Source organism: Bubalus bubalis, chromosome 6 (assembly GCF_019923935.1).
Source record: "Bubalus bubalis isolate 160015118507 breed Murrah chromosome 6, NDDB_SH_1, whole genome shotgun sequence".
NCBI classification, from domain to species: Eukaryota; Metazoa; Chordata; class Mammalia; order Artiodactyla; family Bovidae; genus Bubalus; species Bubalus bubalis.
In genome coordinates, this window is record NC_059162.1 from 33,117,966 (window position 1) to 33,188,868 (window position 70,903).

Genomic DNA, 70,903 nt, shown 5'->3' on the forward strand with positions numbered 1-70,903 from the left:
AGGCCCAGCACCTCTGATGGAGCTTTATTGTCACCCAGAGGAGGTAGCAAAGCCCTGAGCAGTCTCAGAAAAGGAGATGCAATTCCACCAGCCAGGATAGGGAGCTGACCTTGGTCTGCGTCTTACCAGCACCAGCCCAACTCCAGAAAGCATCTCCTGAAGCAGGTCCTGGCTGCTCAGCAGGCTCCCTGGAGCTCTAACTCCTTGTGGGGATTGGGGAAGAGCTGTTCTGCCAGCTAAGAAGGGCTGACTCAGCTCTCAAGCCCCCGGGGCACACACAGTAGCACATCTTTGCCTGGCCGGCTCTAGCTCAACATGTAATTCTGATATAACAGATGATCCAGAGAGGTCAAAGATGGAGGGGCCCAGAAAACAGAGACTGGAAAGGGAAAAGCTAACCAGCGAGAAGTCCAGAGAGTGAGGGGTTTGAGGGCAGAGACCACATCTCCTATGTGTCCGAGTCTCCTGCTGAAGCTGGCACTGTGTCCTGTACACAGCAAGCACTGAGTGAATTCTATTATTTGGCTGGCCTGGGGTGTGAGTGTGCTAAGTCGCTTTAGTCATGTCTGACTCTGTGACCCTATGGACAGTAACCGGCCAAACTCCTCTGTCCATGGGAAAGAGGAAATGAGGTAAGCAAAGCTGGCATTTGATATTAGGTCACTAGAGGGCACTCCAGGACAAGAGCTGAGCACCCCTCGCATTATTTTAAAAATTTAGAGACAATGGTTGAGTATGTTTATTCGTTCAACATCTTCAGAACAACTATTCTAAATGCTATGAAGTGTGTTTATTCATTCAACGTACATCTTCAGAACATAACACTAAGTGCTATGAAGGATGCAAAAGGATTGAGATACGATTCTTGTTCTCAAAGTGAAGTGAGGTGTTAGTCGTTTAGTCGTGTCCGACTCTTTGTGACCCCATGGACTGTGGCCTTCAAGGCTCCTCTGTCCATGGGATTCTCCAGGCAAGAATACTGGAGTGGGCTGCCATTTCCTTCTCCAGGGGATCTTCCCAACCCAGGGACTGAACCCGGGTCTCCCACACTGCAGGCAGATTCTTTACTGTCTGATCCATCAGAGAAACCTATGTATCCATATTTATCTACCAGTAACTTCTAGTTTTTAAGAGATGATTAACCTTCAAACGGGCTTCCCGGTGACTCAGTGGTCAAGAATTTGCCTGCCAATGCAGGAGATGTGGGTTCGATTCCTAGGTTGAGAAGATCCCCTGAAGTAGGAAATGGCAACCCACTCCGATATTATTGCCTGGAGAATTCCATGGACAGAAGAGCCTGGCAGCCTACAGTCCAGAGGAGTTGCAAACAATCAGACATGGCTGAGCACGCACGCAAACAATCTTCACACACTGTTCCTTCTACCTATAAAGCCTGTCCCTCTGTTAGGTAGGTAGAATAGGGAAAAGGAGTCCAAAATGGTGGTGGCTAAAAGACAAGGAAGGTCAAAGGGAGGTCCTTGGACCAGAGTGAAGACTTCGGGCAGAACAAACGGCACTCCTGGCTAAGCCCAATTTGCATAGGGCAGGCCCAGGTGGAGGAAAAAAAACATATAAAAGGAGGAGCCTAAGCGCTCTCTCATGGACTCTCTCTCCCGCGTGCGTGCGCTCTTTTCTTTTTCTCTCTCTCTCTCTCACTTTCCTGCTATCTTCTAAATAAAATAGAGCTGTAACACTGATTTGCCTAAGAGCTGTAGCACGGTTTGTCCAAGACCCAAGAGCTGTGACGCGCCGAGGGCTTTAATGTCCGTCGCTCCAAATCTTTGTTGTGACGAGACAAAGAACTGAGGAACATACACTCACGTGACACCTCCCTCATATCTGTATGCCTTCTAGCCTCCTGCATGTCACCTTTTCAGGGAGCCTACCCTTCCCACTTTGCTTTATAACATAACCTGTTCATTACCACAGCGCTCAGTCATCTCACCCCACTCCACTTTCTCCAGTGGAGCTTAAATCATCCAACACGCTGCCCAGTTTACACACTTCTTGTCTCCACAGTCCATATTCCCTACAGGGATCCTTGGGGGTGGAGGCTTTGTGTGCTGTGTTCACAAAAGGACATCGTGCATAGAACAGAGCTTCACACCCAGTAGGTACTCAAAATATATATTTTTTTAATAAACAAGACTGGTGACAATTCTAATTAGCCTCAAGTAAACTGAGTGGCCAGGGTACTCCTACTGTTTGAGGGGTAAGGTGGACATTGTGTGCATTAAGGGGGCTTCTCAGATAGGGGACCTTTAAGTTGATCCTGAGGGATGAAGAGCAGCTCACGGGTCAGAGAAAGGAGAAGGGGACAAGGCGCAGAGCGAATGGCAGAAGCAAAGGCCCAGAGGCCAGCCCTGCAGGGGGGTGGGGGTGGTCGCGGCTGAAGCACCTGCCGCTGTTTCTTCTGGCCTCAGCAGGGAGCCACTGCCTTCTCTGGTCGTTCAGGGCCCCTCCTCCAGCTAGGCCTCTGGGCGGTATCCTGGCTGTGTTCCTCTGCCTGCCCGAGGTCTCCCCCTGCCGCTACCTGCTCTTGGTGTGTATTTCACTTGCAGTTCCTGCTATCTAGGGCTTCCTCATGTGGGCAACCTCCAGCACTCCCGGTGAAGAGATATTCTCCCCTTCTGCGGCTGCAAGGGAGAAACAAACTGCACAGCTCAGAAAACAATCCATCATTTTGTCATAACATTTCCATTTCAAAGACTTCCTTTCCAAGCTACTCCCTGGCCAGAGCTTCCTCTCATTAGCATGAAAAGAACCGGCAGGGAAATGAGTGACAAGGAAGGAAGAGGAGCTGGAAATAGGGCTCGAGGCCTGAGGCCTCGGCCTGTGTGTACTCAGGGGCCAGGGTGGGGCAGGGACTGGTCGGAGGCCTGGAGGCTGTGTGTGTGTGTGTGTGTGTGTCTGTGTGTGTCTGTGTGCCTCTGTGTGTGTGAGCTCGCTTGTCTCAGCACTTATGAATCATGCCTCCAGGTCAGATACTTGCCCGCTCATATCACAAGGCAGAGGTCTCCACATTGTGCCAGGAAGTTCCCTGGGCACTGAGGAGCTGAGGACTCAGAGAGGAAAGCTGTTGTGCTGTCAGGGACTTGAGCAGAGACCAACGTGTCATAAATAACTAAGTGGCAAGATAAATGCTGTTGTAAAGATCCCTGCGGAGCAATTAGGAAGCTGGGAGGTTGCGGTCCGGTGGAGTTGGAGGGGGGTCATCTCAGGACACTTAAAGCTGATCTTGAAGGGTGGGGAGCAGTTCACAGGCCAGAGAGAGTGGACAAAGGGAATGGCAGGAGCCAAGGCCCAGAGGCCAGCCCTGCAGGGCACTGGGTGTGGCCACACAGCAGGGAGAGGGCAGCAACTGCGCCAGAGGGTGGCACCCCTCCTGGCCTGGCTCTTGTCAGCAGACGGTGCTAGTGAGAGACACGAGAGTGAGCCACCCGACCCCGGAGGGGCTCTTCCAGCATCACAGCTCCTCACTGGCCTCCGGGTTGGATTCTTCACAAACAAATGACAGATGTGCTCCTGGCAAGACCCCTTCATCACCTTGCAGACCCCCCCAGCAAGGAGGGCCTGCTGAAGAGCCTGGCATGGGCCCCTTGGCAGAAACTGAAAACCCCGCACACAGCTCGGCTTCTTCACTTCCCTTCAGCATCTTCCCTGCAGGTGCTAAGCCATTCCCCAGGCTCACAGCGGGAGGGAGAAGGTGCCTGAGTGTGCAAGTGGATACAGTTATAAAGATGGCAAGGAATCAAGAGACAAACAGTGAGTAGTATGACTGATGAAAATGAGTGAACCACTCATTCAACAATACCTGATGGGGGCATTCCACGAGTTAGGCCTCTCAAGATATCAAAGAGAGGAATGTCTGCCCCTAGGGAGCCCACAGTCCTTGAGGGAAACAGAGAAGAAAATAAAAATGCCAAGTGGACCCTAGGTAAAGGGCTAGGCCCAGCAGGCGCCACAGGAGGGCGCCAAACCCTTGTCATGAATCCTAAAGAGGTCTGGACCGAGGGGAGATCTGAAGGACAATTAAAAGTTGGAGAAAGGAATAGAGTGTGGAGAACATTCCAAGCAGAGATTTCTCTGCAGCAGGGAGAAACTCCAGGAGCAGACCGTGAGGTTGCCATCTCCCATGAGCCCCAGAGGGGTGCTGCCGGCTCAGGACAAGGGTCACCACCCAGGCCAGGTGGGCAGAGGTTGCAATGGGGGCCACTTGGCCCAAGCTTCCCATTTGTGAAAGTCATCATATTTAGGACTTTCTACATTATCTCCAGTTGAGGTCTGGATATTTAAAATACAATTTGTTAAGTGCAATCCATTGAAATATACCTCCATTTTTATGAGCCTGTTCAGTTTTGTTTTGTTTTTTTTTTTAATCTAAAAGAAGCCTAACAATACTGAAAATGGCCCAGTTCTGTCTCATTCTTGGCAAACAGGCAGCACTAATTATAGATAAGAGAAGTGAGGCTTAGACTAGCCACCTAATGCATGCTAGAACTTACTCAGCACCGCACTTGCCTTTCTGATCCTGTAAGGCTCGAGCACCAAGGACGTCCTCTGCCCTTGGGGTCCCAGGATATTCTCTTGTCTCCTCTGGCCCAACCCATCCCAGGCCCCTCAGTTCCCTGGGGACTGCAACCTAAGCCCTTCCTCCACATCACTCTCCACAGTGCAGCTTGGCTCCTTCCCTCCCAGAGGCCCCCAGTTCCCTCTGCGGCTCAGCCTCAGACCCCGAAAACCACTGCCACAGCACCTCCACAGCCCTGGGCCCCCCATTTTGTTTGTCCTCGGGTATGGCTGCCCCAGTGGCTCAGAGGTAAAGAATCTGCCTGCAATGCAGGAGACGTGGGCTTGATCCTTGGGTCAGGAAGATCCCCTGGAGAAGGGTATAGCAACCCACTCCAGTATTCTTGCCTGGAAAATCCCATGGACAGAGGAGCCTGGGGGGCTAGTCTATAGGATCGCAGAGTCAGAAGAGCCTGGGGGGCTAGTCTATAGGATCGCAGAGTCAGATACAACTGCAGTAACTTAGCATAGCACAGCACACCACATCTGGGAAAGACCCCAGGAGACACCCCCAGAGGGTCCCGCCAACAGGACACCATCCGCAGCTCCTGCTGGGGGCTCCCCGCCGCTTCCTAAAGGACAGTCTCCTTTGTGAAGTGTCACAGCCAAACCTGTAACTTCAGGCTCTCGGAGATGTGCTACGTGACACCGGCTCCTCAGGTCTTTGCAGGGCACGTGTGGTCAGCATACGCTGCGGGAAGGGACTAGGTAGTAACGAGGCCCCAGTCCCCCTTCTGAGAGTTCCGCTATTACAAAGGTGTGACTTAAAGCACAATAGCTATACTGGGGACAAGACTGGCTGAGATTTAGAAAAATAAAGCCTGATCAATTGCACTGTCCCCTTTGGAGAAAAGACTAGAAGGGGTGCAGAGAGAAGGGAGGGAAGGTGGAGGGAATAAACATGTGCAGGTTTGACCAAGGGGCCCAGCCCTGGGACTTCCCCAGGAGGTTGGTTGGCTTGCCCATCACAGCATCTCAAAGTAGCATGACGGAGAAAAACCTCTGACAAATGCCTAGATGCCCTTGTTCTGAGCCCCTGATATTTGTATTTCTTCAGTGGCCTCTCCCCTGCTCAGGAGGAGCTGCAGGGACCTGTGAGCCTGGGTGGTCTATTCACTGACATCTGCGGTCCTTGCTGAGCTTAGACACATCCACCTCTGTGAGCTGGTGGACATGGGTCTGCCCCTGCAATGTAGCCACATTTCAGGCACTGGCGAGCCAGGTTTGAAGCCTCTAAGACAGAGGATGGGACTCTGGGCTGCAGTTCTTCCCCATGGCAACCCCAGGACCCTCAGACCTTCCCAGATACCCTCTGCCTGTCCCATTAACTGTCTTCTCCAAATGGCGGTCAAGCTCTTCTCTTAATAGTCCATAGACCTAGAGCTATTCTCTCCCTGGGTGAACATTCTCTACTCAATTCCACCTCAAGTCCTTGTTGCCCAGGTACAATCTCAGCCTAGAAAGGTCTTCCTTACTGCACTCACTCTTTCCCTAAAAATATGTAGAATGAGGAAACAGGAAGACAAGATGGATCTTGTTTTTAAAATCCTGACCTGATTTTGAAATGGCCAATTTCCTTGTGAAGGTCTCCACCTATCAACTCCCCAACCCTCTACGCATGTGGCCCCGGCTCTGCTGGACACACCACGTGACTGTCACATCCCACCCCCAGAGCGGTGCAGGGGTTCAGCCCCAAAGGAAGCCAGACTTTGCAGAAAGACAACGTTTATTGAGAATCATCTGTCTGAAAACCTCATCTGTGTGTGTGCACGTGTGTTCATGTACGTGTGTGCGTGTGTGTGTGCAGGTGTGTGGGGACAGTGAGGTTCTTGGTCAGCGATGTGGTCAGATGGCTTTGGCCAGCCCCACAAGGTTGTTGGCCCTGTCAAAGACGCTGTAATACTCTCGGATGAAAACATCCCCCAGGATCCATTGCTGGGAACGATTTTCACTCTGGAAGCCACTGGTACAGAAGCCCTGGTCCTGGGAAAGGGAAGGGGGACATGAAGTTGGTTTCAACCCCAGTTGCTGTCTTTCCCTACCCCACCCCCTCAATCACCCTCTCATCTATTATCTCCTTTCACCCTTGAAATCACCTTTGGAGGTAAGCAAACAAGTATCAGATTTGTCTGCTCAACAAATGAAGAAATTGATATTCAGAAATAAAGTGACTGAATCCAAGATCATCTAGTGGGTCTGCTCCCCCCTCACTTGTCCTCCCCAACCCCCCACCCTCCTGCTTTCAGCACCTATGGCCCTGATGACCGCCCCCGCCCAGAGCAGGTCTGGGGACCCCAGGCCTTGACGGTTTGGGGTGCTGAGGATTAGATTAAAGCTGAAGCCAGCAGGGCAGTAGGGACAAAGTTTGGGTGCCCACAAAGCCCAGGCTACTAAGAAAAATCCTAATCAAAGCCCAAGGCCCCAGGGCTTAGAAGCCAGCACAGTGGATGGAGATTCCTACAAGTGGCCCCCACCCTCCCTTGGGCCCTGGAGTCTGTCCTTCTGGTTTGCCCTACTTCTCCCAGGATGAGGTTGCCCCCAGGACAGCCTCCTCCTATTCCGAAGGGCCGGGTGGTCTAAATGTACAACCTGTTCTGTCCATCTAGACCTTGCCACTTATCACCAACCTGCCGAGTTGCCAAGAGGGAGGAGGAGAGCTGGGTGAAGCCAGGCTCCTCTCTGGAGATGCATACCTGGCTGGTATAGGCGGAGGGGGTCAGTGGGTACATTTTGCCATTGATCTCAAAGACCACAGTGGGAATGTAGCTCAGGTTGTCGCAGTCGATGTCAAACTAAAGAACAGAGGGAGGGAAGTCCTCTTAGAAGGGCCATGGGTGCGATCTGACTGCCAGAGGAAGTCAGAGGAAGTGTGATCTGACTGCCAGAGGAAGTTCCAGGCAGGACCCCTTGCTCTGCACTGGAGCTGAACAGAGAGGAGGATCTGCTATTCAGAGGATCCCAGGGAAGTTCTTGGATCTCAAGGGAGTCGCACTGATGGGGACCACCTGTCATCCAGCCCAGGGACAGACACCAGCTGGAGACAAGGATGGAGACAAGGGGGGGTTGGGCTTGACATTTCCCTCCAAGCCCAGCCAGAGCTCCCAAGGACACTGGGAGCACTTAGCTGACAGGGAGAAAGTGGGGAGACTCATCGGTGGAGTGCATAGCAAAGCTCAGAGAGTCAGGGATGTGTGACCCTCTCTGGGGACAGAAGGTCAGACTGCTGTCACTGTGTGAGACATAGAAGCCCCAATGCCAAGTAGCCAAAGCTAGAAGAGCCAGGTCATCGTGAAGCCCACCCCCCCACCCGCTGCAGGAGAACAGACCCCTCACCATTTCCCTTTGTCATTGCTTCCATGTGCAAAGGGGGTTCCCTCTCTGGAGGTTCTGGGGAAGTGGGGATAAGGGTCTGGCCTCACCTCGCCATACTGGTTCTGTGTGGCTCCAATGGCCTGCTGGATGTTGAGGATGTCGCTGCTGGGCCCGACCAGCTTGGAGGTGCCCGTGTCCAGGATGGCCTGACAGCCACCCTCACAGGCCACAACCACACCGCTGATGGTGATGCTGCAGAGGGGAGAAAGGGTGGCCTTGCAGCGGTCCAGCATCCAGCCCTCCCTCCTTGGACCCCTTCTAGCCTCCTCTGCCAGGAACCTTGGCAGAAAGGAAGCCTAGCCATCCCAGGTCCTTTTCTTTGGGTCCCTTCCTGGAGCCCCCATAACTTCCTGAACTCAGAGAAAAAAAATCCAAATCATTTTCTCCCAACCAGCAGTGGCTAAATGGAGGCCGCCTGACCTTCTCTGGGACAGAAGGGTCAATGAAACAACAAAGTTACATGCACTAAGGGAGAGGGTAGGAGGAGCACCACACGCTTTGCCCAAAGATCTGGTTTCCAGTTTTCTCCTGCCACGTCCTTGCTGCAGGTTCCCCAACCTTCCTGCACTCAGGCTTCTCATCTGCAAAATGGGTCCATTAGCACCCCTTGACTTCCTTGACTTCCCCAGGGGATGGTCATGAGGTTCAAACTTGATGTTAGTAAATTGCAAAATGAAGATAATCATGGCACCGCTCTACAGGATCTCAGTGAGGAGCAAATGAAGCAGTCACATTCTCGCCCAGCACAATGCCTGGCAGATAGTAGTGCTGGATAAGCACAGTGCCCATGTTAAGCTGCTTCAGTTGTGTCTGACTCTTTACAACCCTGTGGACCGCAGCCCACCATGCTCCTCTGGCTATGGGATTCTCAGGCAAGAGTACTGGAGTGAGTTGTCATTTCCTCTCCAGGGGATCTTTCTGACCCAGAGATAGAACCCACATCTCATGTCTCCTGCAGAGGCAGGTGGATTGTTTATCACTAGCACCACCTGGGAAGCCCCAGATAAGGCTTCCCTGGTAGCTCTGCTGGTAAAGAATCCACCTGCAATGCAGGAGACTCCAGTTTGATTCCTCAGTCTGGAAGATCCTCTGGAGAAGGGATAGACTACACACTCCAGTATTCTTGGGCTTCCCTGGTGGCTCAGATGGTAAAGAATCCACCTGCAATGCGGGAAACCTGGGTTCGATCCCTGGGTTGGGAAGATCCCCTGGAGCAGGGCATGCAACCCACTCCAGTATTCTTGCCTGGAGAATTCCATGGACAGAGGAGCCTGACAGGCTCCAGTCCATGGGGTCGCAAAGAGTTGGGACATGACTGAGCAACTAAGCACAGCACAGCACAATCTTATTAATAAAGTGTAAGTGAATGGTCAGCAATCTCACTATCAAGGACCCTTGGCCTTGGAGCTTCTGATTGAGACTTGGATGGGACGAGCTACTGGGCTGCGCCCTGGATCCCTGCGGCCCCACCCAGGACCGGCCTCCCGCAGGGCAGCGGCTGCCCCTCGCCCACCTGTCCACGGTGAACTGCCAGTACTGCTGCACCGTCACGGGCACCCAGTGCAGGGAGCCTGTGTAGTAGGACGGGTCGATGGCCCCCAGCGTGAGCATGCTCTCCTGGCCATTCCTGAAACCGGGGAGAGGCACGTTAGCGGGCCCTGACACCGTGGCTCTGAGAAGAGGTATCCCAGCCCCACACAGGGCAGAGGCGATTCAGACCCCTCCCTGCTCTTCTCCCACCCCCAACTCCCACCTCCACCCCAGAGGCTTCAGATGAGCTCTCCCAGCTCTTCTCCCAGCTGCTCCAGGCTCTTCTCTAATATCTCCTGCATACTGAAAGGAGAACCCTGAACTCCCTCAGAGCCTGCTATAAGCGTCTGAGAATCTCAATGACATGAGTAAATGATTACTGAGGCCTATCACTTTGGAAGGAAAAAAGAGGTTAAAATCCCCTATGCAGAGATAGACTCAAGCTTCTTTTTTTAAAATGCCAGAAATGAAGGTCAAACTCTGGCCCAGTGGACTCCGGCTGCATCCACGACCACGTTGGGGCCTTTAGACAGAGGGTTAGGTGTGCCTGGAGAAAGGGGAGGTGCGCTTAGACGCCGGTGTCCTTGAATTGCAGTGTCCCCAAGAGGCAGCCCCTCCTCAGTCCACGGTCCCTGCCAGGCCACAGAAGGCCGGCCCAGGCCGGGTGCAGCTCCTACCTGTCCATGTAAACCGAGAACAGGTCTTGGGCCACCAGGTGCCTGTTCATCATGTTGTCAAACACGGGTATCGAGTACTCTGAGGCGAGCGAGGGGTAGGCCATCCCCAGGATCCCGTCGAACTCGGCATAGGTGAAGACATCCCCGGGCTCCTGGGTGCTCAGGCCTACTGTCTGCTGGATGTCCACAATGTTGGAGACCTGCAAGAGAGACAGAGTGACCTCCACCAGGGGGCCCTGCGGCCAGAGGGCCCAGAGAGGGCTCAGGTCAAGCCCGTCTTCGCCAGCCCGCCCTCCCCTCTATGGGCAGTATAGTTATGGGCGCTTAAGAGAAACGTTTCCCTTTTCAGCTCTGTGCTGTGGTTTTGAGGGAATGGGTCTGATGAGGCAGGGGGCTGATTGGCAGGGGAAGAGAGGGCACAGGCGGGGGTACAGAGAGCAGTGCTCATGGTGCAGAAATTGAGGGTGAGCTGAAAGAAGGGAGTGAAACAAGGGCTGCTCCAAGGGACCTCTGCCTGCCCGCAGCCCTTCCATTGGCTGCACCCCGGGCGCCTCCTGGGGAAGTGCTGTAGACGCAGCAGGATAGATAGAAAGAACATGCCTGCAGAGTGCATCTGAAAGACCTTGCTGCACATCCTTGCTTTGCCATGAGCTGTGTGACCTTGGACAAGTACTTCTCTGAGCCTTCAGGCTCACAGCAAAAAAGACTCCAACCAGACCCCAGGAAGAACTCAAGGAAGAGCAAGCTGATGAGCACCCAGGGATACTGCTTGATTTTAATTTTAGATGGTGGGTGAAGATGGAAGGAAAGATGCTAACGTGTATTGGGCACTTACTATGTGCCGGCCATTGAATCAAGTACTTTAGGAGGCAAAGAGGGCCGAGAGCAAAGGGAGCCCTTGTCCAGAGGGCACAGATGCTTTCTGACTTGAAAGGAGACGCTGCTCTATGACTTATAAAGTGAAGTCAAATCCAGAGAGGCAGAAACGTGGGTCTGACAGCGCCCACCATCACCTGCTGTGTGACTTCAAGCAAATTATCAGCTCATCTGATCCTTGGATCCCTCGTCTGAACAATGGGGGTGAGACTAGCTTCCTCAAAGGGTTGTTGAAAGAACTAAATTTAAGATGAGATCACAGTGACTATGCCAAAGTTAAATGAAAAAGGGGTTGGGAAGATGGAAACTGGACCCAGAGAAGCCTCTCGGGTGGGAGCTGACATGGGAAGGAAAAGGGGAAGGGAGGAAGGGGCACCCCGCAGCTGCTGCTGGCTAAAACCCCTCTCAGAATCCTCTCCTGGGGGGGCCACCCACAAGGGCAGGACACAAAAAGCTCCTTGGCACCAGCCATGGCACAGCCCAGAGCCAGGCTGTCTGGGTGGGGTGGTGGCTGGTGGGGAGGGAAAGGGGAGGACCGGCTGGCCCCAGGCTCCACTCACAGTGACGGTGTCGTAGCCCAGGATGCCCTGCATGCTGCCCGTCCCGTAGCGGATAGACAGGGGCTTGCCCAGGTTCTGGAAGGTGGACGACTTTCTCGGGTCGAAGCGCTGGTGGTTTTCTGGAACACAGGCTCAGGGTTAGTGGGACCCAGAGCATCTTCTCTCCACTTGACAGTGCTGCTGCTAAGTTGCTGCTAAGTCGCTTCAGTCGTGTCCGACTCTGTGCGACCCCATAGACGGCAGCCCACCAGGCTCCGCCATCCCTGGGATTCTCCAGGCAAGAGCACTGGAGTGGGTTGCCATTTCCTTCTCCAATGCATGAAAGTGAAAAGTGAAAGTGAAGTCGCTCAGTCGTGTCCGACTCTAGCGACCCCATGGACTGCAGCCTACCAAGCTCCTCTGTCCATGGGACTTTCCAGGCAAGAGTACTGGAGTGGGGTGCCTTTGCCTTCTCTGCTTGACAGTGCTAACAGGGGCTAAATCCTTACCAGCTCTCATAAGAATATGGTCTCAATACTAACCATTCTCTCTATTGAAAATAAGCAGCCAGTTCTGTCTGGATCCCACAAAGCTCAGTCAAGAAAATTATTCTTTGCTGCTCAATCCACCTCTCTGACCCCCAGTGCTACCTTCATAACGTCCAAACAAAAAGAAAAAAGGAAAGCCCTGTCCATGGTTTCCAGAGACTAGCTTATACCAGCTTTGTAATTTCCAAAAAGACTCTTTGCTTCTCTCAACCTTGGTTTCCTCACCTGGTGAATAAGGATAAAAACAGCACCGATCTCCCAAGATGGTTGGAGAAATAAGTTACTTATATATATTTAATGTTTTCTCAGTACCTCTCATTTTATTCTCTTAGAACCGACTGGCATGTCGTGGCCTGTTTTATAGAAAGAAAAACTGAACACCCAGGAGGGTAAGGTGTCTGCCTTGACTCCTAACAGCCAAAAATATAAAACAAAGTTCCCCCATTTCTAACTGGTGCTTTATACATCAGATCTGTGATTTGCACATCTACCCAGGCTGCGGCCAGTGGGAGGGTTGAGCAAGGAGGTAGGACACAACCCGGAGTCTGGAAATGTCCAAGCCAGCTCTCCCCACAACACACAGACACATCCCACCCCAAGCCTGGCCACCCTGACCACGATTGGCAGAGCGGAGGGCTGGGCGGGGCCGGGGGTGTCACTCACTGCAGGCATTGCTCTTGCAGTAGATAGAGGGTACCCAGAAGTCAGAGGAGCCGGTGTCAAACAGCACGGTGAACTCCTGGGGCGGGGTCCCGAGGTAGATCTTCCCAAAGTACTGACTCTGAGGACAGACAGCACCGAGTCAGGCTGGGAGCACCACGTGCAGGATTAGGGAGCGTTGATGCCCAGCCCGGCGCCTGTTCGGTTCTGTAGGCTCCGTGATTTCTGTCGCAAACACTGCAACCCCTGCTGGAATCACCCCCAGAGCAGACACTAGAGCAAAATGTAAGCCCTGCCTGGTAGGGAGCCTGGGCCACCTGCCAGGGACAGGGACGCAGAGGTGGGACACCAGCCAGGTACAGACCCCAGACCCAAGGTGCCTCAGTCACACCTCCTTCCGGCTCTCTCTGTGTGTCAAAACTGGGGCTCAGGTCGGGGTGGGGATGACCTAGATAAGGAAACGAGGGCACCTAAGAGAAAAAGGGTGGGTTGTTTACTGAGTGACAGATGAGAGAGACAGGCTCCAGAAAAGAAGAGGGCATAGGGGATGCTCATGTCACATCCCGGGCAGCTGACAGTGGGCACCAGCTGCACCCTCCCTGCCCCAGAAACCTAAGATGTGGGTTCCTTGGACCTGGAAAGTCAGGTGTGAGGCTGGATCTGGGCGCAGACCATGTGTCCCCAAGGGATGCTGTCTGCGGGCTGGTCATCTGGGCTCAGACCCTTGAAGGTGGGAGGACCGGTTTTGCAGGGCCTGCTGCTTCCTGAGAGCTACTGAGGGATGGGAGACGGCCTCACACACCCCCACAGGGCTCTCTGGTTCCTGAAAGAGGGAAAGGGGGGGCGGGGTGTCCATCACGCTGTGTGGGGATCATTACTGGAAGGCTGGCAGAACCACTCACATCCAGGTAGTTGGTCAGGGGCACGCTGGCCACCTCCCCGAAGCCGGAGTACTTGCTGCTGACGCCATACTGCTGTTTCTGCAGGAAGTCCTCCAGAAGCCCATGCTCCTTCAGCGCCTTCCTCAGAGACTTGCCTTTGTACAGAGGGATCCTGAGGAGAGGGGAAGAATTAGTGATGAGGTGGGCATCTCCCCAGGGCTGCGCAGCCTCAGAGGAGCCCAGAGGCTCTGGGCTCCATAAGTTACTTCTCCATTTTTGTATCATTACATAAAGTAAAAATTGTGTATTGCATTAGCCCATGCTGGCCGTTACCAGCTGCAATGCACTCTGATATTTCTAACTCCTTTCTCTTTTTTAATGCTGGTGGAGACTCAATCAATGTATTTTATAAGCCACTTATAGGCTTCCCTGGTGCCTGGGCTTCCATGGTGGCTCAGACAGTAAGGAATCTGCCTGCAATGTAGGAGACCCAGGTTTGATCCCTGGGTCAGGAAGATCCTCTGGAGAAAGAAATGGCAACTCACTTCAGTATTCTTGCCTGGAGAATTCTGTGGACAGAGGAGCCTTGACAGGCTACAGTCCATGGGGCTGCAAAGAGTCAGACACGACTGAGCAACTAACACACACAATGAGTTTGCAGCTCCGCGGTTTGAAAGACACTCAGCATATTCTCATTCAGTCTCCAATTCTTGCTGTGGACATACTATGTGCCAGGCACCATATGGGGTACCGGGGACACATGAAAAAGGTTGTCTCTACCCTCCAGGAGCATACTGTGTGGGGAAGAAAATGGTGTCCCCCACACTCTGGAAAAAGCTATGACTATGCTCCCACCCTTGGCCAACCCCTGTTCTGCGCTCTCTGGGCAGCCTAACACGGGTGGAATTTCTTCAGACTGTTTCAGCACAGAGCATGGTCCCCAGTGAACATGATTAGAGTTTAGATGATAGATGATGGAGGCAGATCAGCAGGAAGAGAATCAAGAAGGAAAACAGCAGAAGCTGGTTGGAGACTCAGTCTCCGGCAGCTGGTGGCTGGTTGAGGCCCTCTGAGCTTCAACTGTTGTGCAAAATGGATTATCTCTTCCTTTCCAGCTACTCTCGGGCACTGCTGTGGACGAACTGAGTGACTTAACCTCTCCAGCTCTTAGTTTCCTCTCCTGCAGAGTGGAAGACTAGAGCATGATCGTTCCCAATGTCACCCAGCTCTGAGTCACGTGGTCCTCCTTCTTGGGGCTGTTTTAAGGACAACTGGAGCCTACAGGTGTGAAAGAGCTTTGAGAGTAATAAAGGGGCAGCAGGTTTAAGACTCATAAAGAAAATGGGTTTTCTCACGTTTTTCACATCTCAAATGGATCCCATATGGAATGCCTCGTATATTAATGACAGTCTCTCCTCTGGTGCCTCCCGCCCCCGGCCCTCATGTGTGACTTTGGCTGGGACCTGATCTATTAATAGAAATGAAAGGTTCTCCAGACATTTCTCAGCCTTTGTCTCTGATGACAGAAAAGGACTTCAGCCTGAAAGGAAGGAGGTTGGGCTGAGCTCCTGGGAGCAAGCCCACAGCTGTCCTTTCCCTTGTCCCCATGTCTTTCTGCTTGTTCCAACTCTGGTTCCCAGTCGGCTCAGGATCCACAGGCTGAGTGCCTGGTGACTCTCACAGTAGTAGCTGCGACTCTGCTGATCTGTCCTGTCTTGGCACAGGACCCACAAAGCCACCCTCAAGGCAACGAGGCTCGAAGGCAGTCTACTGCCCCATGCTAAGAACCAGGAATGCAGCCCTAAATGTTTGCAGCTCCAGCCACCACAGAAACCTCCACCCCACTTCTGCCTCCAGATGCCATGCTGAGCCGGCCAGGTGCCTGGCACTTGAAAGAATTTCACTTTTAAGACCGCCACCTGCAGCCCCCACTGGTGAAAGGCACCGGACCCCTTTTTAGGGACCCTGCTTCCCAGGGATGGATTCAGATTTCCCTAGGCTCGGGCCTTGACAGAGTTCGAACCTGGAAACCAGAGGTAGGTGTGGTGTCATGGCAAGAGTGCCAGTCCAGGGGACTTCCCTGGTGGTGCAATGGTTAAGAACCCATGCTTCCGCTGAAGTGGGCACGGGTTCAATCCCTGGCTAGGGCACTAAAAGCTCAGATGCTGCACGGTGTAGCCAAAAAAAAAAAAGTGCCAGTCCACCTAGAATCAAGTCTGGCTCCTTCATATCTAACCACAAGGCCTTGGACAGCTCAAGGACCCTTCCTGAACAGCAGTTTCCTCACCTGCGAAATGCAAAAAATATTATCTACCTAATCCCTGAGGCTTAGTGAGAGTATAGGTAAAGCCCTAGTTAAGCGTCTGGCATCTAGTAGCAACCACTCAATAAATACCAGTTATAATTTGGGGAGGAGAACCTGGAAACTTCACCCACAAAGGATGTGGCACAACAGAGAACTCTAACAGATGCACACATAACTCTTAAAATGTGCCAGGCACTCTTCAGAGCCTTTTATAAATACTAACTCATATACCCCTTATGAGGGCTTCCCTGGCGCTATGGGTAAAGAATCTGCCTGCCAATGCAGGAGACTCGAGTTTGATTCCTGGGTAGAGAAGATCCCCTGGAGAACTGAATGGCAACCCACTCCAATTTTTGCCTGGAGAATCCCATAGACAGAGGAGCCTGGTGGGCTGCAGTCCATGGGATCGCAGAGTCAGACATGACTTAGCGACTAAACAGCAACAATTTACCCCTCAGGATAACCCTATGAGATGGATACTTCTGTCATCCTAAATTTACAAGTTTGCCTTACATTCATGATGAAGCTGAGGATCAGGCAGTTTGACTCCAGAAGCTGTGTGCTTAATTCCCACACAGCCCATCTGACCCCCTGTTCTTGTTCACCACACCCTGAAGAATAGGGGAACGCTTTAGAGGAAAAGGCCCCAACATAAAAGGCAAAACTGACTGATAACGATTATCCCAGGAACCTGCAGCATTTCCTCAAGGTCTCCCGAGGGGAGCCGATGGCTGGAAGACGAGGGAGACCCACCCAGAGCAGATGCATGCGATGCCCACCCCCTCCCCTGGGGCCTAACACTCACCTGGTGATCTCAGCGCCCTGGGAGAGAGCGAAGACAGCAAGTAGCACCACGAGACACCTCATCTTGGATCTGGGCCCAGCCGCTACTGTAGCCAGGGCCCACTCGCACAGCTTTTATAGAAGGTGCGGGGCTCCCTCTGGCTGGGAGCCCAAGCTGCAGAGATAGCCCCTAAATTCGGGCCACTCCACAAACACATTAAGATAGCACCCAGACTACACAACACCTACTCTGATAAGGGCCACGGGTTCCACCACCCCAGGGACTTCAAAGTTGAAGGGTACGCATGCCTGATCTTCAGACTAGGAAATGTCATGCAAGCCTCCCTGACCTGATTTCCCCTTTCAAACAGGACTTCTTGAGCTAACACAGGTGGGGCCACTGCCAAAGCCCTATCTCATGTCCCACCTTGTGGTCAGTAAAGAGGTCTGTTCTCAATGGGCCCCTTCCAGCCCTCGATGCCTCCCTTTCCTGGGCCTGACTTCACAGGAGTCCCAACCTTCCCTGTCCAGGGGTCTCCCAGCCAAGGTTTCCAGAAGCCACTCAGTCCACTGCCCAAGGGGCATCTGACGCCAAGGGTGCTTGTTCAGTCTGTCACCTCCATCTAAGAGAGATGCAGGGGCTTCCTTGGTGATCCAGTGGTTAAGTCTCCATGCTTCCAATGTGGGGCGAGGGGGGTAGGGGGCGCAGGTTCGATCCCTGGTCAGGGAACAAAAATCCTGCATCCTGCATGCTGTGTGACATGGTCAAAAAAATAAAAAAAAAAAAATTTTTAAAGCTCCAAAAAATAAGAGAGATGCAGGCCCAAGACCCCTGCTCCCTGCAAGGCTGTGGCCCTTGGTTCCATGTTAGAAGGATGTTGGGAGGGGAGGGGTAGATGCCAGATCCCATGAGCCACTGGGAGGCCTGGGGAAGGTGGGCGGAGAGGGCAGATGTGTGCCACACACAGAGGAAAAGGAGGAAGCTACGACATGATAGTCAGGTTTGGGGGATGGGTTAGGCGTCTGAGCCACACACAGAGGACCTGGAAGAGTCTCTCAGGGGCACACGTGCACGGGCTTGTGACAAGTAGAGGGTCCCAAGGTCCAGGCCAGACATGCTCTCAGGCCTGGAGCCTGGGAGAAAACCAGGGCTAAAGGGAAAATAAAGACACAACCACAAAAGTGGAGATCACATCCCAGGTATGAAGGGAGACTAGGAACTGGAAGATCAGGTTCAAGTCAGGTTAAGGCAGGGGCTTTAGGACCATGGATGTGAGGGAGACTGAGGTGCCAGCCACCCACACTCTGCAGGACAGAGGTCTACAAAGTGAGGTAGGCCTGATGAGGTGGAAGATGGGGGCATGGACCTGGAGCAGAGAGGACAGGCTGGGCAGTAGAGAGGTGGACCCTGGACACAGGGAGGTGAGGTGGTGGGGGACTCTGAGAGGGACAGATCCAGGAGTTTATGTATTTGACTTGCAAAGGCCTCAAGAGGCCAGTCGACAGGGGACCTGTGTATTTCATGACAGGCCTTAGGAAGACAAACAGGGAAAGGTTGAAAGCAGGAGGAGAAGGAGGCAGCAGAGGATGAGATGGTTGGATGGCATCATCAACTCAATGGACATGAGTTTGAGCAAACTCTGGGAGATGGTGAAGGACAGGGAAGCCTGGTGTGCTGCAGTCCATGGGGCCACAAAGAGTCAGACACGACTTAGCAACTGAACAACAAACAACAGGAGGGCAGGCATACCCCATCCTGGCCATGGCAGTGCTCCACCCCTCTGTCCTTTCCCAGCAGGCCAGGACGTTGCTGCTTCCCAGGCCCCAGGAAGCAGCCATGGGCACATTCAGTATTCCAAAAACACCCTACCAGCATCATCACGGCACCCTCCCTTTCCAAAAGCCAGGGAAGTAGAGAGAAAATAACACCACCAAATGGTACAGCGTGTTCCTTGTTTCCTTCCCTGAGGAGGCTGTCCTGTCAGACCAGGGCCAGCATGTCCTCTCTCAGCGGCCCTGCATCCAATCGATGCTTCCCCCCCACACATCAACACCCAGCATGACCCTTGATGGGCTTCCCTGATGGCTCAGGTGATAAAGAATCCGCCTGCAATGCAGGAGACCTGGGTTCGATCCCTGGGTTGGGAAGATCCCCTGGAGGGGTAATGGCAACTCACTCCGGTATTCTTGCCTGGAGAATCCCATGGACAGAGGAGTCTTTGGGGTCGCAAAGAGTCAGACATGACTGAGCAACTAAGCACAGCACAGCATTGACACATGGTGGATGCTCAATAAATGCTTGGTTGAGCATTTATTGGACAATTGATCTTGCCACCACTTAAGGAATAAATAGATGGTCGCATCTTTATCATGTCCTCAGATGAGGAGATGGAGGCTCGGAGAGGTTAGAGTTCTTGCTCATAAGGAAAAAGAGCTTGAACATAAAAAAAGTCCTGTCACAAGACTCCTGGTCTGATGTGCTATAGCTTACCACAGGGCCTGACAAGTTATGGGGGCAAGAGGGGGGTGGGTCATGAGTTTACAATGTCAAGTCTGGGGCAGCACTGCTTCAAGCTCACTGCTCGCAACCTCTGGACATCCCTTGGGATAGTCATACTTATGAGCAGCGGGCCCATCTGTAGCATCTGGGGCTGGGACTTGTGGGTGTCAGCACATGAGGCAGGAGTGCGGTACCCCACCCCCCCAACATCTCCCCCCCCACCAGCTCCACGTTGCCAGTGGCCCAGCATGACCCAGCAGCAAACACTCCTGGACAATAAGCCTTGAAACTCAGGCTCAGCCCCCTCTCCCCTGGAAGGTGACCCTCAAAGCCAAGAACCAAAGCACTGGTTTTTCCGTGTTTATTCACAAGATTGGGATCATTCTAACAGCATTCAAGTGCACGCTATCAGGAAGGCTGCCTCAGACTGCACAGGATGTTAGGACTGTTAGGACTGCTAATCCCTGGGAAGCAGGCCAAACACTTCAAAAAGCTTTTTGAAAAGCCACGATAAGATTTCATCAGTGGTTACCCAGAGCCAGGTGGGGACAACTCCCCTTGGTCTAGATTCCGTGTGTCGGGGAACTAACCCACAAAAGTGGCTCAAACGAAATCAGGGTCCAGGAACAGCCACTCCAGGGTACCCAACATTGTGACCTCCACTCAGACGTGAGCAGCAACAAGGTCAAACATGCACCCTTCCCTGAGCATCTCCTATGAGCTCACACTGTGTGGAGATGGGGAGCTTATTTCATCTCCACCTCCAGGGAGCCCACAGTCAAGTGGGGGAAAGATTGGTTCTGGTTGGTGACCCTGCTGTGATCCAAAGAACCAGGCACCTCTTCTACCAGCATCGGTTTGCAGGGGAGCATGGTTTCTGGAAAGTATGTGTGGGACAATCCTGGGCTTGAACCCTAGCCATGTGGTGGTGTGACCTTGAGTGAATCCCTTTACTTCTCAATGCCTCAGTTTCTTCTTCTGTAGCCTAGAGACAATGACACTGAGAGGGTCATGTGAGGGTCAAAGATAAGAGTCTAGTGCTGCTATTAGGTAGGCTTCCTACAAATGGGAGGCATAAACGACTGAGGTTGTGTGACCTTGAACATCTCAGTCATTCCCCAGTCTCAATTCTTCGTCTGTGAAATATGGGCTTCATAAGCTCACAGAGCCGGTCTCAATCTCTGCTGTGTCCAAAACAGCAGTTCTTTTTCCTGCTCTAGGAGTCAACTGAATTTCTGCACTGTGCCCCCAGCCCTCCAGACTAAGGGGCCAGTTAACCTCAGCCGTTTTTGCAGCGCCCCGCAGGTGTGCTTTGATGCACATGACTCTCCAGCTGGTCAAGTTTGCAAGGGGTAGGGGGTGCGTGGCGGTCTTCCTTTGTCTCTACCTGGGTTCCTGTTGCCTCCATATCTCACCTGAGCCAACCCAGTTTTCTAGAAGTCGCCACGGTCATATTCCCCCAGACAAATCACATGGACCCTCCACCCTGACCTTGCCTTCTCCCTGCACCACCACCAAGAAGCAGGATCTGGGTCCCCACCACTCAGAATCTGCCTGCGTCCCCTGCCTCTGCTTCTACATCCTCTGAGGGGCCTCAGGTCCTTCCAGGGCTTCAGGAGAAACGTCCTGCTCTGCCAGTCCCTTCTGCTTTCTGCCCTGCCCACATCTTCCCTAAGGCAAACAGAGGCAGAGCTGGCTTTTCCTTTCCTGAGGAAAAGAGAAAAGAGAAAATGGGAGGATTTTTTAAAAATAATAGATCAGTACCTCAAAATATTATTCAAAATATGATTCTTGGGGGTGCATCCTCTTAGTTTGACCACATGACCCTCCCAGCACCAAAACCCTATAGTTCAGCAAAGATGACCACATTACATCCACACTCAACAAGCCTCGGGCTGAAGAAGGTGAGAGGAGTCCAGGGGTCTTTAATGCAGGACAGAGGAACTGCAACAGCTCACCGGAGTGCGATCTCAGAAAGCCGGAAACCTGGAAAACATGTTGGAAAATACTGCTGGCACATGTGGAAGTCCCCACCCTTGTCCCCTCCTGACCACAAAGGGATCCCTGTGAGTGACATACTGGCCAGTCCTCCAGTCTTGGTCAGCAGAAATCTGGGAGAGACCAGCTCCCAGACTCCAAACCCATACCTCTGTTTGTTCTGCATCAAGTGACCTGAGCCCTAGGAATGTCTGCCCAACACATCACAGAATTGCTGGGTCCTCTCATGAGAACACTGGGGCTGGGGACCTGGCCCCCGCACACACAGGAGAGCACATTGTGAGTTATGGAAAAATGCAATGGGGAAGCCCATTCCAGCTTCCTGAATAGAATGGGAGAGAGGGAGGGGTAAAAGTGACCTCCCCCAACTCCAATGCAGGACTCAGGGTCCCCAGCAAACCAAGTCTCTGGATCACTGGGTCATGCATCTTAAGGTCATGTTTTGCTTTATAAACACAATTTTAAGGAATCACCAAATAGTTGAGAAAGAGGATTTGATCAACATTAAGTAATAGTTTTGTATTGATGTCAATTTCTGGCTTCAACACTTGTTTTTTTACATGTTGTTTAGTTGCAGGAATTCTTTGCATATTCTGGATGTTAACCCCTTATTAGGTATTTGGTTTGCAAATATTTTCTCCCATTCAGCGGATTGCAGTTTCACTCTGTTGATGTGTCCTTTGATATACAAATGTTTTTTGTTTGTTTTGCTGTAATCTAATTTGTTTCTTTGCTTGTACTTTTGGCATCAAATGCAAGAAATCATTGCCAAATCCAATGTCATGAAGCTTTTGAAGTTGAAGTTTTGGATTGAGTTCTCCTCCCCAACTATTTAGTGATTCTTTAAAACTCTATTTATAATGCAGACATTCATGATCTCAAGATGTATGACAGAGAGATTCTGTTTTGTTGTCCTGCAGTGGCTCATGTTCTCCACGGCCAACTTCTCTGCCCCCTTTTAGCCCTGGTTTGTCCCATCATGTTGTGCAGGCATCTTGTGAAAGTGGAGGAATCGTTGGGAGGGGCCTGACTTCTACCAGAGAATCTTCTCATCCCTTTCTTCTTGTCTTCCCCCTACTTTTCCTCCTCTTTTCAACTCCCTACTTGAAAAGCAACCCCACGTGGGATTTAGAAGCGACCTGCCAGCCCCTCTTCCCCAAACCCCAGCTCAATAGCTTCCCCAGAGTGGGGCTCTGGGTATTGAGTAGCATGCTCTATTGCTGTTTGGTTTCTAACTTCTTTCTTCTGAATGTGCTGAATGTCAATTTTATGACTGTGGAATTTATCTGAAGAGGTCTTTGGATTGTCTCAGTCTTTAAAATCTTTTTATTTAGAAAGAAAGTGAAGTCGTTCAGTCATGTCCGACTCTTTGCTACCCTATGGACTATAGCCCATCAGGCTCCTCTGTCCATGGGATTTTCCGGGCAAGAATACTGGAGTGGGTTGCCATTTCCTTCTCCAGGGGATCTTCCCAACCCAGGGATGGAATCCAGGTCTCCTGCATTGCAGGTGGAAGCTTTAACCTCTGAGCCACCAGGGAAGCTCAGAGGTTTTTTTTTTTAGAAATAATTTAGAAATAAATTGTACAGAAATAGTACAAAGAATTCCTGATACCCTCAACTCAGATATCGAAAATGTTGAAATCTGACCATACATGCTTTATTTTCTCTTACATGGTGTACTTAGAGAGGTCAGATTCATAAAGACAGAAAGCAGAATGGTGGTTGTCAGGGCCTGGGGGGAGGAAGGAAATGGGGCATAATTGTTTAATGGGTATAGATTTTTCAGTTTTGCAAGATGAAAATAGGTCTGGAGATGGAGGTAATGATGGCTGCACAGAATGCAAATGTACTTAATGCCACTGAACTGTACACTTAAAATGATTAGCATGCTAAATTTATGGTATGTGCTTCTTAGTATTTAATCACTAAGTCATGTTCGACTTTTTTGTGACCCCATGGACTATAGTCTGCCACGCACCTCTGTTCATGGGATTTCCCAGGAAGGAATACTGCAGTGGGTTGCCATTTCCTCCTCTAGGGGATCTTCCCCACCCAGGGATTGAACACGAGTCTCCTGCATTGGCAGGGGGATTCTTTACCACTGAGCCACCAGGGAAGCCCCTTAGTGGACAGTAGGCATTAAAAAAACATAAGCCCTTATTATTAATATTTTTCTCCTTTCTTCTAATCACCACCAAAAACATACAGAGTGGATATCTTTACCCATATTTTATAAATGAGAAAAATGAAGCTTAACAAAGTTGTCACTTACCCAGCTCCCAAATCAGAATAGGATACTGCCAGGATTTCAATCCAGGACCAGTTTGACTCCAAAACCCGTGATCTTTCCATTCCACCCTGCTTGGGTCTCATTTAATGGATGAGAAACCTGAGGATTGGTGACACTGAGCACTAGGAGAAAGCTCAGATGCCCACAGGGGCCAGGCAGGTAATGGAGAAATCATCTGCCAAAGATTCTACCAGAGAATCTTCGCTTTAACTAAATTATGGGTGAAGCAAGTCATATGATATGCGCCTATATGGTACTGGAGACTGTGTTTCTAATTCTAATTTTTAAAGTAAATATCAAAAAATAGAAATACACAGTTAATTTAATTGCCTTCCAAAAATTTTAAGCATAACGCAGCCAGCACTGTGTAGATCAAACAAATTATTTTCAGATGAGATGTAAACCCCAGTCACCCGGTGGCCACCCTAAGAAAGGTGTGGTGGAGACCTCGACACAGGTGTGGCGAGTTCAGATGTGTCTAAACAACCCTCTACAGCTGAATACCACACCCTCCAGTTAGTGCCACTGTGGGAACCGAATTCCAGGATGCCAGGATTCATCATTTTCTAAGAGGTATAAGAAATGTAGGGGCTTCCCACATTCTCAAATGGTAAAGAATCTGCCTGCAATGCAGGAGTTGCATCCATGGGTCTGAAAGACTCCCTGGAGAAGGAAATGGCAGCCCACTCCAGTATTCTTGCCTGAAAAATCTCATGGACAGAGGAGCCTGGCAGGTTTCAGCCCACGGGGTTGCAAAGAATCGGACATGACTGACGGACTAACACTTGCACTTTAACACTTTGATAGGAAATGTGGGTTTGGGGGAAATATACCAAATTTTAAATACAAGTCACTTTATTTACACTGTGCAGACAAAATAAGACAGGTCTGCAGGCAAGCCCACATCGTCGGCCTCCAGTGAGCCTCCTCACTTTCAGGCAGAGCCCAGACTCAAAAGAAATCCTAACTCCTAGGCTGTGATGGAACCAACCTGTGGTTTTCCCAGCCCAGAACTGGAGCGGGAGGCACAGAGGAGAAAGGATGGGCTGAGTGAAGGCAGTGCAGGATGCCCAAGCCTGACAGAACCCGCCTGAAGAGGCAGGTCTACAGACAACCTGACTTCATGGCTCATTTTTCCTTCCCTCAGTCAGGTCTTTGCCTGAAGCTACACCGGAAGACCTGTGGCAGCCGGTCGTCAAGGGGAGAACTGCATGACAGCCGGCCACGCTAATTAAAGGGGATTTTTTTCCTCCCAGATGAATGTGTGTTTAAAATATCAAATATTAATCACTGGCAACATTAATTTATAATAATGCTTGTCTCCCTTTCAGCTTCCAAACCGACATCTGGCGTGACTGCTTTGAAACTGACACCCGCTCCATCGCGGGAATTATAAATAGCCTGGGTTAAAATCTTCACCTTGAACCAAACAGGCTGACTCCACGCGGTGGTTTATGGAATGAAGGGGGCTGCCTTGGGCACTAAAGTCCTGGGTGGGTCTATTTGGGATGGTGTTTAAAACATTTAAAAAAAATTAAAAAGACACCAGAGGTGTACTGGGAGGGAGGGTTCTAGAGTGGCTCTGATGGCTGCCTCCCTGGAGGAGGTCAGCCTGCCTCCCACCTAGCCCATTTCATGCTAGGTGAGGTGGGACGGGGCACAGGCTGTTTCATCCTGCGCTAAGTTCAACATCCAGTTTCTGTACTTGCTCTTGGTGACTGATTAATGCAGACACCATCCTTTATTGAAGGGGCACAAAACCCACTTTCTATGGGCAGAACAAGTCCTCAATCAGCCTGCAGAGTGCTGTCCGTACACGAGCTCACTGGGCCTGGGGTTCGCACCACCTCATTCCAGCCTCATGACAACCCTGCAAGGGGAATCCCAGTGGGAACGCCGTTTCACTGAGGAGGAAGGTTAAAGAAGCTATTTCCCTGAGGTTCCCCAGGCAGCTAGTGGTGGGCAGAGCCAAGGTCATCCCAAGAAGAGGGGGTCCCTGGGGTCTCCTTGCTTAACAGCTTTCCAACATTTTTCCTGTGGCTAAAACCCCAGCCTCCCAAGGGTCCCCTTTCCAGGAATTGGGACCCAGCATCTCTGCGATGGAACACAGGACTCTGGGTACCTAATGAACAACCCCCACCGTGCTCCACCACCAGAGAAGGTTGGGGCCACATTGCTGTGGGGTCTACCTCACAACGAACTGGCGAGATGGCCAGAGTTGCTGTCCACATGTAGCAGAGGTGCAAACAGACTCTGAGAGCGGCCTCAGCCCTAACGGAGCTGAGCTGAGAATCTGAGCCTTTGGCCCCAGTGTCACCGGGAGGGGCAGGACCATCAGACGGAAGGGCAGAGGGAGGACAGAGCACGCCGTGGAGGGCAGAAGGCAGGTGGGGGCTGGGAGGGAAGGGGCAGCATCTGGGAGATGCTAGGGGCAGCACAGGACCCTATTTCTGATCATCCCAAGCTCCCCAGGGGCTCAGGGCATCTCTGGGGCAAACAGCGAAGCCCTTCCCGGCCCCCAGACTTTGCTATCCCCATGGGTCTCCCCTGGCCCAGGGCTCCTGGGACAGTGCAGGCTGTCCGGGGCCGTGGTGGCTGTAGGTAGCCTTGCCCACAGGCCCTCATGGAAGGAAGGAACAAACACCTGGAGAGCAGACCACTGACAGCACTCCTTAGTTACCTCACAGCTGCCCTTGCCAGTGAGGACCCTGGGGCCGGAGACTCTACAGGGAGCCCGGCTGGCGCTCAGCACCCCGCTGGGACCAAATCCTCCCAAGAGCGTAATTCTACCTGACCCCCAAAACAGTCGTCCCTTCGCCTCTCCCAGGGCCTCGTTGAGCCCCTTCTCAGTGTCCCTTCCTGGAAGCTAGTGAGGTCAGGTAGGCAGTTCCCACAGTGAGCTCTCAGAGGTGTGAGCTCTCACTCCCCACACCTGGGAGTGAGCTGTGGGCTGCCTCGGCCCAGGGGCTCCTTGCAAAGTTCTCCATCCCCAGCAGGCTCCTGGGGCAGGACAACCCCGAGCCATGGGGCCTGGGCCCCATTTTCTGCTGCCCCGTCTCCCAAACATCCCCTGCTGACACAGAGCATCCCGTTTGGCAGCTCAGGTCCAGGTTTCCACAGCTGGGCCCCAGATGGGGGCCTGGGAACATATGTAGGACACGTGTTTGCCTCTTGGCTGGGGTCTCGGGGCAGCCAGCGCTGCCTCCTCACCTGCAGGGCTTCCCAGCCTCCAGGTGGGGCCCCAGCTGTCCGCCCTCAAGTGAGCGGAAATTATAGCCCCATGGGGGGCCTCCCCTCTCTCCTCACAGTGGCCCCCTCCTTGTGTTCCTCTTCCCCCTTGGTTTCACTTCAGCGATTGAGGTTTCCCCAGGGACAGTTGCACAAACTTTGAAACCTAATTCTGGATGGACGCAGACCCCATCACATTCTCCCTGCCTTCCCTCCTGTCCTGCTCGTCCTTGTTTTAATATTAAGCCCATGCTCTAGCTTGACTGGAGCTTTTCCTAATGGAAACTAGTCTCTCGGTCCCTTGGGGGAAAAGTAGAACTTCATTGTATGTTTATTTCCTCTGGAGGTTGGGGAGACAGACAGGGTAGGGCAGCATTTTTTTGGAAAAGGAGGCACCGGGACCACCAGCATCAGTCACAGCTGGAGGGGGGCTTATTGTAGGCCCCACTGAATCTGAGTCTCTGGAGGTAACCCAGGAAACAGCATTTTAGCATCACCCTTTGGGCTTCTATGTACACTAAGGTTTAGAATCTGCAAGTCTACAAGGTAAACGACATTTCCTAGTCCTGGGGTCACCAGCCCTGAGCTGCTTATCTCAGGGGACACACACGCGTTGGCAGGTTTAATTTGAACACAATCTGAGAATAACCAGAATAAAATTCAGAGCCCACACTCCTTATGCTTTTCCTAGAAAAAAAAAATTGTATAACGCAGTATTAAGATCATAGCCCATATTGAGCAAACATTCCATTTCACTTGGAAACAGTGACTCATATGTTTAAGCAGGGTATTAAGAAGCTCTTAGATAAGATTTGTGTAGCTATGTTCCCAAACGGAGTGTTATTAAGCTTTTCCCACATAAACCTGTGCTTTTAAACTACATCATAATAATGGCACACAGGCCGAACAAACTGAGATTTCTTCCTTCTGCGTTCAAATTCTGGGAAAGTGAAACGCATCCAAGAGCCGGTGCTTGTTTCTCCTTGGCAGTTTTATGAGTCTCTCGCGGGGGAGATGCCTCAGGTAACTGGCTTAGTGAGCCAGGCAGACAGATCCCAGTGCTAACTGGGACGTCTTCATAAATAAACAAAAAATGTATAAAACATTCCCATGGAGCTTCCACTGGCCAAGGCTGCCCTAAGCTCTTCTTGTGCACTAACATCTAATCCTCACACCAACCCAAAGGGGCAGATACTATTGTTACTGAACCAAACTTGGGACCATTTGCCCAAGTGCAGTAGAGCCAAGACAGGTTGTGGTGAAGCAAAGTACAGTGTTTATTGCAGGGCACCAAACAAGAAGTCCTGGCAGCTGAGACTCAGAAGATCCGAACACCCCAGTGGCTTTCCAGGGGCAGGCTTTTAAAGACAAGGTAAGCAGGAGTTCCCTGATGGTCCAATGGTCCAACTCCCTGATGGTCCATGCTTCCACTGCAGGGGGCATGGGTTCAATTCCTGGGTGAGGAACTAAGATCCCGCACGCCACAAGGTACAGCCAGAAAAATAAAATAAAGACAGGGTGAGGGAGAGGGTTGCAGGGTGTGTAATCAGCTCATAGACATTCTTCTTTTGGTTAGTAGTGAGGTCATGGGGAGTCAACATCATCAACCTTCTGGTTCCAGCCTGTCTGGGGTCTCTGTGCTTCTGGGCAGCATACAGTCAGTTAACTTCTTCCACCTGGTGGGGGTTTCAGTATCTGCAAAACAACTCAAAGGATATGGCTCGAGATATTATGTAGAGCCCCTGAGGGGGAACTAAATGTCCTTGACTTTGTTTAATGGCTAAACTATTATTATTTGTCTCATTTGACTGTTTTCCTTTCTGCATTTTCTCACTTCTCAAATAAAATTTATTCTTTGGAACTCTAGCAAGGCCTAGGAGGTGAAAGTTTTTCTACAAATAAGAGGTAGTCAGAGGACATGGAGATGTCTGTCCAGGCAAAGCCCATAGGATCCTGCTCAGTTACACTATTATTATTATTCTTGCCCATTTTACAGATGGGGAAACTGAGGTAGAGAGGCTTAGTAACTTGTCCACAGTTCCTATCTAATAAATAGCCTGACCAGGGTCCAAACTCGCAGTCTGTGCTGTTACCGCTGTGCCACCCTGGTAGCAAGGTAACTTTGCTGCTAATTCTGTGAGAGTTGCCAAACGAGCCAAATGCAAAATGACAAGAAAATGTCAAGCTGCCATTTGACAGATTTGTTTACTTGGTCTTCGGGTCTTAGTTTCATGACGAAACCTCACAGGTTTCTCTATGCCTTGTCTCTGTCAGAGCTATGCCCACGGCTTCTTACTCATCAGCCTGTCTCTCTGCTTAGATCCAGTTAATCCTCCTCACTAATCTTCAGTCCCCAAATTAAGGCCCCTCTGTCCTCACTAGGCCAGGGGCTTTTCCTGCCCCTGACGACGTGAGCCCACTCTGGGGGCTCTGATCCCTTTTAAAAACCACACCCGTATTTTTCCTCCAAGTTATACTCATATTTAAATAAATCTAATATACCTATGATCCATGGGCAGTAGAGCCTTCCAAGTAGGGGTCTAACACAAGAAAGAATATTCTAGATGGAGGGCCCCAGATTGTGACCCTCCTGCTGTCCTAGGCCCAGTGGTCCCTTTGAGGCCCACACATTGTTCTCTCAGGCTTGTGGCTGGCTCCAGGCTCCCACAGGAGCCTTTCTTTATAAACTTTGAGTGGAAAACATCAGTGGAAGTTTATGGAGGTCGAGAGGGGTGTCAGAGGACCAAGGGGGAAGCCAACAAGGAGTGGATCCTGTTTCACCCTTATTCCTACCCAGAGTCAGCTGTCCCAAGCCTCTGTCCTCTGGCTGTGCAGCTGCTCCAGCCACGACCTTCACCATTCAACCCTGGGGACACAAACAGGACTCAGACACTGCCCTTCTTTCTCCTGCGGTGGAGGCTGACAGAAACATGAGAGCTTCTGAGAACAAGGGTCAACTCAGGGCCTGAGGTGTGTCCCAGTCACTCTGTGTCCATGGATGCAGGTGGAGGTGGGGAACGCATGTGGGTTAATCTGCAGGATGCCTTGAAGTCACAGGACATGAGAGGAAAGCAGGGCATTCCCCACAGAGGGAATGGCCTGGGCAAAGATACACGTGGCGTCTTCCACAAACCAAGACAGTCCTGAGGTTGGGAGGGCTGGTGGAGACAGTAGGAGAGCAGAGAGAGGGTGGCCGGGCCAGACCACAAGGAGCTTTTTGCTTCCGGACAAGACAAGCTTTCTCCTTTGTTGCAGAGAAGCCTTTGGGGGGATTTTTGATGAGGAAAGAACCAGGCAAATTTGTTGCCTAGAAGGATGACTGGTGGGTATGCAGGGGTGGATTCTAAGGAGAAACTGAAGGCAGAGAGAGTAGGTAGAAACAGTTGCCATGAACCACACCGAGTAGGGTGAGGGCTCAGACAGCCCCGGACTAGAGGGAACAGGGGCAGAACCGAGAGACTTTCAGGAGGTAAAAGAAAGAGAGCTTGGTGATCATTTGACAAGGAAGTCAGAGACAAGGGACAATAACAGAGAGGCAGACAGTTCTAGACTGCCCTCAAGCTTCAGACTTCATAGTAGGGGGCGGTGGGAGCACAAACCATCAAGACCAGCAGAGAAAAGGAAGATTTGGGAAGACAAGCAGTTCTTCCCATGCAGTGCTCTGCTGCACACAGACAGGCTGGCAGGTGGTGGGGGGTGGCGGGAGGGGAAGCACCCAATCATTTTCCTCTGACCCCCATCCAGCACCACTTTTCTAATCCTGGAGAACCTGTGAGAGGTGATGTCTCACAGGAAGATGACAGAGGCTTCCAGGAAAGAAATTTGTAGGGTGGAACTGGAAGCAAAAGAGCAATTAAACATGTGTCCTGGCATGCCTCTTCACCCAGGTGGAAGCATTGTCCCTCTAAATCTCTGATTGAATATAACACACGGGATGTCTGGGGAGTGGTCCCCATCTGCTCTGAGAGCTCCCTTCTTTCTGATGCTGCCATGTATTCCTCCTCAGCTCTTCTGTGCCACCCCCATGTCAGCCACTAGATGGCACCAGACTCCACCAGCTGAGAGGGAAACTTAGCATTTGCGCAGGCCTTTGCCGCTCTGGGCTTCCCTGGTAGCTCAGACGGTAAAGCGTCTGCCTACAATGCGGGAGACCTGGGTTTGATCCCTGGGTCGGGAAGATACCCTGGAGAAAGAAATGGCAACCCACTCCAGTATTCATGCCTGGAAAATCCCATGGACCAAGGACTCAGAAACCAGTCTCCTTGGAGGCTTCTTGCACTTTCCCAGACTAAGAATTTGGAGAAGGAAATGGCAACCCACTCCAGTATTCTTGCCTGGAGAATCCCAGGGACAGGAGCCTGGTGGACCACCATCTATGGGGTCGCACAGACTCAGACACGACTGACATGACTTAGCAGCAGCAGCAGCAGACTAAGAATTGAGGTCAGGAAGGGCCATAGGGCTAGCACTTAAAGGATACTCCAGTCCTTGGTTCAGACACAGAATCAGGGCCTCACCAGCCCGTCCCTGAAGCAAACTTTCTCACCCACACGTGGTGCCTGGTGGCATCGACTATTTGACACTCAACAAAAGGGACAAAAGGGCTCAGCTCACAAGGCCTCCTGCCTCCAACCCAGAAACCCATTTGAGCCACACCCTCCTCATCGCCTAGAGCCCACTGAGCTGCCTCGAACCCTTCATGCAAACGGACCCTGTATCCACTTTCTCCAAAAAGTTGCCCCAGAGGGGAGGAGGGATTCCAGTCACATCCCTCTCCTACCCGGACAGGGCCCGGCCCTGCCCCCTTCCCACGTCCCCAGGCACGGCAGGAACACACAGCCATTTGACCCTTGTTCATGCTTTTATTCTGCAACCAGTAGTCAGTGCTCACGGCTATGGGCACCACCACGCCCGGGCGAGCCTTGGGCAGGGTCCAGATGGGAGGGCTGAGGGGGCCTGGGATTGTACACCAGATGGAGGCCAGTGGTGTGACACCCAGACAAACTGCTTTGAACTTCAGGCAACCCTCAGCCTCTAGAGAAGATGCCGTATTTATAATAGAAGTGGGGCACACACAGCCTGGCCAGGGTCCTGGGTCACGGTCCCCTCTGTGCCCCAAATCAGTGGCCTGCCGGCTAGCTCCCATCTCTCCTCCAGCTGAGCAGAGGCCAGAGGCTTCCTCAAGGTCACACATAGACCTGCTCTTGACCCTTGGAAGGGGACTATTGGAGGGAACTCACTCATGGCCTCATGAACCACCACTGTCTGCATTTCACAGGGAGGTAGCAGGATCGGGGGCTTCACTGGGAACTGGTAACACGTGCTGGGAGGGGCATGGGAGGCCTGCAGTTCTGATCCAGCGGGCTGGCCACAGGCTGAACCCACAGCAGCCGTGTGGAGGCCGACTGACCTCTTGGGGCCCCATACTTTGCACGAGCTCACTGATGCGGGCAGAAGTGCACATGCCGGAGGGGAGCGGCAGGGCCCAGGGAGGACGGTTCACCTGTGGTGGAGGAAGGGCCGGGCAGGGAGACACAAGGAAGGAGTACGTCCCTGTTACTCACCGCCCCTGAGGCGGCCTCAGCAGTGCACATGGGCTTCCTCCAGGACCACAGCCGCCAGCCAGGACCCCACAGCCCAGCCGGGCAGACCGTAAAACCCTGTGACGTGCATGTGTCTGCGTCAGTGCACATATGTGGGCAGGGGAGCAGGGGTGTAGGTCAGCAGTGCAGGAAGTGGGACAGCAGAGGGGATGCAGGGCTGGGCCTTTCCGCAGAAATAAAAGTCCAAGGGAGACCACCACAGGCTGTGCTCAGAAAGAGGCCTGGCACCCCCAGTGGGTGTCCTGAGACCAGACACACTCCTAAAAGTTGATGTTCTTCAAGTTGGTGGAGCAACGGTACCTGCCGTCCAGGCCACGGGAACATAGCAGGTTGGGCAGGCAGGGGCAGGCGTGGTGCTGCCGTTTTCTGAAGAAGGGGACCTGGGGAGAGAGAGGAGAGTAGACGTCACCTTCACCAAAGGGAGGCGGGCCCCCGGGGGGGGGCCTCTGGCCGGCCCAGCCCTGGCTGAAATGTCTCATCACCTGCACCCCAGCACCCCAATAATGGCTTTTATAGAGGAGGAAACTGAGGCACAGAGAGGTTAAGTAACATGCCAAGGTCACACAGCCAGCTTGTGGAGGAGCCAGGGTTTGACCTCAGGCAGTCTAGCTCTGATACTGTGCAATGTGGCCCACCCACCTATCCCCCAAACTCCACGAGCCCCCACACCACCCACCGGGGTCCCCCCGCTGACCCAGCACACCCACTGTCTCACAAATTCACACTCACACCGGTGATTGAATATCACCTGTAGCTCATCCATTACACTCTCCACCCTGTGTGGGTGTCGGGGATGTAGCTGCACAGGACAGGGTCCCTGCTGGGTGACTCACACACACAGGAAGGCTGAGCCACTGAGGGTTCCTCAAGGAGGGTGAGTAGGAGGGGTTAGGAGCATAGATAAGTCGGACAGCCTGGGCTCAAATTAGGTCTGCCAATTCCCAGCTGTGTGACAACCGGCAAGCTTTTTAGCCTCTCTGTGCTTCAATTTATTATCCGTAAAGGGAGTTAATAATAGTGGCTACCACATGTGGTTGTAAATAGGTTTACATGATAAAGAGGTTTAAACGTGCAAAACCATCACTTAGTATGATGATTGGCATGTGGTAAGCACTCGGTGTATTACTACCTCTGCTGCCTGTTTTGGGAATACCCCAAGGCTACAAGGACTGTGCTCTGTCTCCCTCCCTGCCTCAGCCTCCTTACGCCTAGGAGGGCTGTGCCAGGGAGGATGATGATTGGAGGATGCTCCTGGGTGCAGGCGTGCTCCCCAGAGGGGCTTGCAGGGCATCTCGGCCACAGAAAGCCCAGGGAAGCGGGCGCAAGCCCACAGGTGCTGCCGCATCCACCTGACAGAAAAGGCCCTGGGGCTGTTCTGTGGTCTCTGGGATGCGGCTCCTCAGGAAGCAGAGTGGGTGCTGGATGCCTAGGGCACAGAGGAGTGAGTCTCCTTAAAGTGTATGCCCTGGGGGCCTGGCCAACCTCACCCTGCACACCCCCTCATACTCAGGCTCTGGGTGGGAACCCACTTTACAGTCTTACTGCATTGTGTTCTTGAGGGGAGGATGTGTGTGCACGTGCTGAGTCACTCAGTCGTGTCCAAGACTTTGCCACCCCATGGCTTGTAGCCTGCCATTCTCCTTTGTCCACAGGATTCTCCAGGCAAGAATACTGGAGTGGATTGCCATTCCCTTCTCCAGAGGATCTTCCCAATCCAGGGATTGAACCTGTACCTCCTTCGTCCCCTGCATTGCAGACGGATTCTTTACCGCTGAGCTACCTAGGAAGTCTAGAGGAAGAACCCTGTGCAGTAAAGGGCATTCAGGAGACTCTCAGAATCTGAATTTATCAGAACAGAAACTTTAGGGATGTCAGTCTACTCCCCACTTTGTATGCATGAGGTAACTGAGACCCAGGGGCCTCGGCAAATGAGGAACTGGGGTTCCAGCCTCTAGGTCTAACAGGCTGTGTGATTAGGACCCCGCTGTACCCCAACCGCCCCCAAAGTAAAGAGGTGGCAAGAAATCCCTAGATTGGAGTCGGAACACTGGTCCAGCGCCTTGTGCCTTGAGCCAGTGTGAGCAGTACCTTGTGGCTGCCGGGGTGGCACTCCTCTCCTGCCCGCCCCAGCGGGGTGCACACCCGCAGCCCACGCAGCCACAGGCTGACCGCACAGCAGGTGCCTGCCCTGCACTGGATATCCCGCTCGCAGGCCTGCGGGGGGGAAGACAAAGGGGCCGTTAGTGCCCGTGGGCACCACTGCAGAGAAACCAGAAGGGAAAGTACATCCAAAAACCCTTCAGAGGGGTGCTGGGAGCGGAACCCAGGCCTCGGTACCCAGGCCTCAGTCCCCCGGGACACCCGGGGCCGTGCAGCGCCACCCCTGCCCCTGTCGAGGCAGGAAACTCAGGGCTGAGCGGGGCGGCAGACTTGGATCTGAGAGCCCTCTGAGCTCCTCTGAGGCCACTTGGTGAAGAGGCTCCCCTCTGACAAGGCTAGAGCTTAGGAGACAGAGCTTTTCTAGCACCAGAAAATGCTCAGTGGATGCTAAGGAGATTGAAATAACTCGAATTCTTCGAGGGGGAGGGTCCCAATGGCCAGCACCCCAGGGTGGTCGGTGTCAAGTTTCTGTGGACAGGGACCCTCCAGCCCTCACCCAGCAGTACTCGGGGCTGGTGCCTCTCCTCCCCACCATGGCCCCCTCAGTCCTCCCTGGAAACCCAGTTTCATCTGAGGGGCCAGCATCCCCCGACAGGTGTTTCCCCCAAGGGCATCTCTGCTGGCCTGCCTGGCCCTTATATGACAATTGGCAAGTTATTTAGTCTCAGGCAATGGCAACCCACTCCAGTACTCTTGCCTGGAAAATCCCATGGACAGAGGAGCCTGGAAGGCTGCACTCCAGGGGGTCGCAAAGAGTCAGACACGACTGAGTGACTTCACTTTCACTTTTCACTTTCATGCACTGGAGAAGGAAATGGCAACCCACTCCAGTGTTCTTGCCTGGAGAATCCCAGGGACGGGGGAGCCTGGTAGGCTGCCTTCTGTGGGGTCGCACAGAGTTGGACACAACTGAAGCGACTTAATAGTAGTCGTAGTAGTGCCTCAGTTTACTACCAGTAAAATGGGTTACTAATAGTAACTCCTCTAGGATGGACTCCTCTGGGTTGGGCTCCCAGAGCAGGGGCTGAGTGGCCCTGCCTGGTTTCTGAAAGGTGCCATCTGTGTGTGTTTTAGTCGCTCAGTCGTGTCTGACTCTGCAGCCCCATGGACTGTAGACCGCCAGGCTCTTCTGTCCATGGAATTCTCCAGGCAAGAGTACTGGAGTTGGTTGCCTTTCCTGTCTCTAGGGGATCTTTCCAACCCAGGGACTGAACCCGGGTCTCCTGAATTGCAGGCAGATTCTTTACCATCTGAGTCACCAGGGAAGACCCACACAAACCTGCTTTAAGCTAAAGCCTACATTAAGGAAAACAGAATTAAACTGCTCCAGACTCAGGAGAGGCCACCTTGTTGAAGCACCCCACCTTCCCATTTCAGAGATCTGTGGCTTCTCTGAGCTGAAACTGGGAGCTGGTTTGGGTTGGCCCTTTTCCACGGGGCTTCCCTTGTTGCTCAGCTGGTAAAGAATCTGCCTGCAATGGGGGAGACCTGGGTTCGATCCCTGAGCTGGGAAGATCCCCCTGGAGAAGAGAAAGGCTACCCACTCCAGTATTCTGGCCTGGAGAATTCCATGGACCATATAGTCCATGGAGTCGCAAAGAGTCAGACACGACTGAGCAACTTTCACTTCACTTCTTCTCTACTGGGCCATGCAGTGCCCTCTGGCTACCCTGTGGGGCCCTGCAGTAAAGTGGGACATGCTGGGACTGCTCGACACTCAGAGGAGGTGCAGGGGGCAGTCATCTGGTCTCCAACCTAGTGAGGGCACGTCTCACACACCAGCTGGTCCCTGAAAGCTCAGGGTCAGGGCTGAGTGGACTCCACGTGACTCTTCTGACACAGAGGTGTGGCATCACTGTCCCCCCTGGGAGGAGGGCCCCTCCAGGACTGAATTTGGGACAGTCGAGGTCTAGGGAGCAGGGCACTGCGGGGATGGTGGAGCCCAGCCTCTTTCTGAGAGTCAGACGGGGCAGCAGCAGGGCTCGGAGTGCAGAGGGAGCGGCTCTAACCACTCTGACTGCTCGCGGCGGGTCTGCTCGGTGTGTCCCTCTTCTCTGTCTTCCCAAGGGTCAGCTTGGAGGCTCTTCTAGGAAGACATTTTCCCATCTCTAAGCCCTCCCTCCTGTCAGATCTGCCTCTGGGCCAGACTCAGGATCAACCTGCTCCCTGGTGGGGTAACCACGGCTTCTGCCCTCTGCTCTCACCCTCCCAACCTTCAAGCTGCACCAGAAGAAGGCCGCCTTCGGTGGCTCACATTCATCAGGTGCAGTTCTGTCCTGACAGTTGTATTTATGCTTTGGGTCCCAAAAGCACTGGCTTGCCTTTGATGTTTGTTCTGCTTTGAAACTCAGTCTTTTTCCTCTAAAAGGGAGAAGAAAGAGACTTCGCTTTCTGTGAACATTACAGTTAATCCAGTTCCAGGAATGGTTTGGCCTCCTCTACATTTCCATTTTCTGTGTAAAAAGCTGGAGGAAGTTGAAACAAAAGTGAATGTCTCTCTCTTTTTTTTGTTCTAGTGGCTTTTTATCTAGAAAGCTCCCAGGTCAGTCATTACTTTCCTGTTTTCATAAGAATGGTCCCATCACCATCACACAACCTGTGCCCATGAGAGGGTGGGTCCAGGTGAAGTCAAACTTCTGAGGGAGAACCACTATTGGGGTGTCTTGAATACTACAATGTGCCTGCCTGGGTGCACCCACAGTGGGGCTGGATTTCTACTTGTTATCTGACCCTTGTTTCTGGGTCACTTAGCCAATTGTTGGCGTTACCTTTATTCCTATCAACTGGGCACAGAGTTAAAACATATAAACTGCATGGGAAAGAAAGAGTTTCAAGATCGACTTTCTTAAGAGTAGAGAAAGCAGAGATTAAACATACCCAACAGAAGCTAAATAAGGTCACAGCCTTTAATTAAGTCAACTTACTATGACATGTGAACCAAACCATGCATGAAAACTAAAATTTACACAAAAGATAAATTAGGGAGTGCTAATCCACTTTATAAAAGATTCATTATTGCTCAAAAACCTTCTTTTGACCAAAGGTCCAAACTTCAGAATTTGCAATGCTCTCCTCATTTATTGAAAGCAGAATTTGATTTACACAGTTTCTCTGAAGCAGATCCCCTTTATTGAGGTCTAACTAACGTGAAAACCCTGTGAGATGCCTCTCGGAAGTGCGGTCTGGAACTGGCTCCCATGTCCTTGGTTTGCTTCCTGTGTGGTTCCTGGGTCCTGTCCCAGGCAGACCCTGACATCCTCCCAAAACCCAGGGTAGAGAGAATGTTGGACGACTTACCCCGGTGATCACGGCACAGTCGGACACGGTCACCAAGAGGAGTATCACTGAGACTTGCGTGGCACCTCTCATGGTCACTTGGGGTGAAGGCAACCACTGCCAGCTCCGCTGCCTCCGCTCCGCCTCACACCTGCAAGCTCAGAATGCCAGGCTCTCCCCTGAGATTTATAGCGTCCGATCCAGGCTGCCCGTGGATGCCTTGTCTCCACTCTTGCCCATGACTCCGTTATTCAGATGATCTCAGAGATGGAGATGAGACCTGAATCCCTAATGACATTGAATCACCAGCGAAACCAATAAAGATGAACCATCGGTGGCAGTGACAGCCGCTCTGACTCTCAGGACGCAATGATCCAGTCAGCTCCATGCATCGCACCCCACAGTCCTTGTCGCCTCTGGGGCATCCTTCTATTCTGCTTGGGGCCAGGGGAAAGCTTTGGTAATAAATCAAGGGATTTGCAACATCACCATTCACTCCTCCCTGCACCAAACCCAGGATCATCGGCTCCTTCACACTCAAGCCAACAAGAATGATCTGGGCTTTTCCTGTCGGACTGAGGGGCTGAGATGACATAGTGAGAAGGCAGTGTCCTTGGTCCCCTAGAACAGGGGTCCCCAACCTCCAGGATCTAATGCTTGATGATCTGAGGTGGGGCTGATGTAATAATAATAGAAATAAAGTACACAGTAAGTGTAATGTACTTGAAATCATCCCCAAACTATCTCCCCAACCTGGTCCTGGTCCATGGAAAAATTATCTTCCATGAAACTGGTCTCTGGTGCCAAAAAGGTTTGGGACCGCTGCCCTAGAAGGTTAATATTCCAATAGGGAGACATAAGACAGTGAGAAAACAAAGCCAGGCTTGTGGGGTTGATGTTCCTGAGAAGTTCATAAGGAATTGCCCTCTAAGAGGCTCTGGACAAACACCAAGTGTCACTTGGCTCAGGAACCAGAAGGCAGAGGATGAGCCAGTTGACAGGTCCCTGAGGAAAAGTATGCTTGAGCTGGGTTTCAGCTAAAGGTACCAGGAGCCATGTGCCTTCCTGTTCTATGGGTTGAGCTTGACCTTATCCAGGGGCTAACAAACATGGTGGGCTTGGACACCAGTCTTGGGGAAGGTGAATCTGGGCACAGCCCCTCCTAGCAACTGATGCAGAGACCTCCCAGGACCTTTTATCAGACAATCCCCACAGTGATAAAAGTCCCTTCTCTCCACAGTGATAAAAGCCATTATTGCCCAAGAAATGTCCTCAGTTCAGTTCAGTTGCTCAATCGTGTCCGACTCTTTGCAACCCCATGAACCGCAGCACATCAGGCTTCCCTGTCCATCACCAGCTCCTGGAGTCCACCCAAACCATGTCCATTGAGTCGGTGATGCCATCCAATCATCTCATCCTCTGTCGTCCCCTTCTCCTTCTGCCCTCAATCTTTCCCAGCATCAGGGTCTTTTCAAATGAGTCAGCTCTTCGTCCTGCAATATGTTAATAGGTGTTGCAACTGCTACTGCTAAGTTGCTTCAGTCGTGTCCAACTCTGTGTGACCCCATAGATGGCAGCCCAACGGAATCCCCTGTCCCTGGGATTCTCCAGGCAAGAACACTGGAGTGGGTTGCCATTTCCTTCTCCAATGCATGAAAGTGAAAAGTGAAAGCAAAGTCACTCAGTCATGTCCAACTCGTCGTGACCCCATGGACTGCAGCCTACCAGGCTCCTCCATCTATGGGATTTTCCAGGCAAGAGTACTGGAGTGGGGTGCCATTGCCTTCTATGTGCATACAAATACATACATATGAGATTTCCACAGTCGAAGCTTTGGGAAACTGATTACACAGTTCCACCAGCTTTTTTTTTTACTGCAGGACTTTTCAGGGCCTTTTATATACTAGTAAGCACTTGAAACACCAAGCAGGAAAATGCAATTGGTAATTATTTCCTAAACAGATTAATCCATCCAACACTTTTTTTCTTAGAGTGTCCCAAGGGAATGTGACTCCTAGGTAGACACGTTGACCAGCGTTTATGAGTGAGAGAGCGGGGAAGAGAAGAGCAGCTCAGCTTCACCACCATGAGCAGAGTGAGAATCTAAAGCTAGCCTCAGTCTTCTCATCTGTAACATGAGGGTGAGAATAGCATTTACATCATGGGCTTTTGTGAGTATCCGTCCATGTATTTATGTATTCATTGCCTATATATTTAGTCACAACTACTGTATTGAAGGGCTCAGACAGTAAAGAGCCTGCCTGCAATGTGGGAGACCCAAGTTTGATCCCTGGAAAAGGAAATGGCAACCCACTCCAGTATTCTTGCCTGGAAAATCCCATGGATGGTGGAGCCTTGGGGGCAACAGTCCATGGGGTCACAAAGAGTAAGATGCAACTGAATGACTTCACTTTCACTTTCTTTTCACTATATTGAAGGCACTATTTTTGGCGCTGGAAATAGACCAGAGAGCAAAACAAGATCCTTGCCCTCATGCAGTGGAGACAGATAATAGACAAATAAACAAATAGATTTATAGTAAAATGGCTAGGGGTGCCGAGTGCTATTAAAAAGGAAGATAGAGGGACTCCCCTACTGATCCAGTGTCTAAGACTCTAATCTCTCAATGCTGGGGCCCTGGGTTTGATCCCTGGTTGGGGAACTAGATCCCACATGCCACAGCTAAAACCAGCCAAATAAACAAATAAAAATAAATATTAAAATAAAAAGGAAGACAGAGAGGACAGCAGAGTATGACATGGTATGGTGCTTTAGATGGGGTGAGGGTCTCTCTGAGAAGACACTCAAGAACCCCAGTAAAGTGAAGGAATGCACTGGGCAGAGCCTGCGGGGAGGAAGCGGAGCAGAGATCCTGTGGTAGGGCCTTCTTGGCCAGTTCCAGGAGCAATAAGGAGGGTGGAGAACAGGGGAAGGGGGAGGGAGGGATGCTGTTGGAGCAGGAGCGGGGGCCACACCCTGCCAACCTTGCAGGGCATGGTGGAGGCCTGACAGCAAGGGTGATGTGCACCCTTGGAGTGTTTGGAGCAGAGGAGGAGCAGGATGTGATTTACACTTTGAAGGATCTCTCTGGTGGTTTGTGGAGAATTAAGTGAGATGCTGCTGCTGAAGTCTCAGCAAGATGCCTAGCACACAGCAGCATTTGCAGCTACTGCCATTTTCTATCATTAAAAAGATGGGCCTACGGGGAGAAGGGGTAGTTAGGGAGTTTGGGATGGACATGTACACACTGCTATATTTAAAATGGATAACCAACAAGGACCTACTGTACACCACAAGGAATTCTGTTCAATGTTATATGGCAGCCTGGACAGGAAGGGAGTTTGTATGAGAATGGATAGATGTGTATGTATGGCTGGATCCCTGCACTGTTCACCTAAAACTACCACAACATTTTTAGTTGACTACACTACAATACAAAAGTTTTAAAAAAATTAGATGGGCCTGAGTGGGGGACAAGAGGGAAAGATTGGGAGTTTAGGATTATCAGAGGCAAACTTTTATATATAAAATGGATACACAACAAGGTCAGACTGTATAGCATGGGGAACTTGTATTCAATATCCTGTAATAAACCATAATGGGAAAGAATATTGTATAACTGAATCACTTTGCTGGACATCAGAAATTAACACAACATTGTTAATCAACTATACTTCAATTAAATATTTTAAACTGATGGGCCTGTCAGCCTTCATGTAAAATTCTCGTTCTGGGTGAGAATCAAAATAATATGGCTATGGCCCATCTGTATACCATGGCACTGATCCAGACACACCACAGGAGAACCAGGAGACCACCACCTGTCAGTAACTTACAGAGGGAGAAGGTGGCATTGTGCCGGGTGCTGGGAGGGGCACAGAGGCTGGCCGGCCTGTGTGCTTCAGGGGCCCTGCGCAGACCGCCAGTCTCACACAGGTTGCTTCTCAAGAGACAATGTTAGCTCGCAGTGATCTCAGGCTAGCACCCACCTTCTGCCCTCATCCCCCACTCTCACCCCCTCCCTCACTCTCACGCCCTCCCTCACTCTCCACAGCACACAAAACTAATTATCGCACACAATGTCGTGAAGAATGGTAGCGAGCGATGCTGCTGCAAACAGGACCAATAACAGCAACTGAAAGCACTTTATTTTTCTTGGATACTGGTGCTTGAAGACAAGCCAGTTAGAGGGAGGCCAGGGATCGACAGCAACCTGGTGGAAATACCAAAGGAGACTCTAGGGAGCTTTGGGGTTCTTGACTCAATAACTCCCATCAGCAGATGTTCACACGGAGCCTCCCACATGTCAGGGTCGGGGTTCACAGCTGTTGGGCCTGCTTTCTTCCGTAACTGAGGGCTCTCCTGTTCCTGTGCACAGGTGGATTTCAGCAGTATCCTCCCAGCGCCCAGCACAATACCAACTTCTCCCTCTCTCTGCTTTAGTGCTGTGGTGCAGATGTCATTATTTTACGGGACTGTTTATACAGCCCGTGTGTGTGTCTGTGTGGTGAGCACAGCCCTCCACTCAAGCATAGGTATGCCCTGGAACAGAGGCACAGGCTCAGGAAGCCTGACTTGACTCAGTCCCCGAGGTCATTCACCCTCATACGTGGGGTAACCTGGATTCCTAGGGGGTCTGAGCTCTGCCTTCAGCTCTACCTTCCAGCTCTACCATGAGGCCATTGCTCTGCAAACTAGAAAGGGAGTGCATGTCCACAGGCCACATAGCTCCTGCCTGCGACATGGCTGATCACTTTATTAGTGGTTCATTAGTGGCTAATGATTAAATGAGAGCTGCCTCTGATCCACTTAAGAGAGATGTGAAGAAAGGAAGGAGCAACCAGGGACTTCCCTGCCGTCCAGTGGTTAAGACTCTGTTCTTCACAGCAGGAGGCACGGGTTCCATCCATGGTCAGGAAATTAAGATTTCACATGCTGTGCAGTGCAGCCAGAAAAGAAAGAAAGAAGCAATAAAACAATGGAAACCCACACATCCAAACCAGCAGTTCTTAATCTAGGACCACAGCTCCCCAAATGGTTCATGAACAGAATTCAAAAGATCCATGAACTTCGGCAGAGAAAACAATTGCATCCTGTTATCACTCACTGCTAAGTGAACTGTAACATTCTTCTCTTCTAACCATAGGCCACAAACACAGAAGTATTCATCATACCTGGGTCCTTGTCACCAAGAGAAATTAGAGATCTTTTAATACCATGTTGCTACCCCAGGTCCAAGTTAAAAGAAACCCAGGTAAGATGGTAGGTGTTGCAAGAGGGCATTAGAGGGCAGACACACTGAAACCATAATCACAGAAAACTAGCCAATCTGATCACAAGGACCACAGCCTTGTCTAACTCAATGAAACTAAGCCATGCCGTGTGGGGCCACCCAAGATGGGCAGGTCATGATGGAGAGGTCTGACAGAATGTGGTCCACTGGAGAAGGGAATGGCAAACCACTTCAGTATTCTTGCCTTGAGAACCCCATGAGCAGTATGGAAAGGCAAAAAGATAGGATACTGAAAGAGGAACTCCCCAAGTTGGTAAGTGCCCAATATGCTACTGGAGATCAGTGGAGAAATAACTCCAGAAAGAATGAAGGGATGGAGCCAAAGCAAAAACAATATCCAGTTGTGGAGGTGACTGGTGATAGAAGCAAGGTCCGATGCTGTAAAGAACAATATTGCATAGGAACCTGGAATGTTAGGTCCATGAATCAAGGCAAATTGGAAGTGGTTAAACAGGAGATGGCAAAAGTGAATATTGACATTCTAGGAATCAGTGAACTAAAATGGATTGGAATGGGTGAATTTAACTCAGATGACCATTATATCTACTACTGTGGGCAGGAATCCCTTAGAAGAAATGGAGTAGCCATCATAGTCAACAAAAGAGCCCGAAATGCAATACTTGGATGCAATCTCAAAAACAACAGAATGATCTCTGTTCATTTCCAAGGCAAACCATTCAATATCACAGTAATCCAAGCCTATGCCCCAACCAGTAACACTGAAGAAGCTGAAGTTGAATGGTTCTATGAAGACCTACAAGACCTTTTAGAACTAACACCCAAAAAAGATGTCCTTTTCATTATAGGGGACTGGAATGCAAAAGTAGGAAGTCAAGAAACACCTGGAGTAACAGGCAAATTTGGCCTTGGAATACGGAATGAAGCAGGGCAAAGACTAATAGAGTTTTGCCAAGAAAATGCACTGGTCATAACAAACACCCTCTTCCAACAACACAAGAGAAGACTCTACACATGGACATCACCAGATGGTCAACACCAAAATCAGATTGATTATATTCTCTGCAGCCAAAGATGAGAAGCTCTATACAGTCAGCAAAAACAAGACTGGAAGTTGACTGTGGCTCAGATCATGAACTCCTTATTGCCAAATTCAGACTTAAATTGAAGAAAGTAGGGAAAAACACTAGACCATTCAGGTATGACCTAAATCAAATCCCTTATGATTATACAATCGAAGTGAGAAATATATTTAAGGGACTAGATCTGATGGATAGAGTGCCTGATGAACTATGGACAGAGGTTCGTGACATTGTACAGGAGACAGGGATCAAGACCATCCCCATGGAAAAGAAATGCAAAAAAGCAAAATGGCTGTCTGGGGAGGCCTTACAAATAGCTGTGAAAAGAAGAGAAGTGAAAAAGCAAAGGAGGAAAGGAAAGACATAAGCATCTGAATGCAGAGTTCCAAAGAATAGCAAGGAGAGATAAGAAAGCATTCCTCAGCAATCAATGCAAAGAAATAGAGGAAAACAACAGAATGGGAAGGACTAGAGATCTCTTCAAGAAAAGTAAAGATACCAAGGGAATATTTCATGCAAGATGGGCTCGATAAAGGACAGAAATGGTATGGACCTAACAGAAGCAGAAGATATTAAAAAGAGGTGGCAAGAATACACAGAAGAACTGTACAAAAAAGATCTTCATGACCCAGATAATCACGATGGTGTGATCACTCACCTAGAGGCAGACATCCTGGAATGTGAAGTCAAGTGGGCCTTAGAAAGCATCACTACAAGCAAAGCTAGCAGAGGTGATGGAATTCCAGTTGAGCTATTTCAAATCCTGAAAGATGATGCTGTGAAAATGCTGCACTCAATATGCCAGCAAATTTGGAAAACTCAGCAGTGGCCACAGGACTGGAAAAGGTCAGTTTTCATTCCAATCCCAAAGAAAGGCAATGCCAAAGAATGCTCAAACTACCGCACAATTGCGCTTATCTCTCACACTAGTAAAGTAATGCTCAAAATTCTCCAAGCCAGGCTTCAGCAATACGTGAACTGTGAACTTCCAGATGTTCAAGCTGGTTTTAGAAAAGGCAGAGGAACCAGAGATCAAATTGCCAACATCCACTGGATCATGGAAAAAAGAAGAGAATTCCAGAAAAACATCTATTTCTGCTTTTATTGACTATGCCAAAGCCTTTGACTGTATGGATCACAATGAACTGTGGAAAATTCTGAAAGAGATGGCAATACCAGACCACCTGACCTGCCTCTGGAGAAACCTATATGCAGGTCAGGAAGCAACAATTAGAACTGGACATGGAACAACAGACTGGTTCCAAATAGGAAAAGGAGTTCGTCAAGGCTGTATATTGTCACCCTGCTTATTTAACTTCTATGCAGAGTACATCATGAGAAACGGTGGGCTGGAAGAAGCACAAGCTGGAGTCAAGATTGCCAAGAGAAATATCAATAACCTCAGATATGCAGATGACACCACCCTTATGGCAGAAAGTGAAGAGGAACTAAAGATCCTCTTGATGAAAGTGAAAGAGGAGAGTGAAAATGTTGGCTTAAGGCTCAACATTCAGAAAACAAAGATCATGGCATCTGGTCTCACCACTTCATGGCAAATAGATGGGAAAACAGTGGAACAGTGTCAGACTTTATTTTGGGGGGCTCCAAAATCACTGCAGATGGTGACTGCAGCCATGAAATTAAAAGACGCTTACTCCTTGGAAGGAAAGTTATGACCAACCTAGATAGCATATTCAAAAGCAGAGACATTACTTTGCCAACAAAGGTCCGTCTTGTCAAGGCTATGGTTTTTCCACTGATCATGTATGGATGTGAGAGTTGGACTGTGAAGAAAGCTGAGCGCTGAAGAATTGATGCTTTTGAACTGTGGTGTTGGAGAAGACTCTTGAGAGTCCCTTGGACTGCAAGGAGATCCAACCAGTCCATCCTAAAGATCAGTCCTGGGTGTTCATTGGAAGGACTGATGCTGAAGCTGAAACTCCAATACTTTGGCCACCTCATGCAAAGAGTTGACTCATTGGAAAAGACCCTGATGCTGGGAGGGATTGGGGGCAGGAGGAGAAGGGGACGACAGAGGATGAGATGGCTGGATGGCATCACCGACTCGATGGACATGAGTTTGGGTAAACTCTGGGAGATGGTGATGGACAGGGAGTCCTGGCGTGCTGCAATTCATGTGGTCGCAAAGAGTCAGACATGACTGAGTTACTGAAGTGACTGATGGCTGCAAATAGCTCAAAATATTTCTGTTCATCACTACTTTGAAACTACAGTAGTTATTAGTCCATGCCATGTTATTTGATCAATAGACATGAGTTTGAGCAAACTCCAGGAGATGGTGAAGGACAGGGAGGTCTGGCATGCTGCAGTCCATAGGGTTGCAAAGAGTCAGACATGACTGAGAGACTGAACAGCAACAATGTTATTTGATACATTAATAAAGAAGGACATATATCACCATATCATAAATTTGTTTTTAATATAATCATTTGTAACATTTAAATTTCAGTATAATTATTCGCATCTTACATATTTATTTTTATACATTTTAAAGAATTACTCTGAGTGAGAGTCACAGACTTCCAAGACATCCATGGTACAAAAATAGCTAAAAACTCCTGAGGTAGGGTGAGGAGACTTAGGTGGGATATATGGTCATAAGGTCAGGCTAGCCAAACTTAGCTAGAACATTAGGATGGACACATCTGGGGGGAAATTGTCAAAAAGAAGAAGCAGATCTGTGACAACCTAGAGGGGTGGTGTGGGGTGGGGGTGGGAGGGAGGTTCAGGAGGGAGGGGACATACGTATACCTATGGCTGATTCACATTGTTGTATGGCAGAAACCAACACTGTAAAGGAACTATCCTCCAAATAAAAAAAAAAGGGAAAAAAGTCAGAAAAAGAAAAGAAAGAAGCAGACACAGCTAAAGCAGCCAGCCAGAGCATGCACAGAGCTGTGTCTGGGGTCAGTTGCACCAGCAGGACTTACACTGTTGGTGGCTGTTCCCACATGAAGGGGTCACACGGTGATCTGGCTTTTGATCTGGGTCTAAGGAGACTCCATCCTGGGCCCTTGAGACTCCCTAACCCACAGACAACTTGTACTTTATCTACCTCATCTTCAGAACTCAACTGGATTTTAAAAATCCAAGGACCAGTTCCAATCAGTCCTTGCATCTTAAGTCTCCACCAAGTTACTTCCATCCCAGCTATCTAAGTGGGTTGACGATGATTGATCACCAGACCTCTTTCTTCTACAACTGGAAGATGCAGTTAAAGAGAAGACACAACTACAATGTATCAGAGACTACCAAGTGCCTAAGAAGAAATACTCCACAACCTGGACTGATCACCCCCAGTCACCCCGACACCATCCATACCACAAGCTCACTGCTCAAAGGAACTGCCCTTGAGCTTGCCCTTGAATGTGGCTCCACTCCCTCCTTCAGCTTCCACCTGTTCCTCTTCTTCCTTGCACTGTAGGTTTCTAGAAAGTTAGGCTCCATTCCTCTCCACCTGTCCCCTCCTCAACCCTCTCCAGCCTCTCTTTGGTTCCCACCTCACCAGTGAAACCACTTCCTCTAAGCCGCCCTTGTCCTCTAAATGCCAAATACATAGTAGAAGGTACTGCTGCTGCTAAGTTGCTTCAGTCATGTCCGACTCTGTGTGATCCCATAGACAGCAGCCCACCAGGCTCTGCTGTCCCTGGGATTCTCCAGGCAAGAACACTGGAGTGGGCTTCCATTTCCTTCTCCAATGCATGAAAGTGAAAAGTAAAAGTGAAGTCACTCAGTCGTGTCCGACTCTTCACGACCCCATGGACTGCAGCCTACCAGGCTCTTCCGTCCATGGGATTCTCCAGGCAAGAGTACTGGAGTGGGGTGCCATTGCCTTCTCTGAGTAGAAGGTAGCACAATGTCATAAATCAACTATACTTCAATAAAAAATTTTAAATTAGAAAACAAACAAAAAAAAGCCAAATACAAAACTCCATTTTCAATCCTCATCTCACTTGCTCATTTGCAGCCTTTGACACAGGCAAATACTCTTTCCTTAAATCCCTCTCTCTTGCTTTTCACAACATTGTTTTCTCCAAGTCCCCCACCATTTTCAGTCTCCTCTAGAGGTGCCCTAGGGCTGCACACTCACTAGCCTCTTGGTCCCTCCACAGGTTTCATGGTCACCTAAGTGCTGATGACCTCAGACCTGTCCCCACCTGAGCCACTCTCGTCCCTGCCTATCTAGCCAATATCCTGTTGGATGTCACAGGTTGATACCCGGGCACCTCACCTTCACGTGCCCCTGTCCTCCAGCATCCTTTATCATCACTCTTACCTCTGTACCCACTCATACAGCTCAGGGATATTAGTTGCAAATAACAGAATCTGTCTGACCAGCTTAAGCAAAAGGGAATTTAATAAAGCTTAGTGAGTAGTTCATTGAGTGGCCTGGGGTCTTGAGAAATGGATTGGAGCTGTGTGTCCAGGAACAACGCCCAGAACCACACCACAGAGTCGACTAACAAGGAAGGCATCTCCCTCAGGGCAGCTCTGTTGACATCCATACCCCACAAGGAGCCTCTTTCTTCCTGCAGCTTCATTCCTACAGAATGGAATCAGCATGGCTTGGTTACAGAGCATGGGTCCAATGCCTGCCCTTCTGCAAGGACCCTGGGAAGGACCCGACTCATAACTGAACACAGAGAAGATGTTCAGAGTTCTTGGGTAGCTACAAAGTGTGGGCACCCACCAGCCCATCCTTCCTGCTGTGTGCCTCACTCTGTTAGTGGCCACAACAGTCTGTGGCTGAACCTGGGAGTTTCCTAGATTCCTGAATTTCCCTGCTCTCATCAGTCATGTAATCCTGTCACTTGGACCTTCCCTGGACCTCAGACTCTCCCCTGCTTTCCACCTTGACTACCAGGGTCTATTATCATCTTCCTGACTGGCCCCCTCCTTTCAGGCTTACCCATCTTCCACACAACCCAGAGATCTTCTCTTCATTTTTGGAAATTGAGAGTTCTCCAAGGAATCCTTGCCAACCTCAGGATCAAGCCCAAACTCCTAGGCCTGGCAGCCAAGGGCATTAATGACACAGCTCTGCTCTCCTTCCAGCTTCATCTCCATCACCCCCACCCTCACACACTTCCCTCTCCAGCAACACAAAACCATTCACAGTTCCTCCCCAGGCCAACCTGCTCCATTCCTCCCTACCTCCCACATTCTGGTCCCCTTTCTTCTCGTCTGGGTGGACAAGACCTAGGTTTCCATTCCCGTCCAGCCACCTACCGAGGTATGAACTTGAACAAGTTAGCACACCTCTCTGGAGCTCAGTTTTCTCTTCTGAAAGATGAAAATGATACCCTCCTCCGAGGTGCATTGTGAAAAGCACATGACATGCCTGGGCAGGGTGCTTAGACATTACTGTGGGTTGAATGGTGGCCCCCCAAAAGACATGACCTCATCCCATTCCAAACTGTGAATTATTTGGGGAAAAGGTCTTTGCAAGTGTAGGGAAGGATCTTGACACAAGATCACCCTGGGTTAACCAATGGGTCCTAAATCTACTGGCAAGTGTCCTTATCAGGAAGAGAAAAGGAGAAGGCCATGTGAAGATGGTGACAGAGATTGGAGCTATGCTAGCACAAGCCGACGAATGCTAGGAGCTACTAGCAGCTGGAAGTGGCAAGGAAAGGTTCTCCCCCCTGGAACCTCTGAGGGGTGCAGCCTTGCCAACACCTTGATTTTAGACTTGTGGCCTCCGAACTGTGAGAGAGCACATTTTTGTAGTTTTGAGCCACCAAGTCGTGGCAACTTGTTAGGAAACTAGCACAGACACTCACACAAAGGATGTTCATCTCCTCCTCCTTCCTCATCCCTTCCAGCAGGGGTCCCATCAGGGATGCCCCTGGACTGGGGACCCCCACAGCCAGGTTCTGGATGGCCAACAGCACACAAAACACCCCATCTCCTCTACAAGCAATTGCCACAGAGATGGCCTCTCTGAAGAACGAGTTTGAATACAGACATTGCTCCAGTCTCATCTCAGGAAGGGAACAGGCTTTCCAGATGGTCCAGAGCAAGTGAACCCAGGGGACCGGAGACAAGCAGCTGGTCCCCCAGCCTCATAGCTCAGGGGCCAGGCAGGATGACTAGCTCTCATTTATCTTGGTTTCTTAAAGATGCCCCAGGGACTTACAACTTATGTTTATTTGTTTATTTCTAACCTCTTCTAGGAAAAAGGAACATTTTTCCCCCCTATGGAAATCTGAGGGCCCAGTGACATCTGATTATTTTGACTAAACTCCTCCATCACAATTCCTAATGGTCTACATAGGAGCTTAAATTCCCAGGCATGGACTTCCTTGGTGGTCCAATGGTTAAGAATCCACCTTGCATGGCATTCAGTCCCTGGTCTGGGAACTAAGATCCCACATGCCACATGACAACTAAGCCTGCAGACTTCAACTACTGAGCCACAGCTAGAGAGAAACCTGTGTGCCACAGCAAAGATCTCATGTGCCACAACTAAGACCCAATACAGCCAAATAAATAAATATTCAAAAAATAAAAAAGCAAAGTCCTAGACATTGTAAGAACACTGACATCACTGTCCAGAGATACACTAGGGGCTGGCTGAGAGTGTCCAGGAGAAGCCAACCATAGAAGAGAGAGGCCTTTTTTCCACGCTCATCAGCATCCACAGCAGGTACCATTTGGCATTTTCATCCTCAAGACTGAGTCCCAAAACAACCTAGTCTCTCCCTACCTCTTCATTCCACAGAGAACGAGCTCAGCCCAGAAGGTTACAGAATCTCCTGAAGCCACACCGGGCTAGACAGTGGCAGAGCCCAAACACTCCACCCAGCTATGGCAGAGGAAGAAGAGAAGTAAGTAGAACATGGAGAAGCCCGGTTTCAAATCCTGTCTCTGCTGCTTATGTCAGCAGTGATTCCCTTACTCCCCCGCTCCACCCCCCCCCCCCACCACCACCCTCCTGCTTTCAAGAGGACTGAAGGGCGAGGGAGTGCTAACATGCCTGCCAACCACGATAGCTTCCCCATAAGTGGGCCAACCGTGATATCTTTCCCCTAAGTGGGATATCTGTCCTTGGCCCAGAAAGAGCCCCCACCATGTAGCTCTAACATGGAAAACCATAGTAATGCAACCATCTTCTCAGGTCTTCAGGGTGGGGCTCTTGTTAAAGAAAACTCACGTTGATTTGGCAAGGAGGCAGCCAGGTGGGTCCATCCTAAGCTGTGTTTGTACCTCCTCAGTGCTGGCCAATGTCAGACACACGATGGGGTGCACTAGGAACTGCCAGGCTGGCAGATCGGCCAGTAAGGACTGAAGAAGGGGCACAGTGGATATCAATAAACTCCACGGTCTCCCCCAACCCCACACATTATTCCATGCCATCCTCCTCCCCTTTTCCCTCTGGGGCTCTCCCACTCACCCCCAAAGCCAGGCTTTTTATTCCAGTCCACTCCAGCTCCTTCCTTGCTCCATGGAGAGTTGTATTTGAGGGACTCTGGGACACAGGAGGGACAGGACAGCCTGGGGTCTTGAGCCCAGAGACATGCCCCACAGTCTAGACCTGCGGAAACTTCTCCCATAAGGCCCAGCCCAGGAAAAAAGAGAAAAGAGCCTGGGGGGCCCTTCTCTCTCTGGCTGTGTTCTCAAACAGTGGGAATGCAAGTACCAAGTTTGGGGGTTAGATGATTGGCAGGACAATTTCCTAGCCCACCTGTCTCACAGCCGGTGGGTCCCACCCAGAGCACAGCTTCCTGATCACCTGTCTCCCCAGCCAGCCCACGAGTGGTCTTCCCTCCCACCAGCCTGTCACCCATCAGCTTCCAGACCCTCTAGCCCTAGACAGCAGTCCCAGAACCACACTGGCTCCCTACTTCATCAGTTGCAGCCCAAGTGGGTGGGTAGGCTGTTTTCAGTGGGTCTTGAAATGGCAACCAAACATGAGAAAGAGGCTTCAGATTCTTAGCCGGGAAAAGCAGGCAGGATGGCCACCTTCCACTGCAGTAATCCACTACAGAGCTATCTACAGCATCATCTGATTGAATTCTTACAACAGTCCTGAGGGAATATAATTACCCATTTCACAGCTGAGAAAACGGAAGCTCAGTAATTACCCAAGTCAAACAGATCGTAAGTCACAAGGCTGGAATCTGACCCCAAATCTGACTTTAAATGCCTGCTTCCAAGCACCATGCTACCCCGCCTCTTACCTAGGCAAAAGGATGATAGAAGGAGGGTGGCTGAAGCTTCTTCTGTGTCACTTCAGAGGATGAAAGTGGGAGGAAAGTATGGAAGTTATCGGGAGGAGGTTTTAACCCAGGACAAGGATGACGATTCCAGCAGGATAAGAGCCCTCCAGGCTCCTCTGTCCACGGGATTCTCCAGGCAAGAACAGTGGAGTGGGTTGCCATGCCCTCCTCCAGGGGATCTTCCCAACCCAGGGATCAAACCCAATTCTCCCACATTGCAGGCAGATTCTTTACCAACTGAGCCACCAACAAAGACCCCTCTAGAAAATAGGGATTTGCAGATGCTGCGCCTTAGGGACTGTCCTGGGGAAGAGGAAGCCTCCCATGGCTAGTGAGGTCCAACCAAGGGTCCCCCACCCTGTCCAAGAGAGCAGCTATTCTCAGCTGTCATATTCTGGGGTTCCACATGAGTTCCCTTAATCAAAGGACTTGTGCTTTGACTTGTTAAAAGACCACTGGGTGACTGGGTCTTGAATGTTCCTTCCAAGCCCTAGAGGCAGTTTTAGAAAGGAGAGCTCAGTCAGTCCCCCAGGACACCTGCTAAGATGGAGCCCCTCATCCAAGAGTCATTACTGAGGCCTCCTATACCAGGACACACTCCAAGCCCTCTGCCTGTCTAGTCATGAGGTCACATCAAAAAGAAGCATGGGGTTAGTATGTACTCTTGCTTGGATATTTTCAATAAATTTCTGGACAATCCTAGTATCTGGGATGGTTTTCTTCTTCCCGTAAGAGGATCCCCCAGGCACCAGAAATTTCTCTGGTTCATTAGCTGGTTGGTTCTCCTGTAAATGTCAAAGCCACTCCTCTATGGAAGCGTAACTGTGTCTTTGAAGTGGCAGCGGCCATAAACAGCCCTGGTGCTGCCTTGCTGAGGGCAGGGCACGGAGGTCTGGGAGACAGTGGGGTGACTCCACCCTGCTTGCACTCTAATTACTCCCAGTTAAGCAGGAAGATGGCCCAGAGCTAGCAGACAAGCAGGACAATTGCTAAAAGCCAGAGGCCTAGAAACAAGGAAACCTGTGGTGGGCTAGACCCCCTTTCCTGGGCAGTTGGAGAGAGTTCCTCCTCTTTCTGCAGGTCTTAGCAGGGTTCTCAGGAGAGGGAAATTCAGGGGTAAATACTCCCAGCCAGTTCCCATCTGGTCTGGTCCACACAAGCACCTTCCTAGGCATAGATGGAGCCCGAGCCAAAGAAAACCAGAGTCCCTGAGGGATCCCCCTAACCCTGCCTCTGCATTCTCAGTGGGGTGTGGGGGGTCTCCCCTGGTCCTTGGTTTTCCATCCATGGAATGAGGGGGATGCCCCTATGAAAATCACAGAATGCTAGGACAGAAATAGCTCAGAAGTCTTCCTTCAGCTCAACAGAAAGCAGGGGACTTACTGGACTGGGCTGTGGCAGTTTGCAGTGAGGGCTGGGACCCCTGCCCCCTGCCCAGTGTGCCTCTGCCTCCGGGCATGGACCCTTCTGAATCTGACTCTGCTGCCAGCTTTCTCCTGGCCAGACTCCTACTTGTTCTCTGCCTGTTCACCCAGCACTCCTCGGTCACTACCAAAAAACAGTGTCATGGCCCCTCTTGTTAACTCAAGGCTCCTACCCTACCCTCTCAGTACCTTGCTTCTCAGGCAGGTAGGTGATGCCCAATCCAAAGGACAGCACAATTACAAACAGACCTTCTTAAGAAGTTACTTCCATGTCAAAACTGAATAGTGCTTTTATTTCACAATGTATACAAAATATAAAATCATTACTTTGTATATTTGAAACTAATATATCAATTATACATTGAGAAAGAATGAAAGAAAGAAAGACGGACAGTGCTCTAGAGCAGTTTTTCAAACTGTTTTTTACCATGATCCACCATATATGGCAAAACCAATACAATATTGTAAAGTTAAAAAATTAAATTAAAAAAAAAACATGATTATAGAGAAAAAATAAATAAATAAATAAAATCAATTTTGATGTCTTTAAAAAAAAAAGAAATAAATTATAGCCCAGCACCCCCAGATATGGATGTATGTTTATATAAAACTGAAAGAAAGGGCTTGTGCAATAATATTCATTCTTATCACGTGCAATGTGTCCAGATAGTTCCTATTCTAGTCTAGTCAGTTTCATCCTTTAATGCTTATTGCAATTTTCTAGTTAGGGATCAGCAAACTTTTTCTGTAAAGGGCCAGATAGTAAGTATTTTAAGCTTTGAGGACCATATAATCTCTGTTGCAACTACTCAAGGTTTCCATTGTGGTGGGAAAGCTGCCATAGACAACAGGAAAGAAGTGGGCCCTGCTGTGCTCTGATAAAACTTTATTTACAACAATAGGTAGTGGGCTGAATTTGGCCCATGGGCCGTAAATTTAAGTCCTGATTTCATGATCACCAATGGGTTAAACCATGGTTTGAAAAACACTGCTCCAGGAGATCATTCCCCACATCCTTCCCCCCAACAGAAACCAAACTGTTTTCAGTGTGTACCTCCTCTCCATGTAGCACAACTCCCAGGGAACTTATAAACTGCGACTCAGGAAAGTGACCATACTCCCTGTACTGGCACTACGTCTTCATCAGTCACAATAGCCCATCACGCCACTCGCCTTTTAACCGCTGTAGCTCCAGCGTGGACACAGGATGTAAGCTGGCCCAATCAGCCTAAAGAGAAGGCTGTGAAGTCCATACCTGGGAGAGTGGTTTCTTTCTCCCGAGTGATACCCAGTGGCACTGTGCCTGTTTTCCCTGGCATCATTGGGGTTGGAGGATTGGGCCTGGCAGAGTAACCAGTCTTAGGAAGAGCCCAATCTGAGGAAGACAGAGAAGAAAGATGAAAACAATCTGGATTCTTGATTTGACCACATGTTAAACCGCTTTGAGTCAGATCTTTCCAGTTCTTGTGGCCAAAAGCACCCAACACCAGGGCTGCCCATTAGAGCTCTTGGGTGCTTGTCCACAGATGCAAACTTGCTCCATTCCAAACAACTTCCAGCTTCTGGGGAAAGACCCATGCTCACTCTAAGTAACTGGGGCCTCCAAACCCCTCACCCACAGAGCAGTGCCCCCTCAATCAGGGGTACCCACCCCACAGAAGCAGTGGCCTTCAGGGCATGTTAGGCTCGGGTCGTCCCTCAGTCACACGTGCTGACAAGAGTAGGTTGGCACACTCTGAAATCAGGACGAACTCACTTCAGCTTTTATCTGAAAAGTTTTCTGCTGGGAGAAGTCAGGCTTAGCAGGAAATTTATATCTATCAGATGGGCAATGGTTGGGAAATTAAGCAAGGAGGCCACTAAACTGGGGTGGCTTTGATGCCTTAGCAGCTACATAAGCACCCCCATGTCTAAGTCAGACTCAATGGACTCAACTCTGAGAAAAAGACACTTAAGGAGATCTACTCACAAACAGACAACTCAGCTTTCCCAAATAAGACAACCACTTCAGCTACAGCCAAGCAAATCATCTCACTTTGCTTCAGCATCCTCTCTATAAAGACTTTGCCCCAGCTCCTGTCAGCGAAGTGCTCCTAATCACCTTTGGTTTGGTACTGACTTATTCAAATTGATACATGCTCAAATACACTCGAAAAACATGCCTCAGTCTCTTTTAAACATGGAATAGGAACCCAATTTATAAATGGGAAATATTGGGGATCCAGGGTTTCTCAGGTGGCACTAGAGGTAAAGAACCTGCCTGCCAGTGTAGGAGACGCAGGAGACTCAGGTTTGATCCCTGGCCCGGGAAGATCCCCTGGAGGAGGAAATGGCAACCCACTCCAGTATTCTTGCCTGGACAATCCCATGGACAGAGGAGCCTGGTGGGCTACAGTTCATGGGGTCACAAAGCAACTCAGCATGCACACTTGGGGCATCAAGCTGACTTTCCCCTTTGGCCCAGGAAAGAGGTCCTCATTTAGGCTACGAAGAGCAAGAATGAAATAAAGTATCTAATGCCAGTGAGTTGTATGTTCAAAAATGATCAAAATGGAAAATTTTATGTTATGTATATTTTACTGCCAAAAGGAAAAAGGAGGAAAATAAGATAAACAAAAGACACTGAGGGCAGCAGGGCAGGGCGACAGCATGTTGAAATCCTACACAACCTCCTCGGAAAGGCAGTCACAAAACACCGTCCTGCGGGGCTGTTGACCTGGCTTCACTTCCAGGAAGGCCTGGGTGGGGACTGGCTTTGGGGACAGTAGGCTAATGGGCTGGGGAAATGGGGACCGGCCTGGAGCTGAGTCAGTAGCAGCAACAACAATCAGACCCTTTCAGCAGGCATTTTTCTCCCACACCCAGCCTTCTACACCGCACTCCCAACAACTCTGTTATGAACGGGGAGGCTAAAAGGAGCATTCTTTTATTTAGTTAGTTTTGTCGAAGTATAGTTGATTTACTATGTTATGTTAGAGTCAGGTATACAGTAAAGTGATTCCAAATATATATATATTCTTTTTTCATATTCTTTTCCATTATAGTTTGCTACAAGCTATTGAATATAGTTCCCTGCGCTAGGCAGGAAGTCCTTGTTATCTATTATATATGTATCTGTTAACCCTAAATTCCTAATTTATCCCTCTCTCCTCTTTCCCTTATAGTAACCATAAATTTGTTTTCCATATCTGTGCATCTATTTCAATTTTGTAAATAAGTTCATTTGTATCATATTTTAGATTCCACATGTAAGTGATATCATATATTTGTCTTTCTCTTTCTGACTTACTTCACTTAGTATGATAATCTCTAGGTCCATCCATGTTGCTACAAATGGCATTGTTCCATTCTTCTTATGGCTGAGTAGTATTTTGCTGTGTGTATGTGTATATATATCTCTCTCTCTCTCTCCTTTATCCAGGAAGAGCAGTCTATTAGCCAGTTACTGTCAGCAGGCGCCATGACAGGAAGTGTATGGAAAATGGCAAGAACTAAGAAACCTGACAGGCTCAGCAAAGGCCTTGATTTATTTCCAGCTCTTAACTTGCAGTTTCCCAGCTGGGGCCGGGAGGAGGGGAAGGAGGCAAGGGATGCCCAGATCACAGTCACCTGAGGCAGGACCCCTCTGGTTTTACTCGGATGCTGATGCTTGTGAGGAACGAAAGAGGGAAGGAAGGCAGGCGGCATCTCCCCTCACTCCCCCAGCAGCCCCACCTGGCAGAAGCAGGTCTCTAAGGGGATGGGCTGTGGTATGCGAGCAGCAAGCCTGAGCTCAGGAAGCAGCTCCCCATTCTTGGCATTTGGGAGGAGAAAGAGGAGATGGGTCCCCAACAGTTGTCCTTTTTCATCAACTACATCCCTGATAAGCAGGAGGTGGAGCCCCGTAATTCCAGATGTCCCTATATGACAGGCTATCTGCTCTTTCCTCCTGTAGGGGTTTCACCTAGGAATGAAATTCTACCACAATAAAACAAAACCTTGGGAGTGGTTGAGATGTCTCAGTGCTAGGCAAGAAAAGTCATGGAAGTAAGGTGCCGTCTTTCAGAAAGAAAGAAAAAATAGCTTTTCTGGTTCTGGGAAGGGTCCATCTGGGATTTCCAAAGAAAGTGGGAATTTGGAGATATAGCCAAGTGATGCCAGCAGCTAGGCAAGATGGCTAGGGGGCAAAATCCATCTTCTGGCCCCTGATGGATAGCACCTCCTCAGTGTGTTGATGCAAAAGCACCCCCACACACAGTCACCAGAAGTGCTGTTCATCACTAACATTTTCATTTTCCGACCTGACAAGCCAGGCTTCCTGACAGCTAGCCCAGTATCCAGTCTTCCTGGAGGAGCTTCATCTCTGACTGGAGCCTCAGCAATTTGTCCAGAAACATACTTTAGCTAGAGGAGGCAAAAGACCTGAAGGACCAAGAAACACACAAAAGATAGGAGATGAGATGGGGGGACTCCCAGTCTGGTCACTCATTCATCACAGTGTGTATCGAGCTCCTGCTGTGTGTCAGGCATTATCCCCAATAACCCTGTCAAGTAGCCATTCTTGTGGGGAGCAGGGTACAGGCTGGTGGAAAAGATGTAAGCTTGGGAATCAACTCTTGAATTCAACTCCTGCTTTGCCATATATCAGTTGGGGAAGCTGGTGGGCAAACAGGTGATCCACTCCAGGAAATGGACAGACTGTTACCACAGCACTAGATCCAGTGGCGGCCGAAACAACAGGCCTCATGGAGGACAGGATGCTGGAGCTGGAGGCAGAGTGGAGTTCACTCAACAGACATGGAGAGAAAATGCTCCAGCCAGAATAAGTCATGTTTATGAAGGCAGAAAGACAGACAGGGCCCAGTGCCCTTAGGGACAGCACTCAGAGATACAGACTGGAAGTGACGAGCATCAGAAGTGAGACTGGAGCCTGCTTGGGCATGCTGACACAGGGAGATTTCTTCTTGTGGATGAAGAATTATTTGAGAGAGTCTTCAGCAAGGGCGAGATGGATGAGTGGAATCAAGTGTGGAGATGCTATGCTAACCAGGAGGCTATGTCAATAGATGGGGTGAGAATGGAGAGGGCCCAGTCTAAGTGGGTAGAGGGGTGGGTGAGGGAGAAGGAAGAATAGCAGATGACGGAGGTTTGGAGAACCATGTAGGAGTCAAGGAAATTCACCAATTCAGGGTGTGCAGGAGAAGGAACACACATCTATCAGTGCCTCCACAAGAAATGGGGAGATTCAAAATAGAATAATGCAGAGAGTACTCTCTTAAAAGTACATGTGGGTTTGGTGTAAGAGAGAGACAAGAGCTAATGCAGCAATGGGGGCCAGTAACAGCAGAGAAGATGTGCTTTTGGGCCAGAAGACAAGAGAGAAAACAGTTGCCTAGACCAGAAGGGGAGTCTTATAGAGAAGTTCTCTCGAGAGGTTCTACAGTCTTTTGGCCAAGATTCTGTCCCTTTTGGCCTAGGGACAGCCAACTCAGGTGACCTCACTGGGAGCATGCCAGGGAAATAAATACCTAGTTTCATTTTTCCCTTTCCTCCAAGCATTAGAGGTTCCCATTAGCAAAAGCCATCTGGAGGCCAGCCAGCACAGAAGCCCATGGCTGCCATTCCCCAGGGACACACCCTCTGGGACACAGCAGGGCAAAGAAGTGGGGGAGTAGACTTGAGGAGCAAAGAGCTGATTCAAAGGGTACAGCTGAGTGACGGAATCAACAGTGAAGAATCTGCTTCTGAGAACTGGGGGACAGGTCAGTGGGCTCCAGTGGATGGTAGAAGACAGCCTGGGGTTAAAGGTAGGATCTCGGGCTGAGGAATGACTCCAAGACCTTGCATCTACTTGATGGCCACCTACAAAAGATTGTGAAAAGGAAATCAAAATGGAGTCAGCTTTGCTGAGAGCTCTCCAAAACGGAACCAGGAGGCCACTGAGGAAGGGTGACTTATGCACATCCCAGCCCAGGTAGAATCTAATCTTTTGACCATGTAGTGTCCTGACAAAGGCATCAAGAACTTCTGCCAGAAACTCAAGATGTTTATCAGACCCTTGCCCTAAAACAACCCACGATGGTCTGTCCCTGAAGGACGAATAAATATTTTCTTTTTGTGTCAGAAGACAGTCTCATGGTTTTTGCCTTTATAACCCCCTGATTGTTTCTTTTCCTCAGAACACTTATTCAATTTTACCCAACTCTGTGTTTCCCAAATTGCAATTCTTAAGACCCCCAAATAAAGTTCTTTGTTCTTTGTAGCCTCGATGTTGGTCAGTACGCCACAGAATTACGAGGTGACCAGCACTGTGTTCAAGACTAAAGGCTCTGATCTGTGCTCGGAGAGATAGCCACCAGGGTAAGTGTGGCAGTTTCGACCACAGAGCCGTCCACACAGCTTCACTAACCACAGACTGTTGATAGTGGCGTGGGGTGGCGGAGGCAGGGATTAGGCAGGTTGGGAGGTGCAGAATGAGTACAGCCTGATTTGGGGGGAGCGGGCAGGATGCAGGAGAATGTGCAGAGGTGAACTCAGTTTAGTGTTTAATTTTTTTTTAATTTAGTTAACGATTTAGTGAAGGAATGAGAGGCTAGATTGGGTAGGTAAGCAGGCAGGAATTCATGAAAGACCTGAGTGCCCAAACTTGGACTTTTAATCAAGTTTGAAGCAGTGGGGACAGGAGAAGAACACAGTCAAGTCTGCTTGGGAGTAGTCTGTTGCAGAGGGATGTTCAGTAAGCAGCATCCAGACAGTATAATTACTGTGAAAAGCTTCTTTTAATGCAGCTTTTGTACTTACAAATACCAGCAAGTTCCCAACAACACTGGGGAACAAAGTCCAGGTCCCTGGTGAGGGCAAAAACATGAAAAAGAAAAAATGCAACAGTTCATCTCATATTAGGAATCCATCCACCTGGAAAAGATAATATAAGCTCAAAACCCAACACAGCCCTCCTGCCCACTCTGCGTTCTGCTATTACAAACCCAAAGGGTTGTGGTCTGTGAGGAAGCAAATGATTATCTACCAGTCCCTGGAGAAGAGAGAACTCCACAATCCCTCACCCAGGATGGGCCATGGAAACACGTGGAAAATAAACACTCAGGATGGTCTGAATGAACATCAGAGCAGACAGTTGCAGGAGCCGTCTGCCTGCCCCACTGGTCAGGACACAGAGGCAGGGGGCTCGCCGACAGGAAGCAGGTATTATTTCCAGCCGGTGCCGATTGACGAAGGCGATACAAGGAAGCTGCTATATATTAGGTCATAAATCTGAGCTTGCCAATTTCCCACTAACATAGCTCAGCTGCATCCTCCTGGAGAGCCCCGGGGAAGCAAGGGACAGCGGGGCTGGCCCAGTTCAGGCCTGAATCACTCTCTTCTTCTCATTAAAGAATAATCCTTCAATTTCTGAAGCTGCAGCAAATATGTGGATGACATTTTTAATATTATTCTTCAACCCACGATCTTTCATTCATGTGAAATATTTCATTAAAATAAATAAAAGCAGTTAAATTACAAATAATTCTCTTGGTGGTAGATTGGGGACTCTCTTCAGCTGAGGGACCTGTGCTTCTTCCCTCTATTTTTTTTCTCTTGTTCGATTTAGTGACCGAACATTAACTCTTCTTTCTTTTTTTAAAAAAATATTTATTTATTCATTTGGCTGTGCCAGGTCTTAGTTGCGGCATGAGGGATCTTTAGTTGTGGCATGTTGAACTCTTAGCTTAGCTGTGGCATGAGGGATCTAGTTCCTTGACCAGGGATCAAACCTGGGCTCCCTGCATTGGGAGTGTGGAGGAGTCTTAGCCACTGGACCACCAGGGAAGTCCTGAACACAACTTTTCTTTAGGAAGTCCTGAGATCAGCAGGGTATGGAGCACAGTTGACTCCTTTAAGGTAGGGGGTCTTGGGAGGCATGGCTGGCCCGTGCCCCGAGGGCATGGGCCAGCTGCAAGGCTCCAGGGACAGAGCTCTGCCCCTTGCCGCCCCTCAGGAAGAAGGAAACCCCAGCCCCACTTCAAGCTGCCCCACCTGGAGATGGGAGAAGTCCCAGGGCTTCATTTAGGAACAGACAGGAACAGAGGTTGCTTGTGGCAAGTGAGAAGGATCATGCGTGCAGGCATGCTCGGTCTTTTCAGTCTTGTCCGACTCTGTGTGACCCTATGGACTGTAGCCCCCCAGCTCCTCTGTCCATGGGATTCTCCAACCAAGAAAAGTAGAGTGGGTTGCTGTACCCTCCTCTAGGGAATCTTCCCGACCTAGGGATGGAACCCGTGTCTCTTATGTCTCCTGTATTGACAGGCAGGTCTTTACCATTAGTGCCACCTGGGAAGCAGAGACAAATCCGATCAAGTCTTAAATCAGAAAATGGTAGGACCAGATAAAGACCCGTGGCTCTCTTTAACCCAACTTCCTTCATCTACCTCCACCCTTCCCAGCTATCTCCTGCCCACATTCTTTTTTTTAATTGAAATATAGTTGGTTTATAATATTGCATTAGTTTCTGAAGTACAGACAAGGGTATATACATATATATATATTCTTTTTCCTATTCTTTCCCATTATGGCTTACTACAGGATATTGACTATAGCCCCCTATACTGTACAGTAGTTCGGTACTGTAGTATAATGTATAGTATAGTGTATAGTGTAGTATACAGTACTACATAGGCTGGAGCTATTCGCTCAGACGGTTAAGCATCTGCCCACAATGTGGGAGACCCGGGTTAGATCCCTGGGTTTGGAAGATCCCTGGAGAAGGAAATGGCAGCCCACTCCAGTACTCTTGCCTGGAAAATCCCATGAACAGAGGAGCCTGGTGGGCTACAGTCCGTGGGGCCACAAAGAGTCGGACACGCTACTGAGCAACTTCACTTTCACTTTCACTATACCATAGGACCTTGTTGTTTATCTCATTTCGAGTAGTTTGTTTCTGTTAACCCCCAAACTCCTAATTTATCCCGCCCCCCTCTTTCCCTTTTGGTAACCATAAATTTGTTTTCTATGTCTGTGCATCTGTTTCCGTTTTGTGAATGAGTTCATTTGTACCATATTTTAGATCCCACATATAAGTGATATCATTGATGTTCGTCTTTCTCTTTCCGACTTACTTCACTTAGTATGATAATCTCTAGGTCCATCCTTGTTGCCTCAAATGACATTATTTCATTCTGTTTTATAGCTGAGTAATACTTCGTTATGTATATATCTCCATCTTCTTTATCCATTCATCTGTTGATGGGCATTTATGTTGCTCCCATGTCCTGGTTATTATAAACTGTGCCATGATGAACACTAGGGTACATGAATTTTTTTAATTTGAGTTTTCTCCAGATACATACCCAGGAGTGGGATTGCTGGATCACATGACAACTCTACTTTTAGTTTTTTAAGGAACATCCACATTCTGCCTTCATTCTCATTGGGAAAAACAAACAAACCAAAAAAAAAGACATCCTGAGGGCCTTCTAAGTATCCTTCCAATGAGAACTTGACACACAGCTCCTGCCTATGATTATAAACTAATTCAGGAAAGTCAAAGGAGTTCATTCCATAGGCCAGTGCTGACTGATTATAGTGGCTGCATAAAGAAATGTGTTGAGACTGAGATCTGGGCTCTGTGAGAGACTGCCAGCACTGAGTGGTGAGGTCTGCCATGAGAACAGGATGGGAAAGTGTTGCCCCTCATCCCATGTATTTTCTAATCAGGGGACTCTATTCAGAAATAATTCATTTATGCTGGGAGTATCCTGGAAAATGTCAATGAGATAACCACTGAAGGCTCACGATCAAGGAAGTTTCAAATCCCAGTGCGATTTTGTCTCTCATCACAGAATTGAATTCTACAGGGTATTTGTCCTCCTGATTCAGGTCAACAAGTCAGAATCACCATTCTTCCTTTGAGAGCTATGGGTTGTTGATGCTGGGAATGGAGTTATGGCTGATGATTACTTTCCTGTATCTAGTGGTTAATGAAACAAACTGCTTTAAAAACAAACAAATACCTCTTGGCAAAGAGGCCAGGGCTGAGCCTTGGAAAACCTGCCTAGGAACCTTACCCCTGGGCTACCAGTACCTCCTAGGGAGGTCACCGACCTGGGTGGCCACCCTGGACAGAGGCTATGAGACACACACACACGTGGGCCAAGATGATTTCTATAGGCTCAGAGCATTTGCCACAAAGTGAAGTACTGTTTATTTCCCCTTGGCTGAGGTGAAAATAAGACCTTCGCACATTCAGGTCTGAAGGCCAATGGCTCCTACCTTGTCCATCCATACAACATCCCTTTAAGAATTGTTTCCAGAGGCCAACAATTCATTCCCTTCAGGAAACAGACACCGGAGTGGCTGCAAGGTGTCAGCCATCCTAATGGGGCCGTGCCTCATCCTCTGTACTTACCCTTCTGCTTCTACATCCACTGCAGGGGTGGGAGTCGGGGCGCACGGCCTTGAAGCTTGCTTGTGGTAAAGACTCTCCCTCTCTCTCATAGGGTCTGAACAAGATAACAGGTCCCTCTTGAATAGGGTTCGATAGATTTACAGGCAAAAGAAGGATGTGTCACTTGCAAAGCAAGCCCTTCATGTACAAGCCAGTTCAATCTCCTGAAAAGGGCTCAGTGTCCCCTGGAGCACAGTCCAGAGAGGAAGTGTGTGACTGAACACAGAAGAAAACCAAGCTGGACAGAACATGTCTTGGATGAGTTAATGAGCTTGGGACTGAAGATGGCTTATTGATGGGCAAATGTTAACATTATACGGCTAAGTGGGAAAAGCTGGAAACAAAAAAGGAATGTACAATGTAACCCCATTTTATGTGTGAGTATGCAAATGCCTGGACACACACAAAGAACAAGGTGGAAAAGAAAGGAACTAAACTGTCCACATTTCATCTCAGCAAGGAGGAATTACTAATGACCTTGGGTTTGGTTTCTCTTGTTGGTTCTTTTGTCTTCATATGTTACTTCTACATTTTCTGTTTTTTATATGAGCACACATACCTTTTGTAATAGAAATGAAGTAAATGTTACTTTAAAATAATTATAAAAGGGTGGGAAAGGGAAAATTAAAAAGAAAATGAGTATTGGAATTATTTAGAACTAATAGGAATCCTTATTCTGTCCATTTTTAGCTGGTGTCCTTGGACAAATTATCTGTCCCCGGCCTCTGTTTCCTCTCCCTAAACCACAGTGCATGATTAGACAGAGAAGGCAGACTTACTGTTTTTTATGATGGTTGGTTATTGGTTTCATAGCAGGGGTGCTTAGCAGCCAGCAAAAGATGGTTGTGGTGCCCAGGAGAGATTTGTGGTTTCTTCTGCTGAGATGAGGGTCTAGAGTGGACGTGAGGCAGCCCAGTGAATGACAAGAAATGGTACATCTGGGAGGCTCCCAAGCTCACCACCCAAACCCCCTACAATGCCTCCAACCCAAGCATGGGGAGAGCTGACCACCGGGGACCTTGGGGACTCCAGTCAACAAGATTCTAGCCCATCTGTCGCCATGACTGATGTGAGCGGACACTCACTCACTGGGACCCAGTCTCCAAACACAGCCAGCAGACATTTCCTTGAGAAACACTGTGTAGGTGCTTACGAGTTGGGGGCCAAGTCAGGCTAGGAGAGGGGACAGACGGATTCCCCTGCAAGTTGATGAGTCCCACATCCAAGTAAAGCAGCTGGGCTCTCATGGCAGAGGAACAAGAGACACAGGGGATGCCAGGATGGGGCCGAGCATGGCTCCAAAGGCCTTTGGGGATACCGTACACCATGTGCAAGATCATCCAGTGGCCCAGCAGCTCCAGCCAAAAGGAGCCATCCTGGGGCCATTCTGCTGTGTAAATTTGGCTCCAAATCACTCACGTTAATTTCTGCATGAGCTCCAGACTGTCCAGAGTTTTCAGCTGGACACATAATTTCACCTTCTTAATAGATCACCGGAGTTTCTCCTGTCATAAGAAAAACAAGATTGACAGCCAAAATCTGTCAAGAAATTATCTGAAAGCAGTAATGAGAGTCTTATGAATATGTAATAAGACAGTAATTTCTCGTTTCTCATAGGCAGCCTTGGAGGGTCAGGAACATTTCCCCTGAGGATGGCTGACCCAAGGTCGCCCGGTTGCTGGGAGGAGATGATCCTGCCTCTAGCAAACTGTAGCTGTTCCTTCTCTAGAAAAACTACAAACAGCACATCTTTGTACCCCTCCCAAGCCAACCCAGGAGCTGAGGCCATAGATATCACATGGCATCAAGGATGGTTCTAAGAAAAGCAAGGAAAGGAAAAAAAAAAAAGCCTCTGTGTATTATGTGCATCTGGAAAAGGCTCTTGTGTTTGTTCATTATATGTTTCATTTATGTATTTGCATTCAGTAACTCCTTTCTTGTATGGATGATGACCAAAGTAGGATCCAAGCATTTTAGAGCTGGAAGGAAACCCTGAGATTAAACCGGAACCCGGCACCCTCCCCCGCCCCGCCCCCAGCACAGCATCCTGGACTCAAGTGCAATATCCTCTCTTGATGGGTGAGACTAAGGTCATGGTCACAGGTTCTAACCACAAGTCTGCTGCTCCCAATGGCTCTACCCTAACATTCCTGCTTCAGTCCCATTCAAGAAACCAGAGCACAGTGAGGAGGCAAAGCTGAATAAGACAGAGCCCCTGCCCTCCCCCGAGGGACTGGTGGGAAAAGCAAGGATGTAAGTGACTGTGATGTTAAAAAATAATACTAAAAATTTAAAACCTGGAAATCAGGCCCTGAGAGGACAGTAAGTCCTTCCAACGTCATTTGGTCATTGTTTCTCAAGCCCACCCAAGGATTATTTAATCATCTAGGGGAATGTATCTTTGTTCAATGTCTATTTACTATTAATGAAGGGCTCAGACTCTGAAGTTACATGTTAACTTGAAGACCATGCCCAATAAAGGTACAAATAATGTCTATCCAATAGAAGACGTAACATCAAAGATTGATCCTTTTAATTACCCTGTAGGCCATTAACCAGTTATGCTTTGTTTTTTAATTGTGGTTAAAATACACATAACATAAAATTTTACCATCTCAACCATTTTCAAGTGCACAGTTCAAGGTCATTAACTACATTTGCCTTGTTGTGCAACAATCACCACTATCCATCTCCCGACCTCTTTTCATCCTGCAACACTGACACTCTGTACCCATTAAACAAGAACTCCCTACTCTTCCCTCCTGCCAGCATCTAACAACCACAGTCTACCTTCTGCCTCCATGAATCTGACTACTGTACATATTTTATATAAGCGGAGTCAGGCAGTATTTGTCCATGAGACTGGTTTATTTCACTTAGCATACTGTTCTTAAGTCTCATTCACATTGTAGCATGTGTCAGTTTCTTTCCTTTTCAATGCTGAATAATATTTCACTGTACACATACACCGCTTTTCGCTTATTCATTCATGCTTGGGTTGCTTCCACCTTTCGGCTATTGTGAATACTACTACTCTAAACCTGGGCAAATCTCTCTTGAGACTCTGCTCTCAGTTCTTGTGGATATATATCCAGAAGTGGGACTGATATACCCAGAAGTGGGACTGATGGATCATATAACAACTCTAATTTTTTGTGGAACTTCCATATAGTTTTCCACAGCAAATATACAGTTTCACAGTTCTACCAGCACTGCACAAGGGTTCCAATTTCTCCAGATCCTTCCCACTTGCTATTTCTTGGAGTTTTTTTATTCTAATGGGTATAAGGCATCTTATTATGGTTTTGATTTCCATTTCCCTAATGGTTAGTTCATTGGAAGGACTGATGCTGAAGCTGAAACTCCAATACTTGGGCCACCTCATGCGAAGAGTTGACTCATTGGAAAAGACTCTGATGCTGGGAGGGATTGGGGGCAGGAGAAGAGGGGGACGACAGAGGATGAGATGGCTGGATGGCATCACCAACTCGATGGACATGAATTTGGGTAAACTCCGGGAGTTGGTGATGGACAGGGAGGCCTGGCATGCTGTGATTCATGGGGTCCCAAAGAGTCAGACACGACTGAGCCACTGAACTGAACTGAATGGTTAGTGATGTTGAGCATCTTTTCATGTGCTTATTAGCCATTTGTATGTCTTTTTCAGAGAATTCCAACTCATGTGCTTTGTCCTTTTAAAAATATCAGGTTGTTCGATTTTCGTTGTTGAGTTGTAGGAGTTCTTTTTATATATTCTGAGTATTAACCCCTTATCAGATACATGATTAGAAATGTTTTCTCCCAGTCCATGGGCTGTCTTATTACTCTGTTGACAGCATGCTTCCATGCACAGAAGTTTTTAATTTTGGTGTAATCCAATTTATCTATTTTTTATTTTGTTTCTTGTGCTTTGGGTGTCATATCCAAGAAATCGTTGCCAAATCCAATATCATGAAACTTTTCCCTTATGCTTTCTTCTAAGAGTTTTATAGTTTTAGCTTTTCCATTTTGGTCTTTGATCCGCTTTGAGTTAATTTTTGTACATGGTGTAAGGTAAGAATTCAACTTCATTCTTTTGCATGTGGATGTTCAGTTTTCCCAGCACTATTTGTTTAAAAGAAAAATCTGTCCTTTCTCCATTGAATGATCTTGGCATGCCTGCCAAAAATCATTTGACTATATATGTGAGGGTAATCGGTTTTGTTTTTAACTTAGAAATTTTACTAACATCTCCTTTTGCTAACTGCTAAGTCACTTCAGTCGTGTCCGACTCTGTGCGACCCCATGGACGGCAGCCCACCAGGCTCCCCCATCCCTGGGATTCTCCAGGCAAGAACACTGGAGTGGGTTGCCATTTCCTTCTCCAATGCATGAAAGTGAAAGTGAAGTCGCTCAGTCGTATCCGACTCTTAGCGACCCCATCGCTCAGTCGAATCCAACTCTTAGCGACCCCATGGACTGCAGCCCACCAGGCTCCTCCATCCATGGGATTTTCCAGGCAAGAGTACTGGAGTGGGGTGCCATTGCCTTCTCCAACATTTCCTCTTAAGTGCTTATAAATACCCAATTCCTCAAAATGCCTTTGAACTGGTTTTGCCATCTTCCTGGTTCCCTCATCCATGAATTTCTAAATCTCTGAACCTTGCCCATTCCATGTTTTATGAAATGCATGTTTTTAAACATTTGAACGTTATGCTTTGGCAGTGACATACAAAGTGCTGTGGGTATCAGGGTGAAGATCATTTCTAGTTGAGGGATTCAAAAACCTTTTCACTTTTGAAATTAGCCTTATGATTAATGGCTAGGCTTGGAAGATAGATATGGTGGTTTGGGGTGAACAATAAAGACCCCAGAAACAGCAGGAAGACCATTTTCCTTGCTGGCTGTTCCTTTCTTGTGTGTCTTAGCCAGCAAAGGCTATTGGCCAACACAGGTGTTGATACATTTTATGAGAAAGCCTTGGGGGAAAAAAAAGCGCCTTGCCTCTTCCATATGGCATTTTCTTCACAACAGAATCCTGCCACAGTGCTGGGTCAGTGCCTCCTCCTGAGCCTGCACCCCTATCTCACCCCCTTCTCCTACCCCAATGAGAGACTTGAAAGGCCTGGGCCTTTCTCTCCCCATTTTAGATTCGTCTCTGATTATGCCTTAACCAGGGAACTGCATTTCCTGACTGTCTCCTTCCCACCACATGGGGCATCAATGAAATATCTCCCTGACAGAATCTAAATGTTACCAGCATCAATCACACGGATAAACCACAAACAAGCCCAGGACAGAGCAGTCATCTCTGTCGGATCCAAAGTGGTTTTAATTAGAAAACTTAACTTCTGGCCTCGGAGGATGAGAACTGCCACCCTCGAGTGACCTGTCTCAGCAGTGTGTCTGCAGCCACGGCGGGCAGCGAAGCCCCTCTTTCTGGGGACCTTTACTCTGCAGGGAGCTTCTGCCCCTGGTGGAATTTAATGCTGGAGCTTGGTTTCCTGGGATCTCAGGTGTGCACATGCCTCCTTGGGTTTTTGAGATGACATTATTGTGGTCCCCAGGCCTTCCCCACCTGAGTTTCCTCACCCATGGCATTCCCTCAGGCTCAGCGGCCACAGCAGCCTGCCTGTGGCTGGATGCTGGATGTCCCAGCTTCTGTCTTGCTGAGAGGCTGTCACTGGCCTCCCTTTCCTCCATGGGAATCCACACACAGCTGTGACCTAGAAGAGCCTCAGAAGAGCCTGCACCCCACACGCTGCTGTGACCCATGGCCTTGCGCTGGCCCACTCCTCTACCCTCCAAGAATCTCAGCTGTCCCGACTCTCTGACCGGGACCCTTCAGCCTTGGTTCAGCCTCTACAAAGAGTAAAGACGCCTCCCCGCTGGGAGGGCTCCCTATGGGGCCGACCAAGGAAGGAGTGAGTTGGGTGAAGACGCAGGGATCTTGAAGCAGGGCTGCTGGGTAACTTTCCCAGTTGGATAACCAGTATAGACTGGGTGGTTGAGGGCAGGCTCGGGCTCAGCCAGCCCACACTTGATTTGAGCCTACGCTAGCTGAGTAAACTTAGGCAACTCGCTCAACCTCTCCGAGCCTCAGTGCTCATAATAATACTTCACAAAGCTGCTCAACAGTAAATATAAAACAGTATAGCACCTGGCAGTACTCGATCCTCAACAAATGTTAACAATTTCTTGGGGATCAGGGGGTGGGTTTTGTCATGCTTGTGCTGTTGCTGTTGTGTGTACACAAAGAACATAAAGTCCTAGTAGAAGGACAAGGGAACAAAGGCCAGAGATCCTGCCACTCACATCCCTAGACCCTCTCTTTGCTAATCAATGCTTCTGCAAACTCATAAAGGAGGTCATCCTACTTTCATATCTGCTTGTACAGAGAGTGATAAACTGTTATCTCCTTAAAGTAATCTGGGCTGTTTTCTGCTGGGCCCTGCTCCACCTTGACAGATGGAATTACATTCATCTCCCTTCCCCTTTGGCCATTGGAAAGATCAATGAGACATTAGTCTCCTTGCCTCCTACTTTTTCCTGGGGGAAATGCTGACAGCCCAGAATTAATGTGGCAATTGATTTACCCATGGAATCTAAAGGCAGAAGACAAGTCCTCCCACTGCTGGGTGGGGAGACGGGGAGACAGCACTTTATGGGTCTGGCTCACAGGCCTGCGCTGTCTAGACTGGTTGAGG

At 49.5% G+C, this 70,903-nt stretch overlaps 2 protein-coding genes across 2 annotated transcripts; both read right to left on the bottom strand.

Moving 5' to 3' along the window:
- Positions 1-6,277: 6,277 nt before the first annotated feature.
- On the bottom strand, positions 6,278-16,870 carry LOC102390023 (chymosin). Its single transcript, XM_006064953.4, has 9 exons — positions 16,763-16,870; positions 13,674-13,824; positions 12,775-12,892; positions 11,585-11,703; positions 10,149-10,348; positions 9,455-9,568; positions 7,989-8,133; positions 7,263-7,361; positions 6,278-6,552 (listed from the first exon to the last, which is right to left on the bottom strand). The coding sequence occupies exons 1-9, from the start codon at positions 16,822-16,824 to the stop codon at positions 6,415-6,417; spliced, it is 1,146 nt and encodes a 381-aa protein (XP_006065015.2). The 5' UTR covers positions 16,825-16,870; the 3' UTR covers positions 6,278-6,414.
- Positions 16,871-31,618: 14,748 nt separating this feature from the next.
- On the bottom strand, positions 31,619-38,189 carry PROK1 (prokineticin 1). The gene is made up of 3 exons (XM_006064954.3): positions 37,819-38,189; positions 34,450-34,575; positions 31,619-32,741 (listed from the first exon to the last, which is right to left on the bottom strand). The coding sequence occupies exons 1-3, from the start codon at positions 37,888-37,890 to the stop codon at positions 32,622-32,624; spliced, it is 318 nt and encodes a 105-aa protein (XP_006065016.2). The 5' UTR covers positions 37,891-38,189; the 3' UTR covers positions 31,619-32,621.
- Between the last annotated feature and the right edge of the window lie 32,714 nt (positions 38,190-70,903).

Coding starts and splice junctions, on each gene's coding strand:
- LOC102390023 (XM_006064953.4), bottom strand. CDS start 16,824: ATGAGGTGTCTCGTGGTGCTACTTGCTGTCTTCGCTCTCTCCCAGGGC. Junction 9,569..10,148: donor TTCTCGGTTTACATGGACAG/GTAGGAGCTGCA, acceptor CCCCGGTTTCAG/GAATGGCCAGGAGAGCATGC. Junction 7,362..7,988: donor CACAGAACCAGTATGGCGAG/GTGAGGCCAGAC, acceptor TCTGTTCTTTAG/TTTGACATCGACTGCGACAA.
- PROK1 (XM_006064954.3), bottom strand. CDS start 37,890: ATGAGAGGTGCCACGCAAGTCTCAGTGATACTCCTCTTGGTGACCGTG. Junction 34,576..37,818: donor ACTGTGCCGTGATCACCGGG/GTAAGTCGTCCA, acceptor TCCCCCCCGCAG/GCCTGCGAGCGGGATATCCA. Junction 32,742..34,449: donor GCCACCCCGGCAGCCACAAG/GTACTGCTCACA, acceptor CTCTCTCCCCAG/GTCCCCTTCTTCAGAAAACG.